This window comes from Acartia tonsa, chromosome 6 (genome assembly GCF_053477335.1).
Source record: "Acartia tonsa isolate MP-2025a chromosome 6, ASM5347733v1, whole genome shotgun sequence".
NCBI lineage: Eukaryota > Metazoa > Arthropoda > Copepoda > Calanoida > Acartiidae > Acartia > Acartia tonsa.
In genome coordinates this window covers 24,428,564-24,494,713 of record NC_137265.1, presented here as the reverse complement: position 1 = coordinate 24,494,713, position 66,150 = coordinate 24,428,564, and the positions used below count along the sequence as shown (strand labels likewise).

Genomic DNA, 66,150 nt, shown 5'->3' with positions numbered 1-66,150 from the left:
TAATTTTGAGATCTGTGATTGGTGGATTGAAAACTATCTGCGCTCTGATTGGAGAAGCTTAAGTGACGTACATCATTCAACCAATTAGAGCTTAGGTAGTTTCCAATCCAGCTATCCTATTGGTCAAAATTTATTAACTTAAATCGTATTTGCGCCTTTAAATAAAGAATTATATAAAAAACGAATTTTATAAAAAATCCTTAAAATTTTATGCAGATTTCAAATCTATTATATTGATTAAAAATCTTTAAAACCTTTATAGTCTAATGTACATATAATGTATGAATCGTTTATACATTATATCGCTTTTCCTTTTGACCGGGGTAGCTGAAAATAGCGTTTGCAATAATTGGGTTATCTGCTGTACACTTTAGGAAACTAGGGCTTGAATAGGAAATCCATTTTCAGCTGATCCAATTAGAGGATTGGCATTGGACGTTCAAACTGATACATCTCATTTTATGGATTTTAAATATTGAATTGAAAGGATTTATTGAATATATATGTAAGATTGGTTTTCTTTTTAAAATGGCAATCGCTTATACAAAGTAGAAGGACGTATGTCTGGATGAATATCTCGCTAAGCCTGGACTAATAAGTCTCTACTTTAAATGGAATTTACCTGCTGGTTCTATCAAAGTTTTAGGCCTTTTTTAGCCTCTCCGAAAACATTAGAAAAGTTTTTATTAAAAATAAAAAGTAGGGAATCAAGTTACAAAGAAATAGTGATTGATTTTAGGGAAGCTGCGTAGAGGTCCTGATATGGGTTTAGACTATTTATATTCTTATTTGAATAAAGAACCCTCAGGATGCTATGGGTGCAGTCGATAATATTATCCCAGTATATAAAGTTGTTTTGTCTGAAGCTAAAGATCTCGGAAAATGCTTGTTCGAATTGATTGTACTTTTCAGGGAAGCTCTGTAAATATCTTGAGGCTGTAGTTTTTGGCTATTTTCCTGCCCTTCCAGTCTTCCCCTATGGACTAGGGGCAAAGCAACTAGTATATTGTAAAGTAGGAAGCCTATAAAATGACTACAAAAGCATTCTAGGAAAACACACTACTGAACTTGTACTTATTGTCAGTCGCTCTAAAACTCAATTGTTTCTCTTAACATAAGAAGTTGATTCAACTGCATATTTGAATTTGTGACGATTGCATTGAATTAAGATTAATGCTAGGGTATCTTAAAACTTCCAAACATTCCTATACGCCTTGCTATTTCTTTCAGGTTTTCTTGTTCATAAAACTGTGCTTCGTTCCTATAAGACGCAATCTTTCTTGTTTTCATAATGTCGCTCCTAAGTTAGCCTCAAAGAGTGTCCCATTCAATTTTGCAATGTTAAACAAAAATTTGCGATAGTAAAAAATTTATGTTTGGGATTTAAAAAGAATTGTGCTATTCTTTCTGATTTTGGTATGACTGACATTTAGCATTACTGTTCTAATACAAACAAACAAGGATGAAATAAATCACAGTTCGCGCGTTCGTCAGTTGAATCGATATATTATTACCTGGATTTTGGACCAGATATTCTTTGTACTCTGATAAGGGATGCTCGTAGCTGGCTGAAATAACGATACCCCTTCCCTTCTACTGGATGGACGAATTGACAAATAAATGAGATCAATATTAACAAGCTATATTGACGACAAATTTACCACTGTCATAATATCCATGTATTGTATATCCCATATCCATTGTTAGTTGTTTCTGAGATGATAAGTTCCAGACTAAGGGGAGTGTCTTGGCCGAAAGAGGGTTATATCCATCATCTTAAATACATAAAACCGTGAAACAACACACACAGACCCTGTTAATTAATACAAGGATTAAAACGTTATTGGATAGGTTTTTTTGTGGAAATAATTGTCCTTGGTTTTGATAAATTGACGTATTGCATATTTTAGATATAATTGCAGAAATGTTGTGCATTAAAAAGCAAGTTATTGCTGCGTTATTTGTGGGCATAATTGTCCTTGTTTTCGATGAAATGATGTATTGCTTTTTAAAAATAAAATCAGTGACAGATAGAATTGCAGAAATGCTGTGCATTAAAAAGCTATATAATACAAATGTCATGAAAAAACTGTTGCACACACGTGAATTGTGTCCCATCAATTCCACAGAGAACTATTACTCCAGCACAAACTACCAGGGATCTAAAGGTATAAGACAATGGTCGATTGATTGATATACATCCCCAATGATGATACACAAAACTACCCCTTCTGTAGATTAAAATTAGTAGTTGAAACGTTTGAATACTCAACTTAATTAACCAACCAATCAAAATTCACTTAAGTCCCCAAAGTTGTTAAGCCAACGAATAAGAAAATGTTATTATAAAACTTTGGGGGCCATTTTAATAAACAGCCTATTGTACTCCCCCCCCCCTCTCTATCTGAAAAACTACACTTTCATCTTTCCTTATTTTACAACATATAACATTCATTCTTATCTTTATACTCTTAGCTGCTGTACAGCTAGCATCCAGGGGCGTTGTATTCAAAGAGGGGCTGTTTGAGCAGAAAAATAGCTTAAAAACGCCTCAAGACTTAAAAAATAGCCTAAAACCAACCCCGGACTTCTGTACAGTATACCAAACTATCTTATGTAATATTAGCGGTTTTGCCCCTAGCCTCTAGGGGCTTTGCCCCAAGAGATTATAAAAAAAAGTTAATGTGAAATTCATAAAAAGGAAATCTCCGGCAAAAAAAAATGGGGGGAGGTATTTTTTTAGTTAGGGGGGGGGGGGGTTGGAGTGTCCCAACCTCCCAGGAAAATAGCTTAAAACCATCACAGGACCAGTAGGTATAATCCCTGAAAAGTAGAGCCCAATCGGTTCAGCGGTTACTGAGATCTTAAGCTTCAGACGGACAGACAGACATCGTTCTACTTTGTATTATACTAGCGGTTTCGCCCCTAGCCTCTAGGGGCTTCGCCCTATGAAGTAATGGGAAGTCAACCCTCCTAAATAGAAATATTCAAAAAAAAATATTCTTTGTTTAATTACTCTGTGGTAAAATTAAACCCAGCTTGTGCGTTTTATGCACAAAAATTTTAATTTGTACAAATTAAACCCAGGTTGTTTGCTGTATACACAAAAATTTCAATTCGTAAAAATTAAACCTAGGTTGTTCGCATACACAAAAATTAAAATCTAAAAAAAAATATTTAGATTTTTTTTTGGGGGGGGGGGATTCATGGGAGCTTCGCCCCATGTTGCACAGTGCCTTCAAAGGTGCTTTGACTTTAGTGTCAGAACCTAAATTGGGACATAGTGCATTTTATTACCCTAAGTTAGGTAACTTCATTTCACTTTTCAATAAAATCTAAAATGCAGCGGTTTTTGAGAAAATTAAATTTGAAAATTTCAAGATCAATTTTCACCCACTAGGAGTTACCGCATAATCATGACAAGAAAAGCAAAGATTATTTATTTAAAATTTTGAACAACTTTGCTTTTATAAAGTTCTTCATAAAACCACTCCTGAAGTGAGCTAATTAATGGCCATTTTTATCAATTGCTTTGCTAAGGTCACGGAAATTCAGCCTTAAATAAATCATATATAGAGAGGTTTTATGACTGACTTTATAAAAGCAAAGTTGTTCAAAACTTTAAATAAATAATCTTTGCTTTTCTTGGCATGATTATGCGGTAATTCCTAGTGGGTGAAAATTGAACTTGAAATTTTTAAATCTAATTTTCTCAAAAACCGCTGCATTTTATATTTTATTGAAAAGTGAAATGAAGTTATCTAACCTAGGGTAATGAAATGCACTATGTCCCAATTTAGGTTCTGACACTAAAGTCAAATCACCTTCGAAGGCACTGTGTGTTGCAGTGGGGTTCCCCCACCCCAATTACTGGTTTTTGTTTACAAAAATTTTTAAAAATTAGAAATTTTGGAAGTGGGGATTTTTTTATTTTTTTGGGGGTTGGGGTGTCCCACCCCCCAATAAAATAGCTTAAAACCACCCGAGGACCAGTGGGTATATTCCCAGAAGGGTAGAGCCTAATTTGATCAGCAGTTACTCAGATTTTACAAAAAATGTAAAAAAAAATTTTTGGGGGGTGGTTTTTATTTTTATTTTTGGGGGGGTTGGGGGTGTTCCACCCCCCAAGAAAATAGCCTAAAACCACCACAGGACCAGTAGGTATATTCCCTGAAGAGTAGAATCCGATAGGTTCAGTGGTTACCGAGATCTTAAGGGACGGACGGACAGACAGACGGTCAGACGGACAGACGGACAGACATCAAGCTACTTTGTATTATAGATTAGTGGTTACGCTCCTAAAGGATCTGTATTCATAGGGGCATAGAATTGGCAAAAAAATAGCCTAAAATTGTCCCCAAAAAAAACTCCCAAAAATAAGACATACTAAAACCCTCCCTGGACATAAGTGAAGCTTCCCTAAGAAGGAGAAGTTCAGCAGTTATTGAAATGTAAAGCTTTAGACAAAAAAGAACTTACTACTTTATGTAATAGTTTAGGTCTTTTTGCTAATATGAAACATTTTGTGGATATGGAAATATGTGAGAGTGATGACGCACCACGTGAACCACACAAGTCGAACACACGTTACAATACCATATTTGTTCTTGCAGGGACAGGAGGTTAGGACAAGTGGTGTTATTTTTTTCCAGTAGGGCTTTGAAACCGATTAATATCCGCTGGATTAGAACCGGTTCTCAACCATACTGAAAAATCATGCATATCATCGTATTACGGACAATTATCTTCAGGTTATAAAATAAAAATCATAAAATAGAAACAATTTTTGGTTTCCCTCAAGTGCCTAGTCAACATAATGAGTATTTGGGTTATATAATTTACAGGGTAGTACTGCAGGGCTAGGGGCAGGTATATCCTAAAATATAAAGTAGTAAGCTTTTTTTGTCTGTACCGAAGGATCTCGCTTACCGCTGAACCGATAGGGTTCTCCTTAACAGGATATCTTCTTATAGGTCCCGGGAAGGTTTATAACTATTTTAAGGAAGGGTACAACCACCCTCCCAAGAGAAATAGCCCCCAGAAAAAAATTACCCTTCCCCCTCAAAAAAAAATTAAAAATAAAATAAATATTATAGGTTTTGGGATTTAACTCCCCCTTCTCAAGTGCCTCTAGGGGCGTAGCCGCTAGTTGTATAAAAAGAAAAAGAAAATAACAAAAATGAGAGGAAAAACAATAAAAGTTGTGAAGTTATATATTAGATTTATTGACTAATATCTACCAACTAAAGGTTAGATGGGTAGAATAAGAATGAGACACAATTTCCCTTCTTTAGATAGTGGACCATAAACAAACTTTTTGAAAAATTTATTTTTGATTTTATTAAAAAGTAGGATAAGATAAGGAAGGGTTAATAAATAGGCAAGAAATATGTTTCAAAATGTTTTAAATAAAAGGGAGTGGTGGTATGCTCTTATAATGAATTTATCTTAAAATCTTAATATAGTTAAAATATATAAAAATCACCTAACCTATCACCATCACTGGATAGTTAGAATAAAAAAATGTACATTTATCTATTACAGATTCAAGATTAAACTTTATTTAAATGAGACAGACAAAATTAATTTAATATCATTTTCTTTTTGAATTAAATTAAGTATTAAAATATTAAAACTTATTTGTACAGATTGTTACTTCCAAGACGTCTAGGGTGAAGGGGGGGGGGGGGGTTACCCCTTCAAACTTAGAAACCCCTCATTTAACCCCAAGTTTAACTGGGTATAATAAACAATATTTCCAATATATCTAAAATAAAAGGTCACCATGTCAGTACAATGCTCCAAGTTTAACTGGGTATGGTAAACTATATTTCCCGGGGAGGGAGAGGCCATTGAACTGTTTATTACACTTGTTCCCAAAGTTTTATAATAACGTTTTCTTATTCGCTGACTCAAAAACTTTTTAAGTTGAAAGTCATTACGTTTCTATCAATAATTGTAATCTACAGAAGGGGTAATTTTATGTATTATCATTAAGGAAGTATATCAGTTTATCGGCCATTGTCTTATCCTTTTAGATCCCTAATATTTCCAATATCTCTGCAGTAATAAGTCTTATTGTTTTTATACCAATATGATTTTCCTTAAATATTCTAAACTTTATTTCTGGATGTCTGGACATAATTTAGTTTTTCCTTGCCATCTTCTTTAGTTTTGCATTGCTCGGTAGCCTCAAACCATCAGCCGCGAGGAATACAGAAGACTCTCTGTTAGACGCACGGCTTCGACAGTAATCCAATAATCCTCACTAACAGCCACGAAGCCTGCTAAGCTACCTATTAAGCCTTAGCAATAGCCATTAAATTTGAAATCAGCCACAGCCTAAGACTCACTCATCCAAAGCCACCCTCAGACAAGCAACTGTAGCCGCTTTAATATTAATTTAACTGAATCAGCAGCCACGCAGATTATTAGAGTAATTGTGGTATTTGGTTAGATCTTTATGAGGTTACCCCGTTAAAAGAGTTATGGTTCTACATTTATTACATTTAGACCATTTAAACCTGGGAAGGAGAGCGAATACTGGAAAAGTTATTTATCGCTTCGAATTATAAACAGTTTTCCGTGAATATTAGAATATTGTTAGCCACAAGAAGCCAAAGTCCTTTGCTAACAAAACTGGTATTAGTTGTAGGATTTTTATTTTGATATTCGTGACAATTTGTCTATAATACGATGTTATACATTATTTTTTGGTATGGCTTAGAACCAGTTCTAATCTAGCGGATATTAATTGGTTTCGAAGCCATACTGGAATATAAATGAATGTACATCCTTATTCCCTCTAACAACTTTTTGAAGGTACTCTTTAAAGCATAAAAATTGAGGAAAAGATTTATTCATCATCCATTGTTCTATCCCTTTTAAACCTGATAAATCCTAGCTTTTATTAACATCAGGTAAACTGCTGAAAGAATACTAAAGATTTTTTGGGAAAACAGAAAATGAAAATTTGTCTAAACATAATATTATTTGGGTGGATTCTTGTAAAAATAGGGTATGACTATAAGAAATAAATCCCTTAAAATTAAAGAGGTTTAACTGTAGGACCTTCAACCATTTTTTTTTTTTTGGGGGGGGGGGAGGAGTTTTTGAGGTTTAGAGTGTTTGAGGTTTTTTGGCATACACCCCTCCCATCTTCCAATTTTTTTAAAAGTGTACTTCTTTGCTTCAACTATACTGAAAATGATTTCTGTTTTATTATCTAATAATAATATATTACATGCGAATAATATGAAAAAATATAGCTTATCCTGTAAAAATAACTTTAAATCCTCTTTACTAATAATATTACTATAATTGCTAGCATAAGCATTGTTAGTATTTAGAAGGGATCATCCATAAATATTATATATGTTTATAACACATTTTTAAAAGCGAAGCTTTTCTATAATTAGGGTAGGCCTGTACGTTTGTCCGGAGGGGAGTCAATAAAATTGTTTACACTGTTTGTCAAATTTTGGCCTTAATGGCTGTAAAAAATAAGTGATCGTGGTTGACATAATATCGACTACTTTTGAATTACTTTTAGACATTTTTTATGTTAGCTATAATACATAAGACTTGCTGACATATTATTGACATATCATTAATCTAAATCTTATGACGTTATGACTACAAAAAAAAGTTCAAGGGGGGGAAGTTAAGGGGTGTTTACTCCCCACAAACATTAGAAGCTCCTCATTTTACCACCTCCTCAGGCATTTTTGAAACCCCTCATTAAACCCCCCACCCCCCCAACACATAAAAAAAGTTTGGACGTCCTTGACTACAAAGTTATGTTGACATATCAATTATACAATTTTCTGAATAGACCCCCCCCCCCCCCTTTACAAAAAACCTTTAAAACCCCTAATACGTACTTGCACGCCCCTACGCATAGTGAAAAGTGTAAAATTGACAAATATTTGGGTATTTCAATAATTTGATAACAAATTTTCTACATACTTGTATGTCACTTTTCCTAATACAGAAATTAATAATTCATTTTAGTTGTACAAGTACAGTCTATCTTGTTCGTCTAAATGTATGTTAATCTATCTACCATTCTTCCCATCCATCTACATGTTTATTTTTTTTCTGTATGTCCCTCTGTTAAGTACTCGAATTAATAATCAAATGTCTATTTGATATTTTAAAATCATCTAAAAAGAATTCAGTCATCTACCTCAAATAGCAGCTTAGAAAATCATAGTTATAACATATAGCTAGACAGACAGATGGACTGACAAACAGAAGAGAAGAATCAAATCATTACTACCATTTTAGATATCTTAATTTACTTACTACTGGGAAGGCAAAATATTTACCTATTAAATTCAAATTAGTTTTTTAAGAAAAAAATAAATTTAAATAGAAATTGCCTTCACTTTTCAAGTAAAAGAAATAATTAATAAAAAAAAACATTTGTAATGAATTGATTATCTACTAGATGTGTCCTTGTATCCGGAAATTATTTGACACTTTGCGGTCAACCTAGTGACAAGTTGAAATTTATTAATTTGTAGGTATTCGCTGGAAATCACTTGGGACCGAGAAACTAAAGCTTTCTATGTAGAATCATATCTATTTGTAGGCTGGAAATCAGTGGGGACTGAGAAACTAAGATTTTCTTTGTGTCTGCAGATTAAAGTCATGTGATGAAAAGTTAAGAAAAGCCAAATAGGATTTAATAAAGTACCTAAAGTTTCAAGTAAACAAATAAGATTTTGTGATAAAACTTTGGATACCAGTGTGATTTGCATTCCAATTTCAATTAAACCTTTTCTAGTCAATTGGTAGAAAAAAAGTGAACTAGTATACTCACTATAGACAAATATCGCGCTCCCAACTGTCATCTGCATATGTAATGTATGCTTGTCAAACAAATCTACCCACTAGAGAATAATATCGCGCTCTCAACTGTCTTCTGCATATATTATATATGCTTGTCAAACAAATCATTTCATTTACTGTGAACAAAAATTTCCTGAAAAAGAGAATACAAGTTTTTATTTGATTAAACCTAATGTTTTGACCAACAGGATTTTTCATTAAAGTTTATTTTTGAAATAGTTTTATCAAAAAATATAATGATCGATCCCTACATATAGAAAATAAAACAAGTAATTTGGGTATAGCCGTGGCAACGCTCCTTAAGGAGCGATTCTTCCTTTTTTCACAGAAATTTTTTTCCTATTTCTAGCCCCGGCGGGTTAAATTGCCGAACCCCGTGGGGCAATTACCTGATCCAATATAACCTAACCTAACCTATCAAAAGCCATTTTAAAAATACGACGAATCGCCCCTAAAGGGGCGTTGCCACGAAAAGGACTATTCAAAAAAAAATTTCATTCGAAAACTGTAGTGTATTTTGTTTAAAAAAGCAATCTGATGCTGACTTAAAAAGTTTTTAATTTTCATTTGGAACCACAAAGTTGTAATTAAAGACAAACATCCAAGTTAGATTGATTGACTTTATAGAGGCTCTTTATAAAAAAAATAGTTGCTTTGCCCCTGGACTTTACCAGCAACTTCCGAGATCTTTAGCTTCAGACAACAACAAAAACCTAACTAATTTAAATATTAAGATAAATAAAAAGGAAAAAAATCACTAAACTACTTAATTTAATATTATCTTATCTCAAAAATTATTCCTACAATTTCTAAATATTTTTAAGGAAGGTTAGTCACACAAAAAAATGTGACAATTTTTTGGAAGGCATTATTTGTTGTAATTTACGAGCAAAAATATCTTAATAATGGATTACAGAACGAACGTACGGATATTCCCTAATTTTGAAGTATATATTTAAATGATTATGATTAAGTAGAACATAAAATGAAGTATTATTTTGTAGTGTATGTGTGTGTTATAAGTAGTATCTCTCAAATTACGAATAAACTTATTAACTTAAGCCAACAAAACAAGGGGTGTTTTTACATAATAATACATTTTTACTACATATTTTTAGTAACTCACAATTAAGAATATGTCCTCTAGCAGCGAAGCTTCTAAAAAGATTTATGGGAACGGACAATTTGAGAAAGAAAAGAGAAACAGACAATCGGTCAATTATAACTTGAGTTTGATTCTAAATACAGGAAAGATTACACATGTTAGAGGCCTTTAAATTAGTAGTTAGATTAATAGCATTTGGTGACAAGATCTTAACGGACAAACACAAAAACCCTTTTTTCAATAAATAAGAGGATACTTCTCTATAATGTATAAATTTGTTTTGTATGAACACTCAAACATTGATAAGGATTTTATTTTGATGTGGATTTACTAATTTACACTTTTACTCTATACTTCATTTTATAAGGTTAATTTTTTTCATTGTGATTTTTTCGTTATTATGTGTGATTTGAGACAATCTGAATATATATAGAATAGTTTGATTGATTTAAAACCTTGAATTGTTAATTTTTTATTGTTAAAATGGACAAACCATACAAGCAAAATAAAATACTGTAATGTGATTCCTAGGATAATATGTTAAACAGAAATGCTATGAATAAAGAAAAACCTAATGTTATTCGTAAATAGTTTTTATTTTGGATTATTTTTATGTTTTATATGTTTTATATGTTGCTATTTTGTTTTGATTCTTTTTAATAGCAAAGTTTATCTAAAAACTTCTGTTGGAATGCTTCAAAAGTCATAAAGAATTATTTTTCTAACGGTATCGTTATTTTCTATGATTTATCACAAAAGCTCTTTCTTTTTCTTTTATAAAATATAATATCTGCTCTAAAACTCAATCTATTCGTTTTTCTATCCATTATATCTTTCTGCTTTGCCACTTATGGATGATGTCATCCTTGTTCGTAACAATAAATGCAACTTTATATTTTGATAATATTTTAATCTAAAGCATTAGAACATTGATTTTTATCGCATAAACATGCTAAAAATGACTAAAATGTTTATAAAAGTAAAAGTTGACCTTTTTAGCTTTTATTGCATCTATAAAAGAAAGCTTGTTATATTTTAATGCAGATAGAGAGGAGGCACTGGACTGTTTATTACACTAGTCCCCAAAGTTTTATAATAACGTTTTCTTATTTGTTGGCTCAACAATTTTGTGGACATTTAATGAATTTTGATTGGTTTGTCCAAACTTTTCAATTACTAATCTATAAAATTGTAATTTTGTGTATTAACATTGAGGATGTACATCAATTTATATTCCATTATCTTATCCCTTTAGATCCCTGAATTAAATGTCTCTTTTTATGGATACAAATAAATATAGTGTAACTTTTCTACAATTCCTTTTTCATTTGTGTTATGTTATGCTTAATCCTGTGCAAAACTGCTCACATCGTTTTTGTACGCAGCTTTCAGGCCTACTTGACCATTTGCACCAACATACAGTTATGGCATATTTTAATGTTAGAAAAATGACCTAAATAAAATAATTTTAATTTGCTTATATGGGGTAGGGGCGGGAGGATATGTCAATTTTTGTTTGTTTGTTTATTACTTTAGGTCAGGTTAGGTTAGAATATATTGGGTAAAAGTTAGCCCCCCCCCCCCTTATTTACACACTACTAGTTTAGAACCAATAGATAAAATTCAATAAAAGTACCCAAAGTATTTGAGTCAACGAATAAGATAACGTGGCTATAAATCGTTGGGTGCCAGTGTAATTTTTAGTCCAATGACCCCCCCCCCTCCCTACCTGACTAAACATTTATACTAGGGTTGGGCCGGATACTTTTTTGGCCGGATACCGGATACCGGATATCCGGCCGATTTCAAATGCCGGATATCCGTTAACCGGCCGGATATCCGGCGTTGGCCGGATATCCGGCAAATATCCGGTTATCCGGCCAAATTACCGGATATCCGGCCGGATAACCGGCCAAATTACCAGATATTAAAGTAGTAAAAAAAAATTTCTTCAGAAATCTTATATAAATTTACATAAAGTTAAACTTATTCAGAAAAAATGTTCTTCTAGCTTCAATAATAAGAAAATTATAGCCATTTAAGATTTTAAAAAGCAGAGATTTTTGGTGTAAAGTATAAAAAATTATAGAGCCGGATATCCGGCCGGATAGTTTCAATATCCGGTATCCGGCCGGATATTGAAAATGGCCGGATATCCGGCCACACCGGATATCCGGCCCAACCCTAATTTATACAAATAAATTTCTTAACTTTAATTGTTTAAACTTAAAAGAAATAATTAGTTTTCAAATTATTCTTTTTTGTTTGGTCAACATATTTCAACTTTAAAGTGCATAAACAAACATAAAAAGTAAATTATGACTTCTATATTTTTATTTTGAAAGTGTATGATTTATATGAACAGGTGAAAGTCACAACTATCTTATTTTAAAGACTTTACTGCTTTAAAATATGTATTGCATAAAAAAACAAGGATGATAGCATCCATATTTAGCAAATTTTAGACATAAAAACAACTGACTACAATAACAAGAACAATATATTTATAAGCTAGACTAGATGCTAAAAGTTTTTAGAATCTTCTCGAAAATTGCAGTAATCTAACTTTAAGATATCCACAAAAATCGCTCGCCACATAAAAAAAGCTTCTGTCTGACAAACAAATGTTTTACTTGAAGGTGAAAATAAACTAAACTATAAACAAAAATATAACCTATTTCTTAGGGCTCGCCGCTGCGAGTCACCTGCTTCTAAGATTCATGAAAATCAACCTTTTACAATTAAAAAAAACAAGCTGGAAGTCTAAATCTGACCTAAAATATGACAATCCCTCTTTTCAAAGAATTTTCAATTCATCCGAACGGGTTCCTATTTGAGGCTTAGTCGCTGCTACCGATCCCTGTTTTTTTTCTTGTGTCAGTTGATATTACTTCTTAATTGTAGATAAAAGATGAGCCTACTAACCAAAGGTGGGCATCAAACTAGCAACCTGCTTAGCCATCAAGAAAATTCAGCAATCATAAAATGTGTCCAGTAAGTATATGTATTGGTTAGAAATAATATTTCTTATTAGTTTTTAACTTTATTTTAGCATTGCTACAGTTGTAATTTATTTTCTTTGTTAGTATCTGATCGATGACATAAACTTAGTGAACACAGTAATAGTGTCTGACTGATTATGACATAACAAAAAAAATTTAGCCAATGAGAGGCCGTTATTGACTAATGGTAAAATTCAAAGTGGCCTCTCATTGGCTATTTTTTTTGTTTCGCCACAATCAGTCAGACACTATTACTGTGTTCAAACTTAGTAAACCAAAACGTGTGCACGTGTTAAATAGAACAGGCACAAACCAAAACTAAAATACTGCTTCTAGTCTCTAGAAGTTAGATTATAATTAAGTTTCAAGAAACTCTTTGTTTGGTGTATTTTGATTAATGAGTTATTCAAAATATATATGTAGTTCACTTTTTTTCGTGTCTTGTAAGTTATTGTTCTTGATGTAAGTTCAGCTACTCAACGACTAATTTACCATACTTTAGGTCGTATCATCGCGAGAACAGATTACTAGCGTCAGGAGTTGTTAATTTCTTTGCTGCAGATTTAGTAAGCAGTTTTAATAAATTCATTGTGTTCTGTAAAGCTTTATTTATCCTCTCTGTACAAAATCTGCAACTCTTAGATTTATATAAAATTTCACTTTTACATTTTAATTTAAATTTGTTGTGCCAAAGTATTGTCTGATAACAAAACTACAAGCAGGGATTTAAGACAATGAAGATTTATTTGATTTAAATCCCCAAATACCTCTACAAATCATCGGTTGAAAAGTGTGGACACTAAACGACTAGTTTGAACCAACCAATAATTACTCATAGTTTTTTAAATCAATGAATGAAATAATTTGTTTATTAAACTTTGGATACCAGAGTGATACTTTCAGTCCAAATTATTAAAAGTCTTTCTTTTGCAAAGTGAATAGTACCACTGCACTGCACTTATAGAAAGTTGAAAGTTAGGTTCGGAATTGGAAAGTATAGACAAATGGAAATTCAATCGTATAAAAGCTTTAAAGACAAACAAAGAGCAGAATATTTTTCATTTTAGCAAGAATTTTTGGTTTTAATCCTCCTTGTTTTACTCAGGGTAACCAGTCCAAAACATGGAAACATAGAATCCTTGGGATAGTTTGTCTTGTAAAGGTTAAAACTTATTTATAATCTTAAGAACATTAAATATCTTAAATTAGGTTTAAAAAAAACAAGGATGACAACATCCATAAGTAGCGAAGCACAAAAATTATGTATAAGAATTTAAGGATTAGTTTTCAAAAACATGTATATTGGGGAAAAAATCACGAAATCTTTTCAACATTTGTTTTTAATTATTTAATACTTATATATCAGTACTAAGACTAACAGACTGACGGTCAAAGTAAATTACATACTGAATGCTCAAAACAGAGTGAAATAAAATTTTGATATTTTAAAAAAAAAAGTTTGAAATCGGACCATAAACACCAAAAAGGCAGTTGGACCGCCATTGATGTTTTCTTGAAAAGACAGGAAATTTAATTTTGATATCTATAACTGAAAAAATTTTGGAAATCAGACCATAAACACAAAAGGTAAGGATAAAAATGTAAAAATACAAAAATAGCCTAAAACCTGCTTAAAGGAAGTCTGACCGTCAAAGTTGTTTCTTGCAATGACAGGAAATTTTAATTTGATATCTAATACTGAAAAAAATTTGGAAATTGGACCATAAACACCAAAGATATGAAAATGTGAAAAATACAAAAATAGCCTAAAACCTGCTAAAAAGCGGTCCGACCACCGTTGATGTTTTATAGTTAACTGGGCTCCTTAATAATGGGAATGTTGTCAAAAAGTTTCAGCCTTTTATCTTTTTAGGAGCCGAGAAAATCACGTTTCCCCCAAACTAAGACAGACGGACAGACGGACATTTCAAATTTTAGAGTAGCTTCGCTACTAAAAACATTTTAAAGAAAATTAAAGACTACAACGGAAGATATAATGGAGAAAGACTAAATTAAACAATCTTTTTTAGATTTTTGGGTTATTGTTGCCTCGTTTTCAGAATCCAGAGATTTATTTTAAACAAGGATGACAACATCCATACGTAGCGAAGCACAAAATTTTGTGGATGGGACTGACCGTCATGGTTGTTTCTTCAAACGACGTGAAATTTAATTATGATATCTTTAACTGAAAAAATTTTGAAAATCGGACTAAAAACACCAAAGATAAAAGATATGTGGGAAAATGTAAAAAATATAAAAATAGCCAGAAACCTGCAAAAAGGCAGTCTGACCGTCATTATTGTTTTCTCCAAACGACGGAAAATTTAATTTTGATATTTTTAACTGAAAAAATTTTGAAAATCGGACTAAAAACACCAAAGATATGGGGGAAAATGTAAAAAATATAAAATAGCCAAAAACCTGCAAAAAGGCAGTCTGACTGTCATAGTTGTTTTCTTCAAACAATGTGAAATTTGATTTTGATATTTATAACTGAAAAAAATTTGAAAATCTGATCATAAACACCAAAGATATGGGAGAAAATGTAAAAAATATAAAAATAGCCAAAAACCTGCAAAAAGGCAGTCTGACCGTCATTATTGTTTTCTCCAAACGACGGAAAATTTAATTTTGATATCTTTAACTGAAAAAATTTTGAAAATCGGACCATAAACACCAAAGATATGGGGGAAAATGTGCAAAATTAAAAAAATAGCCTAAAACCTGCTAAAAAGCCGTCCGACCGCCATTGATGTTTTATAGTTAATTGTGCTCCTTAATGATGGGAATGTTGTCAAAAAATTTCAGAGTCCTATCTTTTATAGGAGCTGAGTAAATCCCATTTCCCCCATAGCGTTACGGACGGACTGACTGACGGACGGACGGACATAGTGAATTATAGAGTAGCTTCGCTACTAAAAATATCCCCACAACAAATTAGATTGTGTTTTTTCTTTACATAATTGTATCCAAGTAACTTGCCTTGTATAATGTATATTAGAAGTAAAGAAAATATTCTTCAATTTTTAATCATATTCAAACTTTTTTATTATCTAGGATGTTTTGAGAAATTCTTATTTCATACAGATTATAAATCCAAGTCAATTCAATAAGGAAATTCTACATTTCAATCCTAATGTATAAAGAAGTAATGTTTCTTGTCCGTTGAGATCTGGCTAACCACTGAACCAATTGAGTTCACCATTTTAGCAATGCCTAACATAGGTCCCGCAATGGGTTTTATCCATTTTTTTTCAAATTTAAATCTTGTATAAAACCAAAAACAAACTTTAACTATATATAAATAAAGATCAGCTTTACAAAAAATGACAAAACCTATTAGTTTAGAAATATAAAATAAAACTAGATTTAATTCACTAAAGGTGTTTTAGGAAAAAAAAGTTTTACGAAGATATTATTTACTTGTTGAAAACGTTGTAATGAAACTTTGGGGACTAGTGTGATAAACAGTCCAGTGTCCCCTCCCTCCCTGTATGAAAGTAGGCTTGTTTAAAAATAGTCCTGGGAACAATAAAACAGTTATAGGACTTATATCAATTCTGATAATGAATGTAGCTTATGCTTGGATATTTTGACAGAGAGGATATATTGTCGTAAATTTAGGGTGCTAACATGGACATCATCTCTTGGTCAGTTTATTAACCCAGTACGAGGGGAGGGGATGGGGTAAAAGAGTTGGATGGGGGATTCGTTATTTCAGCCAACTACAAGTTTCACTTTATTAGAGAATATAAAAATATGGTGTAAGATCCAAGTAATAATATATCCATGAATGTAGACATGTATTAATCATAGTCTTGGGAGCAAGAGCTCTACCTGGAAATGAAATACAAACAAACACAACTCCTATTTCATACATTTGAAGCTGAAAATTATCAGGTAAAGTTTTGTAGGTGCTTTCCAGCAATGTGCCAAGCGATTAATTTTTTGATTAGATTGTACTTTTCTTTCCATGCCTTACTCCAACGGAGGGGGGGGGGGGGAGTGGGGCTGCTCTGTACCCAATATAACCTAACCTAATCAAATGTAAAAAAACAACACTAGATAAACTACCCCCGCCCCCACATATTTTTTTTATTAAATTAGATTCTTCTGTTTGGTATACATATATCTATTTGGTGAATTGGAACTCGAAAATTAGTTCCTAAAATGTATATTTGGTAGAAATTTCCAATTAAGTAATCTTAATCTACCAAACAATATTTTATCGTTGTAGGTTGCTCTTCAATTTGCAGACTTAATAGAAGCCAACTCTTTTATGCAAGCAGTTCAAGGTAGAAAATTTGAGTATAGTCCCTTTCGTGATAACGCCTCTTAAGGGGCGTTTCGTCGTTTTTTCACAGTACGAAACAACGCCCCTTAAGGGACTATACCCAAATATTTTCTTTAGGAAGGATAGACCAGGATTAATAATAGAGAGAGAAGATAAGCTTTTTAGAAACCGATTTTTCAGTTCTTAAATTTTTAGATAAACAATTTATGAGAAAAAAAATCTTCTACCTTCAAAAATAAGAAAATTACAGCCGTTTAAAGAATTTAAGTAAAAAGGACCTTAACACAAAGGTTATTAAATAAAAGGGTAAAGGAAGCAAAATATGGTCAGACATATAGTCAGAAATTCTTTATTAAACAGGAGACATGCACAATTTTTTTAGCATTCTACTAGCTCTAATTAGAGCCCCCGACCTGCTGAAATGGGTCCAACTTTCAAGGGTTAATATTGGCTAATTCTTACTTAATTTAAATATCATCTTATCTTATTGCCTAATATCTGAATTATTATTAAATTATAGATGCAATTGATAGTATTCAAAGAGATTATCAAGTTAAGAAAATGCAGGTAAAATTATTTGATTAATATTTGTTCGTTTTATTATTTTTAAAACAAATGATTAGAATAACTAACTTACTTTAATAAGTAACAAAATTTGTAATTACAACCACACACCCTCTTCTAAAGTTAAAAGTTATTTTTTGAGGGTAAACATTTTTTGCCGTTTTTTCCTTGCCATTACTTCTACCCTTGTTGTTTAATGAATGCCTCTGTTTACTGTGCTTTTTAAGGATAGAATTGTTCTTGTTGTATTTTACTCATGTAATTTTCCTCTCAAATCGATGCTTAATTGATAGAAATTTACTAAACACAGCATTTTTAGATGAAGGTCACATACATGTAATATATCTGCGCTACTTATATACAGTATTGTCCTTGTTGAATTATCAGGTATTTTGAGGGATAAGACAATTGACGATAAACTGATGTACACACCCAATGATCCTAAAAAAACTAGATTAAAACTATTGGTAGAAACATTTGGACAATCAACTTTATGAACCAACAAATAAAATTTTAGTAAGGATACCTAAAGTTTTAAAGCCGACTAATAAGAAAATGAAATTATAAAACTTTGGTTGCTATTATTATTAAAAATCCAATGTCTCCTTCCTCCCTGTATATTCCTAATATAAATACTACTCCCTATCTAACCTGACCTATTTAATAGAAATATATATTTTCTTTCTGGCCAAAAGTTTTATCATGGATATCTGCCAGGCGTTAAGGAATAGTTATTAATCGCATTGTATTATAAACAGCTTTCTGCGGATATAAAAATGTACAATTATAATTTTAAATCAGTTTTGTTAGTCTGTGCCTTCGGGATCTCGGGTCTTAATACTATGACTTTTATTTCGATATTCGTAGCAAACTGGATATAATACGATACGATACATGATTTTTCAGTATATCCAAAAACTGGTTCTAATCCAGCGGATATTAATCGATTTCGAAGCTATATTGGAAAAGTATATAAGGGCGGTTTCCTTAAAAGAGCCTATACTCTAAGCTTCCCTTATTTTGAAATTGATTGAAAATAATTAAGGGGGGGGGGGAGGGCTTAGCTTTTAGTTTGTTTTTTACTTTAGGTCAGGGGAAATTGGGTAAAAGGCAGCCCTGGAGTGTTAGAGTACCGCAAGTATATGCCCTGCAGGGTTAGGTTAAGGTTAAGACATAGGATTGGTTGCTACCTGATTAGTTGCGTTCAATCTTTATAATATAAAAAAGGAGTAATTTTGTTTATTAGCATTGGAGCTGTATAATATCAAATTGTCGTCCCTGTCCCATCCTAAAAATTTAATAAAATAGAAATTGGGAAAAAAAGGAAAAAAAGTTTTATTTTCTAAACAAAAACATAAAAAGTACTTTATTGCTAAACAACTGAAATATATAATATACCTTTTCTATTAATTTATTTATTTATTCATTTATCCATTTATCTGTGTAGTTATGTTCAGAGGCAATAAATTGAGATGCTCACTTCAGACTTTTACTGTGTGCATTCACTTCCGCAATGGATGTTGAAAACACTTGGATATTTTGACAGGGGTTACAATGTCGTCAATTTAGGTTGCTATTTTCCCTGGCAGATATTGGTCAGTTTATTTATCCAGTAGGAGGGGAGAAGAGTGGGTAAATTGGTTAGAGGGATATTGTTATTTTAGCCCGCTTTAAGCTTCACTTTCTTAGATAATAAAATAATCAGGTGTAAGATCCTAGTAATGATATATCCATTACTTCCGCACTGGCATCACAAAATCAAATCATCAGAACCGCATATCACTTCAACAGCATTTTCTACCCTTCTACAAGGGACATTGGACTGTGAATAACACTGGTATCCAAAGTTTTATAATCACGTTGTCTATACTACCTACTGAAGAAATTAAAATGATAAATTATGTTTTCTTTTATACTTTTAAAAAAAATGTATGCTTTTCTTTGTAAAGACAGACTTCTAGGTTAATGTTTATTCAAAATAGCAGAATTAGTTATTTGTCGCATCGCATTATAAACAGCTCTCCGCGAATATAAAAATGCTGAATTATAAAATGCTGGACTCTAAATAGGCTATAATTCTCATATATGAAATTTTAACAGACATTAAGAGGACACTTTTTTGCTGGGATTTAAAAGAGATAAGACAATAAACGACAAATTGATGTACATCCCCAATGTTAATACACAAAATTACCCCTTCTGTAAATTAAAATTAGTTGCTGAAACATATAGACACTCAATTTCATAAACTAACCAAACAAAATTCATTAAAATTAGTTATAGATTTTAAGCCAACGAATAAGAAAACGTTATTATAAAACTTTTGGAACTTGTGTAATAAATAGTCCATTGTTCCTTCTTTCTCTGGTGATATTTTCAATGACATATACTATTTGAAAAGATGATCTGGTATTGTTCGAACACTTAGCAGGCAAGAATTCTTGTAATAAATCCAATACCTTCGCTATTAGAAAAGATAATTTAGTTTGTATGTACACTTAGCAGGCTAGAATTCTTATCAGTTTCCTATAACATTTCCGCTAAACATTCAACTAGATATAGAATTATGTTCTTACATTAATGCTAATTTTTAGAATTGAAGCTAATTTGCAACTAACATTGTCCAGCCGACCAACCAACTGTCCACCATCATCATGAACAAAATAAATAAATTTTCTCGAGTTTTTTTGTTTTAAAATACCAAAATACCTCTCATATATAGCAATATCCTAAAGGGTGAGCAAAAAAATGCGTACCTTTTTAAAATTCAAATTGCACGGCTTGTGTTAATGGTAGAAAAATGTTATGCATATCGTTAGAACCGCTATGAACTTTTTTTTTTTGGAAATATAAGAACGATTCCTCTGCTACTTATAGTTAGGGAGCTACGTGTTAAAATGTCCCAATTGATATAAAACTTGACTTGCGAGTAAATTTTAAAATATAGCTAAAAATTTGAGAAGATATTTTGCAAAAAGAGATGCCTACATTTTTTAATTTCAAATTGCGCAGCTTGTGTTAATAGTAGAAAAATGTTACACATACTGTTAGGACCGCTATGAACTGTATTTTGTTTGGAAATATAAGAACGGTTCCTGTGCTACGCATAGTTTAGGAGCCAGATGGTAAAATGTCCCAAAATTTACTCGCAAGTTAAGTTTTAAGTCAGTTGGGACATTTTAACACGTAGCTCCTAATCTATGCGTAGCACAGGAATCGTTTTTATATTTCCTAAAAATAGACTTCATAGCGTTTCTACTATTAACACAAGCCGCGCAATTATAATTTTTAAAAGGTACGCATTTTTTTTCTCACCCTTTAATTTTTGATTGAATTACAATAACTGTCTAAACGTTTTCATTTTTTCTTGATAATTTTTAAATAATAAAGCAATTTTCATTTTTATCACAGGCTTCAAAAGATTTTATTGAAGACTATAAGTAAAGAATTATGGAATTTAAAATTAAAAGCACCAAACACAATTTGTAATATCTGAATATATGCATAAAAATTCATATTTTGTTTGTGAGTTAACCTCTTATTTATGTGAACGTAGATTTTTACGCTACGTTTTTTGACATTTTTACAAAAACACAAAACACTTTAAAAGGAAAGGGTAGTAAAGAAGGAAAAATTTCTCAAATATGAAGACTAGACAAAAACTCTAGGTAAAACAGGGAAATAGTATGTTCCAATATGCCTTCAAAACCGATTAATATCCTATGGATTAGAACCGGTTCTCAGTCATACTGAAAAATCACGTATAGCATCAATTACAGAAATTTTCCACGAATATTAAAATAAAAATCATAAAGTTAACACCAGATTTATTAGCCTGGAACTTCGGCTTCTAACAAAACTGGTATTCTGCTATAATTTTTCATTGTGATATCCGCGGAAAGCTGCCTAAAATAACATATCAAAAGCTACTGCGAAAATATGATTAAACCCGCTACTTTGTTTCCTTTCCATGATACCTAAAGTCCTCACGACTGAATTTAAATTATTTATTACAGTAAGGATATAGAAATTGTGTAATGAACTTATGGTTTTTTTTTGTGTATGGACTAATTACCATTTTGTTCATATTTAAATTTTAAAGATATTTGTTGATATTTTAGATAAAATATTTTACTTTTAAGCCAATCATGGCGTAAACATTATATTATAAATAACATACGAAATTCTAAGATACAAAACTGACTCAATTTGAGAGAAGCTCTGCTGCTGAAAAGAAAAATGAAAAGATTGGAAAATAGATATTTTATGTGTAAAAGTTATGCAATAATGTCAAGTTTTCTCCTAATAATAACATTGGCTAAAACATAAATTTTGCCAAGTATTATAACAAAACAGATCAAATATTATATTGGAAATTTTTAAAGATTAATTTAGGACACTTGTTTATGATGTTATTTCATTAAAAAGCAACTGCTTTGCAGCTTCAATACTAAAGGCCTTTCAGCTGCGGCTGGCAGTAATTTATTAAAAATAAGGTGTCATATCAGGTGCTTCTGATTATACTTATAACTACAGATTAACAAACAAGGATGACAACATCCATAAAAGCGAAGCTCTGAAACGGTAAGACAAACGGACATTAACACTTGTATAATGTCAGAACTGAATAATCAGAATGTAAATTATAAGAGTCAAAGCAAAATTGTAAGTAAATTTGTTGAAAAACTGCTTGATACAGAATAATGTTTATGGACATACTTACATTTTTAGGACTTGATTATAGAGTTGCTTCACTTATAATATTGTACTTTGTTGTCATAGGAATCAGTATACCAAAAATCAGACCAATCGGATAATTAGGTCACATACAAATTCGTTGTTAAAAATGTAAAAAAAATCTACATGTATAAAATGGACGTACGAACATTCTGGTAATGATTATAGAGTTGCTACGCTTTCTAACTCGTACCTAACTTCTACAGGAATCACCATGCAAAGTTTGAAATCGAAAGGACAATTCTAACATTAACGAAAAAGCTATCCGTTACGGACGGACCAACCCTAATTATAGAAAAGCTTCGCTTTTAAAAACTAGGTTCTTGGCTACCATTTTTTGAGACTGTGGTTGCAGATTGCTTCCTTACTGGCAATTATGGCTGTTATTATAAGCAATGGTTGCTTGGCTACATATGCGAAAGCAGCTTAGTGTTGAAAAAGAAAGAACCATAGCAAACCAAATTAATAGAAACGGATAAAGATTTGAAATTCATAGGGGTAGTTTTGTATTATAGTCCTTAGAAAAGTAAATCTAAATCTTTTTTGAGGGGATTTTATGATACAATATTTGATATTTATAGGTTGTAAACCCAAATTTTCAATTCACTGGGCCCACTACCAAGACCCCAAAGTCGAGTATGAAATCATCCAAACCCGAGAAGAAAAAGAAAAAGAAGAAACTTAGTATACAAGACATTTCAGGTTATATTTTTGATCCAAGGACAAACGTAGGAGTGGAGAAACGTTGGAGAGGACACTTAACCTGACCTAACCCATTTTAAACCATCTTATGGGTTTTTTAAATGCCTAACCTCTGGGGGGGCTTATTTGTATATATCATATCTTACCCTTACCTAACCTGTATAGAAATACTTAATTAACTTATTATTTTAAACACTCCGATGTTTGGCCTGGAATCATATTTATGTTTCATACTTGTAGTTTAGTTTCCAGTACGTTGAATGAGTGAGCTAAAATAATATTTCTTAAAGAATTTTTCTCATTGGTAGAAATTAAAAGAAAGCTTATTATTTAGCTTTCTAACATGGAATCCATTTAATATTCATTTTGTTCATCCATAATGAGGGGAGGTGATGGGGTAAGACCACTGCATGTTTCACTTTATAAGAGAATATCAAAATCTAGCGTAAGATAATATATCCATTATAATTATTGCAGGACCACAAGAAGGAAGCTTTATCCATGTGAATGGTAGTGATGCCAATAATAATAATAATAATAATATTATTATAGGACCACAAGAAGGAAGCTTTATACATGTGAATGGTAGTGATGCCAATAATAATATCATTATAGGACCACAAGAAGGAAGCTTTATCCATGTGAATGGTAGTGATGCCAATAATAAGATTATTGATAATACAGATAAATTAGACCCAGCTCTCAGGTAACTTCAATTGTACTAGGTAGCAGAGATGCGCTTTAACTATGATTTGTCCGATCATCTTTCCTCCTGACTATTAATTTTTTTGTTCACCTAAATGATCAAAATTTTGGCACCATTAGAACTTTGATTTATTTCCATCCAAATCTTGCTAATGAAGTTCATTTTATAAAAGGAAGAATGTAGATTTAAATACACAATTAATTTTATCGTGCAGTTTTTGAGAATTAAAAATTTAAGTTAAGGATTGTTAGCATAAATTATAAGTCTCCCTTTAAATCAATTAACTCAAAAGAAAAATAGAACGTTTATAACTAACTGCCTCTTTACTCCAAAATGTTGGTTAACTAAATGATCTTCCTTTTGATAATTATTATATGGAGCTTTAAACGTACATTGATAAACTCAAATCTTAATTCAGAGATTTCCTGACAAGAAAAATGAAGTGGAACTTGAACACAATGACCCAGGATGAACTGGCGATGGCAAAGAAGGTGGCAGATGACCTTAATCTCTATGGAGAATTAGAAATTAGAAAAGAGAAGAGGAAATCAAAAGCATTCCAGATAGGAACACCACAACTCATGTCGCAGAATGGAGAACTAGTAGGACCAGGTACAGGTATGAATATTCCAGATTGGAACACCACAACTCATGTCGCAGAATGGAGAACTAGTAGGACCAGGTACAGGTACATATAAATATTACAGATGAGAACACCACAACTCATGATGCAGAATGAAGAACCAGTAGGACCAGGTACAGGTTTGAATATTCCAGATGGGAAAACAACAACTCATGATACAGAATGGAGAACCTGTAGACAAAGGTACAGGTATAAATATTCCAGATAAGAACACCTCAACTCATGTTGCAGAATGGAGAACCAGTAGGACCAGGTACAGGTATAAATATTCCAGACAGGAACACCTCAACTCTTGATGCAGAATGGAGAACCAGTAAAACCAGGTACAGGTATAGATATTCCAGATGGCAACACTTTAACTCATAATGCAAAAGAAGGAGTACCAGCAGGACCAGGAACATGACTCATGATGCAGAATGGAGAACCAATACAACAGTATAAATATTTCCTTCCAAAGTTTGGTGTAATACACATTTCAACATCATTTTTTAGACATTGTGTTATAAGATATTATTATGTTGAAAATATGTCAGCCAAAAACCTTTATAATTTTTGTTACATAAGTAAGGTCTATATTGAAATTTGAATAATAGTTAACAATGACAACTATTATTACATAATGAAAAATTTATTTAAAAAAAATTTCAAGCCGAATGCCTAGTTTTGTATAATCTTAATATATAAACTTGACCATGAACAATTTTTTATCAGGTGGAGCACCAAGCTCATCACCCCAGCAGCCACGGAAGCCACCTAGACCAAGTATCAAGCACATACGTGGAACATCACCCAGTCCTATCCGGCAACAACAACACAGGAATATAAAATATTTTTAACACAAATTCATCAGATATGTAAATCTCTATTAGAGCTTTTCTACTTCCCCCACGAACTGACTCACCCTTTTGTTTATTCAGATTATGTGAAGACCTTTTGACGAACTGTTCCATATTTGTTTCATTCAATGATTTCTTTAGTCAAGTAAAGATTATCAAAAAACGCTTTTTCGTAAAATTTTTTGTATTACATTCCGATTACTGTTCTTTTCAATAAAATATTAAGATTTTGATAAATAAAGATCCCCCAGGGCTCTACCCCCTGGCCCTCCACCTTCCCATGGACGTACTGCAAAGCCTCCCCCTCCACCAAGAAGTGTTACTTCAGCAGCCCCACCTCTACCACCTCAAATGAGAGGTGGGCCCCCTCCTCCTCCACCACCCCCACCACCAGTAGCCCCACTACCACCTCCCCCTCCATCACTAGCCCCAGCTACAACAGCAAACACAACCAAAGGAGCACCAGCATCATCATCAGGACCGCCATCAATATCAGCGTCTAATTTAGCGGCAGCAGCTTCCAAGTTGCGCAGTCATCAGCCATCCGCACAGGAACAGCAAGACAAACCACAAGATCTTATGTCCTCCATAAGGTAATCTTTAGAGATTATGCAATAAAGATATCCAGTATAATAATTTCCAGTATGGCTTTGAAACAGATATCCGATGGATTATAACTAGTTCTCAGCTAAACTGAAAGATCATTTATGTATAAATATATATCACAGATTTTACAAGTCAATATGGATTTATGCCTGTTGTTTTTTTTCTCTCAAAAATCATGATCATCATGATCATTTTCCGAAAAGAAGTTGTATCAACTTTTTTTTTATAGCTAGCCGGTCCTTTTAGTAAGTAGTAGATGTAAAATTTTTCATAGAATTCAGATATGCAATCGTTTTTTTTGTAGACCTCTTATTTTTAAAGTAATTTAAGTTTTTAAAAAAAAATTAAGTCGATTTTAAGGTACTAAAATGCAACAAAAAAAAGAAAGAAAATGGCCATTATGAACAAAAATAGTAAGATCTTTAATTTGACACCTTACTTTTTCAATTCTGTCAGGTAATTATTGAAAAAATCGATTTTTTTAAACCCATGAGAATAAAAACTTTGAACTCAATTTTATCATTTCACAAGTAAAAAAATATGGGTTCATATATACCTTTAGAATCAGAAAAATATTGCGAATCCATTGTAAGCAAAATTGAAAAAAAAAGTTTACAATATAGTATATAAACTACAATAAAAGGAATTATATGAAAATATCATATTATATTGTACAGGCAACGTCTTAACTCTTTAATTGAGTATAAAAATGGAAAGGGGGTATAGAGGGGGTAAAGAGGGGGTAAAAAAGGGAAGACGATAGTGTTGCCAGAACAAAAAATACAATTGGCCATTTTTTATTTTTTTAATTTTTTTACTTTTTTTCAATTTTGCTTACAATGGATTCGTAATATTTTTCTGATTCTAAAGGTATATATGAACCCATGTTTTTTTATGTCTGTTTGAGAAAATATTTAGGTCTAAAGTTTTTATTAAACCGAGGTTAAAAAAATAGATTTTTTCAATAATTACTCAACAGAATTTTAAAAGTAAGGTGTCAAATTAAAGATCTTACTATTTTTGTTCTTACTGGCCATTTTCTTCTTTTATTTTGTTGCGTTTTAGTACCTTAAAACCGACTTAATTATTTTTTAAAAAAACTTAAATTACCTAAAAAATAAGAGGTCTACAAAAAAACCGACTGCATATCTGAATTCTATGAAAAATTTTACATCTACTACTTACTAAAAGAACCGGCTAGCTATAAAAAAAAAAGTTGATACACCTTCTTTAGTTTGGTTTTATTAGGTTAAAACAAACCAAGACCAAAAAAACTTACAAATGTTAATTAAATTTTTTCTTGAACAGATAAATAGTTAATGTGTTACCCACATATTGACGGTCTGAACAACAGATGGGCGGACCTGTAGCCTAATCTAGATATAGATTAGCTGTGCTACTAAAAAATAAAAATATTTATTTAAATTTAGGGATTGGAAGACAACCATGAAGCTTAAGCCAGTAACTGAAAGAGCCGCATCAAACAAATCTGAAGTTTCAGCGGATAGATCGGTAATTCTTATAATTATATGTATTATTTATCCAGGATGTAAAAAGAAATTTAGGATATAAAACGGATTTTTAAGACTACTTGTAGGGAGCATACTACTAGAACTGTCATTGCCTAGCTAATTAAATTTTATGTAACTAGCGGATTAGCCCCTAGCCTCTAGGGGCTTTGCCCCAAGAAGTAATTAAAAAAAAACATTATGTTTCATTATTATTTTCACACCCATGAAATTGAATTAGGCTCTCAAACTCAAAGCTTACATGACAAAAATATTTAGGGAGGACCGCAGTCAATAGCTGATGCCATGAAAGAGGAGATAGAGAGGATGCGAAGAGATATGAATTACTCCTCAGACAGTGGTGATGATACAGATGATGATGATGATGACTGGGTCAATGATGATTCAGATTAACACACAGATGGGCTTCAAACTGCTTATTAATTTACTTTGCACCTTAAACTTGGCGACAAAATTTCCTATATTCATTTTGTCAACCAAAAACTGAGCTGTATCTTTATTCATTAAATTCGATAAAACATGGATCTTTAAATCAAAATGACAGTGCTGAGCCAGAACAACTTTGAAGACACCCGCCGGCTCACAACTGACTTTTTGATTTAAAGATCGCTATTAGGTGAGCCGCTTTCAAAATCGTCTCTCTAGGCATCGGCAGTGATTTAAAGATCCAGCTCTGGTTGATAATGAAACAAGGATGACAACATCCATAAGTAGCGGAGCTCAAAAATCATGAATGGATATCGGGGAAACATTTACTGTAGAGCAGTGTCATACAGTAAAAATTATATTTGATAAAATAGGGAAATCATGAAAACTTTAAAATCACAAAAACTTAAAAATCTAGAAATCGATCTAGCATCCCAATCAATAGACAAATCTTAATGAAACTTGGTGAGAACATGTAGAATGTATAATTAATTATTCCCTCAAAATTTCAGCCCTATATCTTGAAAAGGAGATGAGAAAAACACTGAAAATCTAGGAATCGATCTAAAAAACAGACAGATGGACAAAACAATGTATAGATTCGATAGGCATTTATCATAGGAATCTTCACTAAAAATTTCAGCTGTCTATCTTAAATAGGAGCCGAGAAAATCACGGTTCCACCTTTTGGTGTCTGACGGACAGACGGACAGACAGACAGACAGACGGACAACGGACGGATATTTAAAATTATAGAGTAGCTTCCCAGTTTATCGAATTAATTTTACTACTTTGCTTAATAACATACATTTATTTCTTTAATATATTAACAAAATAATTATTTATGCTTTATTTTTGTAGCTTTTAATATACATATATTATCTAATTTAACAATAAACTTTATAAAAAAAAGTTATTTAAAATCTTAAGGAACATTAACAGAATAAAAAAATAATTAATTAAAACTACTAAAGATGTATTTCTTTTCACAAACGCTAGCAGCTGGGCCCCTAGCATCTAGTGGCTCTGTATTTGAAGGAACTAGAAGGGGCTAGAAAAATAGATTAAAACCATCAAAATACCCAGATCTGAGCCATTGCATGACCTGTGTGATATGAAGCTTACCAATAATAGAGAACCCACTCGGTTCAGTAGTTATTGAGATCTTAAGCTTCAGACAAAATCCCTAATACTATAAGTAGATAAAAGAAAAAATCTGAAGAAATATATGAAGATATATAAAATATGTTTGTGTATGTGTTTTCTATTTAAAATGTTAATGCATTTTATACCGCGATACTTTTTATCTCCTTCACTTCTTTTTTCTTTTCAACCCGTTACAGCAGAAATTTATTTTCCTCCAAAATCAGGTATAGTTTTTTATCTCATCGTATTATAGACAGCTTTCCGCGGATATTGATATGATTTTTATTTTAATATTTATGAAAAATTTTCTCTTTTACGATGCGATACATAATTTTTCAGTATGACCACTGACCAGTTCTAATCCAATGGATATTGATCGGTTTCGAAGCCATACTGTAAAATTATTAAGCCCATTATATCAATGGCTACGGTAAATTTAAAAAATGTTTTAAGTATAATATCATTCAGAAGAAAATCTTCTAATATAATTTCCAAAAATCTTCTTTTGTCTTTATCTTTAGTTTTAGATTGACATGCTGGAAACAATTTGTAATGTCTGAATAATTATATAAAATTCATTTTTTTGTGGGTTTTGCATATTAATTTGAACAATAAAAAAAAGAAGATGTAGCAAAGGGTTAAGAACACAAAAGTTATTGTGAGAAGAAAAAGTTTTTCAGCTTTCCAGCATTAACATAAATATTTGGATAATCTCAAAAAATGTGCACACTAAAAAGCGACATTATCTGTTTTATTTTGATTTGCATTGCATTATTTAATACCAGTTTCTACGCACCTAGAGGTCTCTAGGGACACTTGTAGTCGGGATGGGGGGAGAGGGGAAGGATCGATCACTCCCCATTTACAAGTAAAATTGTGGTACCCTCCTCAAAAATAGTTGTAAACATTACCGGGACCGATGACAACCTACATTGGGAGATCAATATCGGTTCAGCGGTTAGCAAGATTCTTCGGTTCAAACAAACAGATAGACACCCACACATAGACACTTCTATAAAGCGCATTTTTTGAGTACACCAAATATTGTGCATTTACAGCCAATAAAATGTTACAATTTATAGAGCAAAACTTTACTAAATTTAATGTCTGTCCATCCGAAACAAATAGCTCAAATTGTTAAGTAAGGATTGTCATCTATTCGTGATTATAAGTTTAAACTTACAAGATAGTTATATAGCTACTATGTATAATCTGGAAAGCGTAGCAAATCTTTAAAAAGGTTAAACGTCCATTTTGATACCTTTTATAAAATTTTTAAAGTATGAAGCATCCTGAATTTTATGTAATTTTAATAGATTCAATTAAACTATAAATAGAACTATATGTTCAGCTTCACCTCTATGGATGTTGTCATCCTTGATACCCAATTTTTTCACATGTTTTCATGAATATCTCATTTGATATTTAAATTGGATAAGGTGAATTTGTAAAGAGTAGCAACACAAGAACTAATGGGTCTGATTTAGCGTAGTTTCCCATACATATCTGAAACACTGAGTACTCGAATACCTGTACCATTCCAGGTGAGAAAGGGGGACAAATATGAACAACAGAATATCCCTAAGCAAAGGCTAGGGTCACAGCCACAAGTATTTATCTATTCTAGTACAGTATAATACAAATTGAGGCTGACCCTCTAGCATCCAATATTTGATTTCTCTATATTTTCAGATTTATAAATACATAACTCGTTGTTTTCTCTAAATCTATCCGTTAATTGCTTGACAGACTTACAAGATGAATTGAAGAATAGTTGCATATCTAATAAATTGGGATGTCCTTTACTGACATACTGAGTGCATGTAACTAATTGATAACATTTAATTTCCATGCGAAAATAATCTGAGGTGGATTCTTAAAAAAAACAATTGTCGCTGAAACGGCTAAAGTAGCCAGATCACCAAATTTTATTTTGTACAAATCACAGAAGGGTTAATAACTTAATATTCTATCCATTTTTTGGGGAATTTTTAATGTGACTTTGGAAGATTTTTTTTTACAAAAATAATTTTAGCAACCATAGCCGATTCAGCGATGATTATTTTTTATGAATCCACCTCTGGTGCTTTCACTCATAGCATATCTGAACAGAGAGGGAGGGGACATTGGGCTATTTATTACACCAGTCCCCTAAGTTTTATAATAACGTTCTTTTATTCGTGGGCCCAACAACTTTGGGGACTCTTATTGAATTTGATTAGTTGGTTTCAGTAAGTGTCAAAACGTTCTAACCGCCAATTTAAATATACGGGGGAATATTGGGAATATAATATTTGGGATTGGAGGTGGCAATGAAAATTTTTCCAGAAGTAAAGGTAATTTTTTCTATTGTTCGTGCGATAATACCTTATCTACTCAATTTTAACCGTTTTTGAGATCTTGCTTATTATTTTGAATAGCTTTGATTGTATGAAACGTAGTCGTCCGTGTCTTTATAACGGTTTAGACCAGGGATCTAAAGTGATAAGACAATGTTCAATAAATTGCTGTACATCAGCAAATGATAATACACAAAATTATCTCTCTTTTATAGTACAATCATTGGGTGAAATTAATTAAAATACTTTAAAGTCTCAAACTTGAAACCAACGAATAAGAAAACGTAATTTCAAAACTTTGGGGACCAGCCCATTGTCCCCTTCCTTCATCGGCTTAAAAAATTACCGCAATCTTGAACGCGATTACAAAAAAAATCACTAAACCTCTTAAGAAAAAGATTCGATCATATAATTTAAATAAATATTGTACTTTGATATGCTGGATGGGTTAAGGTTTTTTCATGGATAGGTACAAATATTTAATTAGCATTACAGGCAAATTAATCTAGAAAAATGAAAGAAATGTCTGTATTAGTTTATAGTTATAAACAAAATGGTTAAAGTTAAACCCGCCCTCATTATATGGTTGAAGTATAAAATGTAACCATAGATACCAAAAATGTACTTTTACTAAATAAATTTTGGTTATATGTGTCTGTGAATTAAAAATATTACCAGCTTCACAAAAGATTAAAATTTTAAAACATAAAAAATGTCTCTTTTTAGTCTTTTAATGTTTAAATTTGGTTGGTCTATTTTTATTAAAAATAAGATGGTGCAAATGAAGTTTTTTTTGTATCTATTATATAAGTTTTTATTAAGGTTTTTATTGTTGTGATTCCAATAACTGCTACACCGATTAAGTTTTCCATTTTAGGAAAGCTTCACATAGGATTGGGATGGTTTTAGACTATTTCATTTTTCATTAGTTTTGAGAGGTGTTTAGGTGATTTTCTGCTCTACTCTACCCCAAACAATACAGAGCCACTTGGTCCTCCCCTATTGTGCCCTTAGAGACCTCTAGAGTCGTAGCCGACAGTGCGCAGCTGCTACTTGCACAAAAGTGCTATATTGTGTGTGACCTCACAAACAGAGAGCCAGCAGTGCGCAACTGCCGTGTGCACAGTGCTGTGTTGTGTGTGCGCGCACATACAGAACATGGTAATAAAATATTTTTCTTAATTTAAATGCAAAATTTTGAGGGTGGAGTCTAAACTAAAATCATATTTAATCATAAATTTGGATTATTCATTTTTCATATGCACAAACCGAACCTTTTTTCAACCCATTTTCCCATATGTTTAAAATGGACCCCTTTCAAGAAATTTTTTTTTTGGTTTTATAGATATTCTACAATATTTGTCAGTTTTTTTGGTGATGCAATTGGCATGACGTTCCATAGAATTGAAAATCGATCAAGAATTATTTTATTAGATGGGGTTTTTAGTTCCCACTTCCATCTTTTCAATTTATGGAAAATAGTAAAAAACCTGACCATGAATGTAAGCATCTTCCCTGAGAGAAAACATGTATCTAATTGTCATCTAAAGTGACCAACAAACAGATGGTCCAAATAGAATTGCAACTTTTTTTTGGACAAATTCGCCATTGTTAGTTAAACATTTTATGTGCTTGTACCCTAATTCAAGGAATATTTTACCAGTATTTCTTCGAATCCGATTAATATACACTGGATTAGAACCAGTTCTCAGCTATATTGAAAAATCATGTATAGCATCGTATTAGAGACAATTTTATAATTTTATGACCCACGGATAGATGTCTATAATAAGATGCGTCAAACATAAAGTTTTAAAGGTTTAAGATATTTTTCCCCCTTAATTGATTTAGAAAAAGCAAAGCATGTTGGAAAACGAACCACCTTGTTAATTTCAATGTTCATTTTTCCAAAACTTTTTTTGGGTAGATTCATAAACAACACAAAATGAATTGATTTATGGATAAGGGAGTAATATCCTGAAAATTTAATACGGTCCTATGACAAACGCAAGAGTCCCAAACGCAGGAGTAGACACTTAACCTAACCTATTTTAGACCTTCTTTTAGGTTTATTAATGCCTAACCCCTGCGGGGGGCTTATTTGTACATTCATATCTTAACCTAACCTAATCTGTATAGAAATACTTGATTGAATTAATATTTTAACACTCCTGCGTTTGTCCACTCCTGCGTTTGGGACTCCTGCGTTTGTCCTGGAACCTATAATACATCTTGTGTTGCATTAAATAGGGATATTTTAAGGATAGTGATTTAAAATTGGGCCCGTCAGCTGTAGTCACAATAAATGTAATCAGTATGTATTACCCATACAACTACCTGGCTTCAGTCTTGAGAACATTTTTCGTCTGCTAGCAAATTGCTTTTTGCTCCTTTGTAGCGACTTGGCTGTGTTAATATTTACGATTCTATCGGCTGATATTCAAAGACACAATATATATGTATACATTTAACTCTTTTCCCCTCTACTTTTTACTCTAATATAGCCGAAATTAGCCGTGTAACCTACAAAAGCCACAATGTTAGCAACAGCCATCCTAAGTGTTAGATGACCTAAGCCACATCTTTTAAAAGATTGTAATTCGTTATAAGGATTGTTGTTTGTTTTTAAGTTATTTAAGTTTATTAAATATTTCACAGGCAACTCAGGGATCTAAATTAGAATACAATTGGTGGTTGATACGTTTGAACACTTTACTAAATGAACCAAGCAATCAAAATTCAATGAAAGTACTTAAAGTTGTAAAGCTAACGAATAAGAAAACGTTACTTTGCAACTTTGGTGACTAGTGTATTAGACAGCCCAATATCCCATACATCCCTGCAAGCAGCTACTCTTCTAATGTTAAACTTTTAAGATTATTTTTTGTTTATTTGAAGCGAGAATATTTTTTTTCAGATTCTTTATCCGTTTGCATATATTACATTATACAAAACATATAGATTGCAATATGTCTACACAATTATACATACATATATAATATATGCATTGTATATATGTAAACATAAATTTGCTATTTTTATTCAAAACAAAATTAAGAAAAAAACATTTTTTTTTGTTTGTTTGTTGAATTAATGCAAGAAAAATAACACTGTACCATATTGTATCTTTTTGTTATTTAAGGAGGGGTTTTTTATGCAACCATCTCGTAATCAATGATTAAATGGCACTTAGAATTCGAATTTCGATCTGAAATTTTGCATGAATAATCCTTGGTAGGTCTATTTTCCCTAAATCGAACAAAAAGTTGGAAAAGTAACGGCTAACGGCTGGCGGCTCAGCCGATTTGAATTCTTTGTGCCATTTAATCATTAATTACCAAATGGTTGCATTAACCCTCCCCCCCCGCCCCCCCCTTTATTGGTATGTAACGGACAAACTAATGGGCAGACAGACGGAAAGACAGATGCACATACAGACGGACAGACAGATGGACAGACAGACTAAATAACAGATAAACGAAAAGTCTTAAGACAGACGAACAAATGGAAGTAGGGCCTGACTGACGGAGAGACAGACGGATGGACTAATTTATAGATTTACTTCGCTACTAAAAAGCTGTAAACTTGTAATTCTCTGTTTGTGAGATGATGAATTGATGTGGCCATTTTTACTTGAAAATGATTTTGGAAATATTAAGAATGTTGACAGAGGGATTACAAGGGAGGCAACATTCTAAACAAGGATGACAATATCTATTAGTTGCGAAGAGATAAAAACTATTACGTGCTTTAGCTCAAAGAGCCTATTAAGCAAAGAACCCTTCGCTCTTATTAAAAATAATAATTTGTAAATACTAATTTAAGTACCAGGAGGGAGGAGTCAACAATTCCTGCCAAAAATGAAGGATTGGGGGGGGGGGGAGTGTAATATACCATCTAGGTCGGCAATCCTCTACGCCACCCTACACCCCTTGTAAGATTTTTATCATAACTTTAGAAGTGTCTATGCTTTTCATCATCATTCAACGTTTGATTTTGAATCAATAGGATGATCATTTTATGTCAAACTTTAGTTAATTACTTCTTTAAAAGCCAAGCTTTTCTATAATTTGGGTAGGTCAGTCCGTCACGGACAATTAGCTATTTTCGTTAATTATACAGGTTAAAATTTTCTTCTCCATTTTAAACTTTGAATGCTGATTCCTGTAACATTTAGGTATGATTTAGGAAGTGTAGCAACATATTAATAATTACCAGTAAGTCGGTACGTCCAATCAAAATATGCTGGTTTTTGTACTTTTTGAAAACAAATGTTTGTATGTTATAATTATGATTTTTGGAATACCATAAAGTAGACTGTTTTAATGTTAGTTTGTCCTACCGTTTTGCTCTTATGGATGTTGTCATCCTTGTTTATACAGGATTAGAGAGCTACGATAAACCAAACAATACTGAGATTTTAGAGTTATTCTTTCGACATTGAAACAAACGGAATATAAATGTAGAAAAGCTTTGAAAAAATCAAACATAAATGCTATGGAATGATTTTTTAACAAAGGAAACTTTTAATCTTTTTAAATCAACAAAAAGAAATCTTTTAAATGGTATATTAAAAATTTTAAAAATTGGTAAAAAAGGCTAAATATTTTTTGAATTTATAATAGTTGATTATTATCATCGTATTATATACAGCTTTCCGCGGATATTGAAATAAAAATTAAGATTAAATCAGTTTTGTTCACCCCGAGGGGCCGCAGGCCTGGGCTAACAAAATTGGTATTAATTTTATGTTTTTTATTTTAATATTCGTGGAAAATTGTAATTAGATGCTACACATGATTTTTCAGTATGGCTAAGAACCATTTCTAATCCAGCGGAAATTAATCGCTTTCTAAGCCATACTGGAAAAATTCTAAGAAATGCAAAAGTTACAAAATTAAAGCCATTCTAAAGATCTTTTGCTGCAAATAAGAAAATTACTAACCTAAATTTTGTATCAATTGTTTATTGTATTGCGAATATTTTATTCTATTTAAGCCAGGGAGGAAAGGAATATTAGACTCTTAATTAATCTGGTACCCAAACACTTCCTCTCACTCGTTGAATTTAAACTTTGGGTACTTCTAATTAATCCTAATTTGTTCGTTGTGTCAATTACTTTTCAACCAATAATTTTAAGGAATAATTTTGTCTTTCACATGTTTATAATTTTATCGAATAAGATCTCTGGTTTCAGCCAAAGTTTTTGCTGGAATAAATATTGTAAAAATACAATTGTACAAAAATATTCAGTGTAAGAAGTTTGTTTGTTGTAAGATGACCAATTACGGACGTTATCTGAAATAGCATAGCTATGCTAAAAGTTATTTTATGGCCCTCCTTCTATATAATATACTTGATAATATGACAGGGTAAAAATTGTCGTCAATTTAGCTTCCTAACATAAGACTCATTTATTGGTAAGTTCGTTCATCCAGTAAGGGGATGGGGATGGCATCTAATATAGTCCATGATATTGTTCATGTTTAGTTTAGGTATTGCTTTTTAATGCCTCCTTTTGTGATGTAGAATTAATAAAGCTGTCTATATAAATATAATGATCAACTTATTAATTCTTACTTTTGTTCTACCAGAAGTTTAGTATCAATAGTTATACATTTCTTGGGCTATTTTTTTAAAAAGAGGTTTTCTTTTCTTCCTTACAAAAGGATCTCTTATAATAATTACTTTACCCTACGTTAAAAAAACTAACGAAAAATACAAAAAAAGTTTTGAGTCAAGTATAGTTCATGGTGAAATATTGCTTGTTCTTGAGATTATTAACGCCGGGATTGTTTATAAGTTAAAGGTAACCAGGAAAGTTAAACATTTGTGGCTCTGGTATAATTTCTTATAATGCTCGGTCCAGGAACCTTGTAATATTCCCAGGAAGGAATCGTCACCAGCAATATTTCACCTTGAATTGCACTTGACCCAAAGTTTTTTTGAATACATTTCTCTGTCCCTGGAAAAATAAGGAAATATAAGAAGGACAAAACTGATTAAAGAAGGTGTCATGAAGTTAAATAAAAAGGTTGCAAAGTTGTTTAGGGATACAGGGAAAGGACATTGGTTAGAATTCTTACCAAATAATTATCGTGGAAGATTAGAGTAAAACAATAGAGGGTAAAGGGGTTAAATAACTGTAAGTCCCCACCCCGTGAACCCTGTGCAGACTTTCAATTGGTTCTTATATCAGCCAATAGTATCGTAAATATTAACACAGCCAAGTCGCTACAAAAGAGCAAAAAACAGTTTGCTAACAGACGAAAAAGGTTTCAAGACATGGGTCAGGTAGTTGTCTGGGGTATACATCTATACTTATTACATTGAATCAAGATAGATGCCTTTTCCCAGAATGAAGTTGAATAAAAAGGTTGATAAGTTGTCCTATGTTTGTATTTATGTCTACGAGGCACAAAAAGTCTGTTTGGCTTAAAATGAGTAAGCACCAGGGAGTAAGGGACGTTCAAGAAAAATATTTTAATATACAAATGTCCTATCCTTCCAATTTACTATCCTTTCTCGTTGAATGTGTTTGCAGAAAGATCTCGTAGACAGCAGTCTTTAAAGAGGTAATTTTAATATATTTTATTAATACTTGTCCTTTCTCCCTGGTATGTGTATATAAGAAGGGTGTACATAATAAGATGTATAGTGGTAATTATAGGTAATTAATACTTGTCCTTTCTCCCTGGTATGTGTATATAAGAAGGGTGTACATGCTAAGATGATGTATAGTGGTAATTATAATCAATATATTTTATTAATACTTGTCCTCTCTCCCTGGTATGTGTATATAAGAAGGGTGTACATGCTAAGATGATGTATAGTGGTAATTATAATTAATATATTTTATTAATACTTGTCCTTTCTCCCTGGTATGTGTATATAAGAAGAGTGTACATGCTAAGATGATGTATAGTGGTAATTATAATTAATATATTTTATTAATACTTGTCCTTTCTCCCTGGTATGTGTATATAAGAAGGGTGTACATGCTAAGATGATGTATAGTGGTAATTATAATTAATATATTTTATTAATACTTCTCCTTTCTCCCTGGTATGTGTATAAAAGAAGGGTGTACATGCTAAGATGATGTATAGTGGTAATTATAATTAATATATTTTATTAATACTTGTCCTTTCTCCCTGGTATGTGTATATAAAAAGGGTGTACATGCTAAGATGATGTATAGTGGTAATTATAATCAATATATTTGACATGTTTTGTTCATCTATGAACATACAAAATCCTAACTTAAAGGACAAACAAAACCATAGATTGTATTATAACACTAATTTGATAAAGAATAGCTTAAAACTATTCTTTTACCAATGTAAAGCTTCCCTGAAATCCAATAAGTTTTTTTTTCGGACAAACATAAACTATAATCAAGAATATAATTGTCCTTGTTTTTCCATTACTTTTTCTTTGCAACTGTAATATTCATCTATCTTGTTTAAGTTGGTTTTAGACTTAATTAAATTTAGGCTCATTTCATTTAAAGTTTCATTAATGTATGTCAGGGAGGGAAGGGACAATGGGCTAATAATTACACCAAACATCAAAGTTTCATAATAACATTTTTTTATTCGACGGCTTTACAACTTTGGGGACTTCTATTGAATTTTTATTTGTTGGTCTAATAAATTGAGTGTTCAAACGTTTCAACCACTAATTATAATCTGCAGTAAGGTTAATTTTGTGTATCATCATTGTGAATTATATCGTCCTTTGTCTTATTCCTTAAGATCCCTGAGCGTATGTACATATTTACAAACTAATTAATATCAGCATAAAACAAGCATGAAAATTAGATTTAAATACAATTTTTATAAGTAGCGTAACTACTTTATAACAATAATAAATTTTACGAGTCTCTGCCAGCGTAAATTATATTTTTTTAAGCGGAGCTTTTCTATAATTAGGGTTTGAAACGGTTAACTCATTTTTTAGATTTAAACAGGTTAGAATTGTCATATCGATTTCAAACTTTGTATGTTGATTGCTGTAACAATAGGTACGATTTAAGAAGCGTAGCAACTTAATAATCGTTACCAGAAAGTCCGTACACCCTTTTAAAACATGATGTCCTACCGTTTCAGATCTTCGCTATTATTGGGGTTGTCATTCTTGATTGTGTAAAATTACTGATTAAACGTCACAAATCCCTTTATAATAATTAGAATATGTTATTCTAACACTATTGTTGCGCCACTTATGCTACATTTTATATTTTATTTTATCTATTTATGCCATTTGTTCTTTGCTTCTTATGGATGTTGTCATCCGTGTTTGCAAATTTTATTTAGGCATAGACTCATATATTTAAATGTAACACAAATGTCATATCTATTTGGTAGCAAAGCTACTATAATATTACGAAATGATCGTCCGTCCGTCTGTAAGAACCAGAATAGGGAAACAGTAAATTTCTTAGCTGCTATTTAAGATAGACCGTTGAAATTTTTTTTGTGAACCCATATTTTTCATCCTATGGATGTTGTCAGTTTTAGTCTTACATCCATTATTCATTTCTTGTTAAAACTGCTCTACAATTCTCTGTTTAGTTGGTCTGTTATTTGATTTGTTGTGCATCTCTACTGCATTTTAAAAGTGTTGTTTTTTTTTGGTCCATAAGGGGCATAGTTAAACTTATCTGATCATATTAAGACTCATAAGACACAAATTACTCATTTCACGCATTCTGTATTTTTTTTAAAAGGGTAAAAATCATCGATATGGACATGGCAAAAAAATGAATATCTAAAATAGTAAAAGAATCAAAACTATATTTTACTTTATGATACTTATTGAAAAATGACAAAAAAAGATTTATAATATAGAGTTAAAGAGTAGCTATAAGCTTGTTTAAAAAAGGCTAATAATGAGGGTAGAACATACACTCCCAATAACAAATAAATTATATATATATATATTTATTATCAAATGATTATACACTAAAATAAGGTCGAGGTATCATATAATATTTTTTCTTTTTAAAACTTTTTTTTAGTAGCGCAACAACAATATAAACTACAAGGATATGTCATTAAGTCCTATCATATGTTTAAAAACCATTGCTTATGTTTTACAGTTCACCTTTGGATCAATGTGTTATTATAACTACATTACTGTTTACTGTTAACACTAGCGGCTACGCCCCCTAGAAGCCTCTAGGGGCACTGATAGGAGGGGGAAAAGTCGACCTCATCCCATTTTAATTTAAATTCCAAAAGATAAGGATATTTTTTTGAGGGGGGGGGGGTGGGTGAAGACACCCTCTCCAAAAATAGTTATAAACCTTCCAATAAGAAGATTTACTTTAAAGGAGAACAATATCGGTTCAGTGGTTAATAAGATCCTTCGGGACAGACAAAAACAAAAATAAGATAGTATGGTTAGCAGGTTATTGCTGCGCTTTTTATTTTAAATGTATTTTTCGTAATATTTTTCTGTTCCTCTGGAAAAGGCGTGTCAGTCAATTACTGGTCCTGTTTTAATCCTCCGCCTATTACAGTAATGGTTCTCTTAATTGAGTTAATTATTTAGGTATTATTAACAAAATTGATAAACATTTAATCAATGTCAGTCCACATGCCAAAACTAGAGCTCTCTGTATTGGCATCGGATGATAATATTGATGGATAGATGTTTGGTACTTTATTTGATTTGTCGCCATAGAGTCCATTAACTGTTTCATATCTGAAAAGGAATATTTAAAGTCTAGATGAACAATCTCTTAATTGGACCAATAGGAACTTATTGTATGGACAATCAGCCAAATCCTTGGTTAAAAAGCATGCGTTTTTTTGTAAGAAATGGTAGTTATATTTTTATTTCATTCATTAAGTCAGCTTTAAATAATTGAATTTCGTAGGATAAATTAGCATAATTGAATCATATGGAATCAAATATAAAGTAAAATGTTTGTCTGCTAAAAATCTATTTGTAGATTTGATGGATTTTTGTTTCTGATTGACCCTCTAGGATAATAAATCTAATTATTTTATTGAAGTAATGTTGCTAATATATCAAGTTACAAGTTGTTAAATTGTTTCTCCATGTATATATAATCCAATGATTGTTGCCTCTTCAGCTGCTTTTTAATTTGTTACAAGCCACATGATGGCAGTTTTGAATTATTTCTCCATGTAAATTAAATCCATTGATTGTTGCCTCTTTGTTACTTGGTCTTGATTAAATGCTTTTTATTGCATAAAAAGTTTATTGAGTGGGTTGCCTCGAGCTATACACCAAAATTTGTGGTTGTACATGCGATTTACTAAAATGTACAAAATAAGTATAGAAATCTTAATGATCAAATCGATAATTGAATAATAGGATCAAATTTAGGAACAATCCGACCACATTAGTAAGAGTACATATTTAGACAGAAAGAACAGTGTTTTTTTTTTATTTTATTTATATATAATTCAGCTTATAAATATAGTTTAATTTCTTACGATAAAGCCCAAGAAAAGTGTTCTATACTATAATGGCTCATTAGCTTTGTAATTCATTGTAGAGTAGTTGAGATCTTTGAACCCTGTGCTGACTTTAAATTGGGTCTTTGAATATCAGCCAAAAACGGTGGATATATTAGCACAGCCAAGTCGATACAAAAGAGCGGAAAGCAATTTGCCAGTAGACGAAAAGGTTCCCACCTCTGGAACCATGTAGTTGTCTGGGTTATACGTATAAGTATAAGGTTCCATCCTAAAATACGCAATGTATGTATTTTAGTAAAGTTTTCATATAGTCACTGATAATGTAAGCCTAACATATACATCTATATATTGAAACCATATTATACATAGAGTTGCTATAGCATAAATGTAAAGATAATATCAAATCAAAATAAAATGATTATTAGATATGTAATTATAATATTCTTTTATATAAAGCAGTATGCTTTATTGCAATATATTGTCTGTCGCGAAGAATGTCGCTGAACCGATATGGTTCTCTTTTATATGAGAGCTTCTTATAGTTCCAGGGTTGGTTTCTAAATATTTAGGGGGAGGTTATCTGCACTCTCCCCATAAAATGTCCCCGACCTCCCCCCCCCCCCCAAAAAAAAAACATGATGGATGGGGTCTGCTCTGTTATTACTTATTTTGTTCATATTGTGATGTCAATTGTTTTTCTTTTATGGCGTTTTTGTGTAGTTACTCTTAATAATCTAAAAAAGACTATAAATAATCAACCTATACTATGTATTTTTTAAGGGTGGGAATATAGCCTAACACTTCAAAGAAAAATCTCACCAACCCCCAGACCCCCCCCCCCCCCAAAAAAAAAAGGCCTCTAGGAGAACAGCTATTAAAAGGACTCTCCACAGAAAAATCAACTTTGGATTTTTGAAAATCTAACCTGAAACTATTATTCTCTGTTCAATTTTAGGCATTTTTTGTTTTTGTGGCATCGCGATCGAAGCCCTTTGAAAATTTTGTCCGCCGCCTATTTGTACTGCCGCTATAACAATATATACTACACTTTCCTCCACTCAATATGTGTTCGCCGCTAAAGAACATTTGCTCCATTGCAACCGGCCGCTCTACGATTTATCCTCTTCCTTGACTGGACAATCCTGCCGCCTCCATTTTGTGTTCGCCTCCGCCAAATATAACTATCTTTTGCCGCCGTTGCCGCATTCATCGCCCTTCTCCGCCGCTACTCCGCTATACATTGCGTACGTAGCTATACACAACACCCCCAGCCTCCATTTAATTTCTGAACAAGGGAGAGGGGAGCATGTATTAAAAAGCGACGTACAGCGGAGTAGCGGCGGAGAAGGGCGATGAATGCGGCAACGGCGGCAAAAATAGAAGCTAAAAATCACTAAAGCAGCACAAATTAAATGGCGGGAGGATTCACTTAAAGGAGGTAAAAAATTTCAAAGGGCTTCGATCGCGATGCCACAAAAACAAAAAATGCCTAAAATTGAACAGAGAATAATAATTTCAGGTTAGATTTTCAAAAATCTAAAGTTGATTTTTCTGTGGAGAGTCCTTTTAATATACTCCTGAAGTAATTATAAGAATAAAATATTAACATTTGATTATTTTTCTTTAACACCTGCCCTTACACCCCTGAGGTGTAATATATTAATAAATATTATGTTATGTTTCCTAAAAAGGAGTTAGTTATGTTTGAATATATAAAACTGCAAGGATGATGGGATAGGACAATGTGCATTATATCATATCTATGTATGAAATCTAATCTTAGTGAATGTAGAATATGCGTTGGATATTAACTCTCGGAAAAAAATTTAGGTTGCTAATACGGAACTTATTTATTGGCCAGTTGAAAAATCCAGTAGAAGGGTTTAGATTAGTTTATCCACCTTTAAAAAGAGAAATGAAAGCTTCCCAAAATTTTAATCTTTATTTAATAAACTATGATTATCCCCATCTTCCCTGATATAACTGAGACTTTTTGTGAATATGATAAATAAATGTAACAAACAAGGATGAATTAACTAATATCAGCGCAGTGCAGAGACCTGAGATATGATATGAAATCAATTTAGAGAAGCTAAATATAAGAAAAATTTGTATTGCATTTTTGTCAATATAATGATTACCTAGCAAAAAATGTATTGTCTACCTTTTTCGTCACTGAAAGAAAGAGAGAAATTGTCAAGTTTTGCTATGTGATCAATTATTGGCAGGATATTTGGAATAGAACACAGTAATAGTGCCTGACTGATTATGACGTAACAAAAAAATTAGCCAATGAGAGGCCGTTATTGACCAATGGTAAAATTTTTAGTGGCCTCTCATTGGCTATTTTTTTTGTTACGTCATAACCAGTCAGACACTATTACTGTGTTCTATGGAATACCCATCACAGCATGATCAATATTACAAAAAAGCGTAACATTAATAAATAACAATTCATAACAAATTACCAAATGATTTTAATGCGTAAGTTACTAACAAAATTACACTTATGGCTGTTTTTGTACCAGTCTTAGCATTTGTGTGTGTAAATAAAAAGTGAACGAATTAATATAGTTGCTTAACTACTCAGGTGGGACAATTTCTTTCAATAAAAACTCTTTTGCCGAAAAATTCTCCATAAAATGATAAATATAAATGTTTTTATTTTGAGTGTTTCTTGTGAAAACATGTGAGATTTGATCAAATCTTTACAAGATAGCTAAAAACATGCCCAGAAACCAAAACGAACCTTTTTTTTTAAAACTGTACTCAAATGCCTGCGTCAATTTATCCAACTTTGAATAGAATAATGCCACCTAACATGAAATTTTCATAATACAAATATTAATCCTTTTGTTACTTCACGTGGTAAAATTCTTAAACATTTATACTTATTTAGGTAAATTTACTATACATAAATAGGTAAGCAATCGCCTCTATTGTCTTAGGCACCAAAATAGGGTATTATCCAACAGTGTTTCCACCGTTAAATGTAATGTCCTTTGGGTTATACTCCTAATATTAAATGTGAAAATATAATGGGCCATTACATTCCTCTAAATCGTCTTACTTGTATTTTTAACGTCTCCAGTATGAAGAGTTCTAGGAATGAAAATAATCACAATAACTTTCCCATGAAAAACTTTCAATAAAGACTTCGAATTCAAATGCTCTGCTATTTGTAACAAAATTATTTCTTGTTTTATATGTTTTTTTTCTTCAGTTTTTATGGTGTGATTCACTGGGGAATAAAATAGCATAAATGAAAAGTATTTGAAAACATGAAAATCTTTTCAACCTGTCGATTCATAAAAGTATGGTGTTCTTTAATTTCTACACATTTTTGTTATGTTATACTAGCGGCTACGTACTAAAAGGCCCCAAGGTGCACTTAAGGTGGGGGGAGGGGGAGGGAGGGAAAGTCGAACCCCCTCCCTCCCCCACTTTTAATTTAAGTTTTAAAAATGAAATGTAAAAAATGATTTTGGGTTGGTTCATATTTTCATAAGGTAAATTCATTGGTGGTGGTACCCTCCCCAAAAATAATTTCAATCTTTCTCAAGAACTATAAGAAGCTGCACTATAAAGGAGAATAGTAATAACAACGGTTAGCGAGATCCTTTGGTGTAAACAGACAGACAGATATCCTGTTACTTTTATGCAAAATTTGTTCTGTTAACACTAAATTTCTTATAATCCTAAATGTAGGAATTATTTTTAGAAATAAAAATAAATAAGGAAAGTATTACAAAATCATTGTATATATTTAAAGGCTTAAATCACTTGGATATTTTTGCGAAGATACTCCAAAACTTACTTTTCCTTTCCTATTGTAAAGATTTTCTCAGCTGCCATCAAATATAGATGATAAATTTTGTCAATATATATTGAAATGACAAAGTCACATCTACTTTAAAACTCACCCTGCCCATTTGTTTGTATGTCTGTTATCAAGTCATTATCAGAAGCTTTAATTTTGCTACTTATGAATGTAATCATCCTGGTTTATTGAATATCTTAATAGATATTTATAATAACCAAATTATAGACAGTTTACCGCGAATATTAAAATAAAAATTTTATGATTAAAACTAGTTTTGTTGAAGGCACGGGTTTACAAAACTGGTACTAATATCATGATTTTCATTTAGATATTCCAGGAAATTTGTCTCTAATACGATGCTATACATGATTTTCCAGTATGGCTGTGAAATAGTTCTAATCCAGCAGATATTAATCGGTTTCGAAGCCATACTGGAAAAATGTTGTTTAAATATCAAATATAACTTTGTACATTTTATTTCTATTTTATTGAGAAAGCTGATTTCTTTTAAAATTTGCATATTTTAGTTGGGGATTTAAGTAAAACAAGAGGTGATGGAATGTAGGGATTTTAAGGAATGGCCAATAAATTGATGTACAACCCCAATGATGATACAGAAAATTATCCATTCTGCAGTTTATAATTGCACCTTTCTTCTTTTAACATCTATAATACAATGTGATTAAGATCTCGGTAACTGCTGGACCGATCAGGCTTTACTTTTCAGGGAATATACCTACCGGTCCTGTGGTTACTTTAAACTATTTTCTTGGAGTATGAAAGTATGAAATAAAGTAGTAATTTTTTTGTCTGATATCGGAAAATATTGGTCCGAATTTGTTGTTGTTTTCATGGAAGATTTATAAATATATTGAGGTGAATTTAGGCTATTTTTAGAACTCTCTCCTTGAGGCAAGGAACGAAGCAACTAGTATATGAAAATAAATAATAAAATTTTTATCACACTCTCCAACTTAAAATGACTTCACTAGTGGGGATATGACTCACTTCATACTTTTCCCCTTTATACAATATTTTTTACTTTTGTAGCAAATCTACTCTACAGGCTTTATTTTCTTGGAATTTAGTAAAGTTCATAGTGCCCTAAAATTTTAAAATGAAAGAAAACTGTGGACTTTAAATTGATTTTTTTTAATGTTTTCGATGTAAATATTAAGATAATTACATTTTGGTCAGAAAGACAATTATATCTTAAGTTAATATGTTTAACCACATATATTATTATATTGGTCTTGTTACTGCTTTCTTTTCTCTAAAGCTATCTCACCCTAAAAAGTAATCGTTCTTGTTTCTATTCATAACATCATAAACTTTTTACAATTTCTTTTCATATAAATTATATATACATGAATTTGATATTAGCAAGTTTAAATAAATAATTATATTTTAGTTTATTTCAAGTATAAGCGTGCAGTAGGGGAGTGTAGAGGGTGCCAACACCCATTTTCATATTTATATTGTGAAGGCCTTCCCCTTTTTCACTCCCTAAAGGTTTTACACCCCCCCCCTGAATCTCTCTGCACGCTACTCTAAGTCAAAGGAGTGAGATATATATATCTGTTAAAATAATTTTATTGTTATTTATAGTTTAATATCAAGTAAATAAACAAATGCACAAAAAATACAAACTAATGTAAAGAAAATTTGCACTGCATAAAAAGCATTAAGCATATTCCTTAACCCATTAGTGCCGAACCGGGCATCAAAACCCGGTTCCGAAAAATGGAAAAAAAACCGGTTTCCGGCTTCATAATTGCATCATTCTCAGAATGAATCCCCCCTCTACTACCCTGACTTTCATTTCCCCCTGGAGCAGGCAGTTTAGCTTACTTCCGTTTGCTGGTATAGCTCAACAAAATTTGAAAATCATGAAAATTCAAAATACCCCTTTAACTTTTTTGTTTTTATAGTAAAGTCGCTGATTTTTTTTGTGAAATCTAATGTTTATTGACAAGTACATCTATTTGTGAATTCGTTTTATTCAAATTATAATTTTTTATATGATTTTTTAATCGATTTTTTACGCCCTATTATGACCCGGTTCGGCTTGGCCATAAATACCCGAAAATTTTAAAACCCGGCTCGGTTTCGGTTTTTATTACCCGGTTTTAACTTTTCAACCAATAAAAATAACAGTTTACGTCATTAGTAAGGGTTTGAGCCACCCTAATAACCCTAGTAATCTCTATAGGTGTCACCCAATAGTTTTATGCTCGTTTTCTGATATGTAACACCCAAATTTTATATGTTCTTTTTTTGTAGTGTGTGTCTTTTAAAACTTCGAGCAACGGGTTTTTTTTACCCGAAAACGGCGGCACCTATAGCCGAAACACTAAATTTGAAATAAATCGCTTCGTATTATACTTGTAGCTCTTTAGATTACATGAGGTTGTGTAGTTTTCAATTACGGATCGTATCAAAGTTCTAAAAAGTGTTTATCTCACTTTTGGCGTTCAAAAATTACATTTTTTGATTTTTGGTCAAAATAACCGGGTTTATACAGGTCAACCGGGTTTTAAAACTGGGGGAAAGCACCAAAAACGGGTGTTAATGCCTGGTTGGTATTTATGGCCAAGCCGAACCGGGTTTTTTTGCAACTTTCCTGTGCACGCCACTAGAGCAAAACAAAAAAATACGAATTCCGTTTTGACCATTATAAAGCTTCCCTGAAACTTACAGCTCGATCGACCCATAAAAGTGGCGCTCGGCACTAATGGGTTAAATAAAACAGCACAGCTATTTTGCAAAATTATAAATCACGAAATTTTATTGGCGGGCGGGCGACCTAGCACTGTAAGAAAAACTTTTAAAATTGTTCAAACTTTTATTTCAAAGGAAGTCGAATATATTTTGACTAAGTTAAATTGTCGTCGAGCTAACATGGAACTCTTATATTGGTCAGTTTGTTCATCTTTTGTTACTTCATGTTGTAAAATAATTTCATTGTAGTTTTTCTTTGAATTTATCACAGGGGCGTCCAAGCTTTTTTTTTGGGGGGGGGGGGTAAAATTTTTTAAGGGGGGGGATAATTCGTTTTTTGGGGGGGTAAAATGGCGCACGAAGCGCGCCGCAAATTTTGTTTACCCCCCCCCAAAATTTTTACCCCGGGGGTAAAATTTGCTTGGGGGGGGTAATTAGCCCCCCTGAAATCTGTTGGCAGGGGTAAATTTAGTTTACCCCCCCCAAAATTTACCCCCGGGGTAAAATTTTTGGGGGGGGTAATCTTAATCTTATTAAATATATAGTATTAAAAATGCGCGCGAAGCGCGCAAAAATTTTTTTTATTAGAGATTTTTTATTTTGGGGGGGGGGGTAAATACCCCTCCTAAATGGTTGGGGGTGCCTACGGCAACCCCAGGGTAGGGGTAAATTTTAAATGGGGTGGGGGGGGGGGTAAAATGGAAAAAAATTGGGGGTGCCTACGGCACCCCCAAAATCGTTTGGGGGGGGGGATAATCGTCCCATTACCCCCCCCCCCCCTTGGACGTCTATGATTTATCACAATGGACTTAAGTCAAGAAAAAATGTAAAAGGATTTAGTTAAATAATGTCACAGACTACAATGAAGCTTCCATTAAAGCACAACATGTCGGCAGAGTGGTTTCAGATATCACTACTAAAATAAAATTGTTTAAAATAAAAAACTGTTTCAATGTCAGACAGCTTCTCCTAACGGCTCTACATCCTAATTGAATTCAAATAACTTAATCTTTCTAAAGATCTAAAATTTTGTGACTTCGTCTCTAGGTTTTGTTTTAAGTAATTTAATCTTAATCAGGGGCTTAATCTTACTTGGGGTCTTAAACTATATGCCAATGACAGTAGTTTCAGAAATACCATGAACACATAGTTAACAAAACACCAATCGAAAAAAGTTTATTAGGCAAATCAATAAAAAAAATAACATATTAAAAATTATATAAATTTTTTTCAGTGTTTCGTGCCAGGTCGCAATCTTTTTATTTCTCTTTCATTTTTACCCTACCCCCCCCCCCCTCCTCATTATTATTTTCATTCTCTCTATGCGCAATAGATATAAAGATTAGATGTACAATACATTGTATGGTGAGACCTTAGATATTTTAGCCCTTGAATTTGGCCATAAAAGCTATCTTTTATATGATCTAAAAGGATAAGACAATGGCCGATAAATTGATGTACATCCCCATTGATGTTACACAAAATATCCCCTTCTGTAGATTACAATTAGGGGTTGAAACGATTGGACACTCAACTTAACGAAATAACGCAACCAATCAGAATTCAATAAAGTACCCAAAGTTCCTAAGCTAAAGAATAAGAAAACGTTATCAAAAAACTTTGGGGACTAGTGTAATAAACAGCCCAATGTCCCTTCCCCCCTGATAGGTTTAACTATTTGAAATACGCTACATACTGCAATATTATGACTAAATCACTTTGTTTTGTCTAAATGATATATATTACTAAATCTATTCTGATTCAAAATTCGATTAGGGGATAGAACAAAGAAAGGATATATTATTAATTAGATGTTGCACCAGATCTTATGTACTCTAACTAAGTAATACTCGCATCGATAGCCCCCATCCCCTTCCCTCCTAGTGTATGAACGAAATGACCAATGAATAGGGTCCAAATTATCAATCTAAATTGACGGCAAATTGTCGCCTGTCAATATATCCACGTATTCTATATATCCATTAAACAAAGCCATTGCAGTAAATCTGTGTCAAAACCCAATTTAATTCCCCCCGTTGAAAAAAAGTGCATTTCACTGTCCCTCTATATTCTTTACCTTCATTCGCTGGACAATTATTCAAGTTCACAAAACAACAATTAAAGTTTCAATTTAGATTGAGGAAATAGCCGCCTGGCACGATATAAATAGATCAAAATCAAAAACATTTAACCAACTTTTTACCCTTAATTGAAAAAGTTTATTTTATGATAAAGGACAGTTATGCTCTAAGCAGCAGAGCGTTAATTAACTAACAACATTTTCTCTCTCCAAAAGGGTAGAAAATCTTGATTTAACTTCCAGAGTCAAAATATAACAGCAATGAGTTTAATCTACAGAGGGTAACTTTGTTTGTCAAAATTTGGGTTATACATCAATATGTTCATTTTCTTATACCATTGTATCATCGAAAAGATCTCGAAAAATACAGGTACGAATATGTCCTACTTTTTAGGGAAGCCTTATTAATTTATTGCGGTGGTTTTAGGATATTTTACAGACATCCACCGCCCACCCCAGAGGCTAGGGGCATAACAACTAGTTGTAAAAATTACTTATTTATACAATTTAAAAAATCTGAATAGTCTATACATAGAAAATCTGTAGTCTTTCAAGATTACTTTGACAGAGTTTAATAGAGACGGAAAGACAAACATACCCTGGTTATATAGTAGCTGCGCTATTGAATAAGTTTTCATAATTATTGTTGTGAGGTAATTTATATTTATTTCTATTAATGCAGCTAGTTTCAGCATTGTATTCTAATGTATGTATATGGATGTATGTATGTCTACATGTAAATTGCGATCTCAGAAATTACTTCTTAATTCATAAATTAATTTTTCTGCTCTTTTAAATAAATTTAGTAAATTAATAACGTCTTTGCCATGAATGAAGAAACACATTAAGTGGTCATATTTTTTGCAGGTTTAATGCTATTTTGCATTGGTGCAGCCAATAATTTAAAAAATAACGGAGAAAGATTTCTTTAAATTGATACTAGATTTTTCAGTATGGCTTAGAACCGGTTCTAATACAGCGGATATTAATCGCTTTCGAAGTCATACTGGAAAACAAATTTAGAATTTGAAATAGAGCCGGAAAGAAAGTAGATAATTCATTCCTTGCAAGGTTGTAGAAGTGAAGCTTTAGCAAGTTGTATCAGGTAAATAAATGGAATTACATTTCCAATATGGCTTTAAATTCTATTAATTTCCACCAGATTTAGGAGCTTAATATAGTGCCTTATATTGAATTATAGAGAATTTTCCATGAATAATTTAATAAAGACTAAAGACCGTATAAATAAGATTTTCTTTGGAGTATATCCCCACTAGGGTGGGTCGATTTTGGACATTTTTTTCTGATGCCAAAGTGGGGATCTGCAAATGATTTGTATGAGTATAATACACCTCTGGATGATTTAAAATTTATCCTAAGTCTTAAAACCGCTGACGACCAGACATTCATTTGTATAGCTATTTGTAAATTGGAGTAAATTTTTTTTTGAATCAGAACTATGGCTTCATGGTGCTCCCAGGAAAGGCATTGAGGAGTAGAATCAGGAACTTTTGACCGTTTCAAAAAATCTCGTTCCTAGCCTGAGAAAATCTAAAAAACCTCTACAAATTAGACAATTCTCAATAAACTTTAAAAATTGTGTTTTTTTAGTGATTTCTAAGGCTAGGAACGAGATATTTTGAAACGGACAAAAGTTCCTGATTTAGCTCCTCAAGGCCTTTCCAGGGAGCACCATGAAGCCATAGTTCTGATTCAAATTTTTTTTTAATGTTGTCTTTGCATAGTAATAAGTAATGAAATATATTTTTTAGTGGTCGCGTTCTAAAACTCAATTTTTTGAAATTCTTTTTTGATCAGAAATGTTTTTAAGGTTAATTTTATCTGTTGCATATCCCCTCTTTGTCTAATTCTGATATGAACCCGCCCTAATCCCCCTTTATATAGCTATCGCATGACTTGTAGAAAGCTCCCCTAAGAATAAAAGTATAATTGATCATCTATATGAAGAAGAATCAAAGCTTGATACGGCTTTGGGTTTGGGTTGCTTTTTTCGGCTCTCATCTGCAATTAGCTACAAAGTTTTGCCATGCATTAAAACAACCTTGATAGAATCCAATGCATTTCAGATCAAATATTGGCAATTTTTTACTAAATTTTCATGTTAAGGGAGACTTGTGGTTAATTTTTTTAGGTCTTTTCTTTCACAAGACATTTACTAACAAACAAAGGTCTTTTTAGAGACTAGAATTTTTTTTTGTCCATTGTCTTGTCCTTGTATCCTTGGAATTTTCCAGACTTTGTTGATTTCAAGATGCATTGCACAGAGAGAGAACATTACAATATCCCATATTTACCTTGCAAGTGGGGTTAATCCAACATCCCCCCTCCATCCTACACACATTTTTATCAACCGTATGGGTTCATGTAAGATTGTAAGCATTGTCGTAAGCAAAAGTTGCCCTTTTGTAAATAACCAAAAATAAATGCGGGGGAAAAGCACCCTCTAATTTCCCCACCGCTAAAGAAAACAAAAATCTTGGAGGGTGAAAGTACCTTCTGTCTAAGGGCAAAAGGACTCCAGAGACTGGAACCAAAGCCACAAGTTACAAATGTATAATTTACCTCAGTTCAAACATTCTTTGTGAAAACGCTTTTCTGACTAATTTTATTGTAGTAAATTATAAAAAAACCTTAAAACTATCTTAAAACTAAAGAACATAACTCTATTAAGAAGAAGAAAAAGTACTAAACAGGGGGGGGGGGGGCGGTCACAAGAATCATTTTAAGTTTTACCTGTATAAAATTTGTGGTAGTGAAAAGGGAAAGCAATACAATTAACTTTTCATCTATTACAAATGGTTTACACACAAAATATTTACAGAAATGTAGCATAAAAGGTATATTATGTAAGAAGTATTATGGGAAATTAATCTATCCCTAATATTTACTAGCTAATAAAGGCAGAATTTACATATAACAATTATGGTGTAGATAATATTATTATTCTTTTTCTGTATTACAACTTTAATACCTATTATGTCTATAACTCTACAATAGTCTACAAAGCATTTCATTGCATGATCTTTATCTGAAAGTTCTTAATATGCAATTTTTCAGAGTCATTGAATATCCCTTATATATTATTTGCTTTACATCTTTTAAGTGAAATCTAAAGACATTCGCCTACATTTTTTGTTAAATAAGCCATATTTCTTTTTTACAGGATACAGACCAAAATCCCAGGGATCTAAAGGGATAAGACAATGGCCGATAAAATGATGTCCATCCATATTGATAATACACAAATATACACCTTATGTATATGACAATTAGTGGTTGAAACGTTTGGACACTCAACATTATGAACCAACCATTTACAATTCAATTAAAGTCCCCCAAAGTTGTTCAACAAATTAGTAAACGTGATTATAAAACTTTGGGGACTAGTGTAATAAACAGCCAAATGTCCCCTCCCTCCCTGCCAACATCCAGCTACTTTTAAATTGCATATAAAATTTTTAAATTCTTAGCATATCCATCTATATAGAAAATATTCATTTCTTTGATGCATCTTATTTATAATTTAGCAAAGATCAAACTCCGGAATTGGGGCATTCATATTTAAACAAGGATGGCAACATCAATAATAACGGTAGGACAAACGAACATAAACACAGAACCTAAAAAGCAGAATAATATATGTCTAAACAAAATTCTATGTAGGATTCATCATTTCAAAAAAGTTTAAAACTCAGGGAGTAAGGGAGGGGACAATGGGCAATTAATTCAATATAAGAGTTATCAAAGAAAGGGCATGAAATCCAGTTTAATCCAATAAATTTGTAGGAAATTATAAAGGGATTGTTAATTGAATAATAGATTTCCATAGCGTCATGTAAAGTGAAATCACAACTTGTTTTGATGAAATATATTGAGGTTTTTTGGTGTGATTTTTATATTACAAGATTATTGGACTCGGCCAGCTGCTAGCAAGAATATGACTGCCCCTTTTTATTCTGTTTATTTCCCTTGCCCCTTGCTCCCACCTCCCTTCTCCCCATCTGCTACATTCCAAACTAACACAACGAGTGTTTATTTCCCTTGCCCCCACTTCCCTTATCCCTTCTCCCCGTCTGCAATATTCAAAACATACATAACGAGTAGCGGCATTTCATGCGCAAGTACCCAAACTCAGTCAGAAACTGCTAAAACTGCAGGAACTCCTAAAAATTGAATATTCGATCCATTGTCCCCTCTCTTACTCCCTGTATGGACATTCTTGAAACGATTAAAACGTTGCTTAAATCATACCTAACTGTTGCAGGAATCATCATGCCAAATCAGGACAATTCTAACTTGCCTAAGTTATTGACTAGAGCTATTCTATTGGAACGGACATACTGACCGACCCTAATTATATAAACTTATCTTTAAACAAGGACAATTACATCCACATTTTCAGCCCAATATTGAATCCTGACAGGTATTATGCTATTCATTGAGGGGTTAATTAAACCTTGGAATAAATATCATGGAATTATGACACTGCGTCATATAATAAAATTATTAATTTTTAGAATTATAAACACATGCAAAATAGTACCAAACTTGCCCTTAATCCATAAAATCCTAGAAAATTGTGATACCATAATTCAGCAGCCGTTTGTGATATCTTCCTGGACAGATATACAGATAAAAAATAATTTGCTATAAATTATCTGAAACTAATAAGGAGCGGTTTTTTATAAATTGAATAAGAAAACTAAAACATTAGATGATGTTCATTAACGGTGCAGCAATAGCAATATGGAAAGGTAAAACATACGAGGAGAAATTGAAAGAACTCAATCTACCTACACTTGAGAAAAGGAGGTACAGAGCAGATTTGATTCAATTATTTAAAATTTTTAATGACATTGACTCTGTAGAAGCAAGGACATGGTTTCAGATAGTGAACGAAAATAGGCCAAATACAAGAGCCATAAATTCTGACCATGGTGTGATAAGCTTTCAAATTCCAGTGAAAAGAACAGAACTATCCAGAAATGTATTCAGTGTTAGAGCAGCTAAATTCTGGAATGATCTTCCTGTTTATGTGACTTTATCTACATTCAAGAAAAGACTTGATAGTCATATTCAGACCTCTTACTATGACCCTACTTAGGTTCTTAAGAGTAAAATAACAATAATAAAAATAACATGTCTAGTTGGCAAAAAACGGGTATCTTAACTTTAAACTATAGGAATCCTAAATATATTAAGAAGAACTAATATCCCAACCTATTGAAGCTAATTTATGTCTACATTAAAATAAACATAATATTGGATTAATGAAACAGAAATGTGGACACATCTTTCTATAGAGTGGCTTGGCATCTATATAGCAAAACATTAACATAATATAGAATTTATTCTAAACAACCTTATTAATTCAGAATGTCAATTTACACTGTTTTGTTAACATATTGTCAACAAAAAATACAATAATTAATTGTTTTTAATTAAATCTGTGATAATTTGATATATTGGTTGCTGCTTAATTGGAATTTTCTCACATTGCATTCAGGGATCTATAGGGATAAGACAATGGCCGATAAATTGATATACATCCACAACGACGATACACAAAATTACCACTTCTGTAGATTACAATTAGTGGTTGAAACGTTTGGACAAACTACGTAATGAACCAACCACACAAAATTCAGTAAAAGTCCCCAAAGTTGTAAAGCAAACGTGTAAGAAAAAATGATTTTAAAACTTTGGGGACTTTTGTAATAAATAACCCAATGTTCTCTCCCTCCCATTAGACAAAACATGTTGAATTTAAGAACATGAGTTGTCTTTTGATTTTAATAGCTTATGTCGAAGAGTCATTTTAAGTAGACTGAAATATTGTCGAAATACTGTTTTGAAAGCTAACTTGGACATTGGACTGTAAATTATGCTGGTCTGGTCCCCAAAGTTTTTAAAATTGGATCTCTGATTCTTTGCTTACAAAACACTGGGGACTTTAATTAAATCTTGATTGGTTGGTACAAACTTGAAGTTTCCAAAGTTTTCAACTAATCTATTAGAAATAAAGATGGGTTATTGCATTAATCATAACTAGCGGCTACGCCCCTAGAGGCATCTAGTGGCACTTTAAAAGTTTGGTTTAAAAAAAATCGTACGATACCTTGCAATGTTTCGAAGGAGTCTCTATCAATATTCTACGATACTTTGTAATGTTACGTTGGTACCCTCCCCCAAAATAGTTATAAACCTTCCCGGGAACTATGAGAAGGTAACCTTTTAAGGAGAACCCGATCAGTTCAGCGGTTAGCGAGATCCTTCGGTACAAACACACAGACACACAAACACACAAACATTCTGTTACTTTAGTATAAGGATTAGAGCTTAATTCTTCCTTAAGCATTAAGTAGCTAGTAATTTACACTAAAGATATCATAATTTTCAAGTAACAGGAAGATTTCACGCTTGCGTGTGTGTGTGTATGTGTATTGTGTAGCGAAGGAAAACCGCTGAACACATGGTTCTTCTTTACAGTGAAGATTCGCATATTTCTAGGGAAGGTGTATTACCTTTTTTTTTTGGGGGGGGGGGGAGGGTACCTCAATTCTTCAAAGAAGAAAATGAACAACCCACAAAATGTTTATTTAAAAAACTACACGTGTAAGTGCTCCTAGAGGCCTATAAAACTTAACCGCCAGTAAGAAGTATATCAATTTAAGCTAATTATTTATCATAAACAAGTTTTATAACCAGGATAATTATAATGTAAACTATTTAGGTTAATGTTTGATTAATACTAAATAACTTTTTTTTCAGTCTGATTAGTTAGACAAACTATTTATTAGGAAAACATTTTTCTACATCATGAGTTTGTCTGTTCGTCAGAATAAAATAGCTCTTATCCTTTATTTAGATATGTAAGAATCGTCTTATCGATTTAAACCCCTGTAAGGGGATTACTGTAACAATGAGAAACACTTTAAAGCATAGCAGAAACTTTTATTTTGTTATTTTGGCCTGAAATTGTACTCAATAAAGATAATAAATAAGTGTCTTAAAAAAGAACGTTATCTAGCTAGATATTAACTTACTAAGAGACAGGCAAACGACAAGACAGACAAACCAGACAAACAGACGGACAGAAAGATAGACAGACAAATCAGACAAACAGACGGACAGAAAGATAGACAGACAAACCAGACAGCCAGACAGACAGAAAGATAGACTGACAAATCAGACAAACAGACGGACAGAAAGATAGACAGACAAACCAGACAGCCAGACAGACAGAAAGATAGACTGACAAATCATACAAACAGACGGACAGAAAGATAGACAGACACACTGGATGATAGATGACTAACAGACATACTGACTGTTAAACATCCTACCTTTTTTGATTATTTATTTTTAATTAATTAATAATATAAGCTTGGTTTTGATTAGATATTATGCTATATAAGGGAATGCATTTGAACAAAGATGACAATATTTATAAGAAGTAAGGCAAAAAAATAATAATCTATATTAATAGATAAAGTAAGTTATAGTTAATTTGCTCATTAGTTGGGAAAATCTTCACAAAAAATACAAAGAATTCTATCTCATATACCAACAAAGTAAATAATGTACAGTTAGGGCCTTCAGACAAAAGACGTGCAATCAAATAGTTGGTTGCCCGTGCGAGGTTAAGTTAATTTTTCATAAAAAGTAATTCCATTTCTCCTATGTGTGGTCTGACAGACAAAGTAATTTATAGAGTAGATATTCGCTTTTAAAGTAAATCACCCATAAATCCAGGGAGGTGACATTGAATATATATTTATTACACTAGTCCTAAAAGTTTTAGATAAGGTCTTCGTATTCGTTTGTTTAACAGGAATTTTATTGAATTTTGATAAATTGTTCATGAAGTTGATTGTCTAAACCTTTCAACCACTATTTGTAATCTACAGAAGGGGTAATTTCGTGTATCATGATTGGACATTACATCAATTTATCGACCATTGTCTTATCCCTTTTTCACTGCATAACTCCCCTGACATATACCATAACTACTAAGAATGCTGAATTAAAACATAGTTTTGCTTATAAATAGTTGATTCTAGACATTTCAAACAATGAAAATAACAAAACTACCTAGCCTGGAACGGTAATGTAATACTAATTTACGTATAGGACCATAGAACCAGCTTCAAGTGGCGTCTAATTTTATCTCAATGACAATTTAATCGTCAACGCTGAAGCAAGATATATCTTAGTTTCTATTAAAATTGAATTTTACCTAATTATACAACCTATTCTATTCCTATTTCATAAAGTGGTAAGTTTTTTTCATTAAAATCTCGCTAACCACTCAACCGATTTATTTGTTTATTTTAGTGACGCTTCACATAGGTCCAAGGATGCATAGGCGTCCAAGGGGGGGGGTAATGGGCCATTTGGCACCCCCAAAATTTTTTGAACAATACCCCCCCCAAAAAAAAATTACCCCTACCTTGGGGGTGCCGTAGGCACCCCTAACGATTTTGGGGGGGGTATTTACCCCCCCCCAAACCATTTTGGGGGGGGTAATTACCCCCCCCAAAATAAATGTTCTTTAAAAAAAAATTTTTGGGGGGGGTATTTACCCCCCCCAAATTGAATGTTCTTAAAAAAAAAATTTTACTGAAAATTTTTTTTTTTTGGGGGGGGGATCTATGATGTAATTGTAAAGCACTGAAGATTCCATAAAATAGATACCTAACTAAATTAAATATTTCATGAAATAATGAAAAAGAATTTCTATAGGCAATTTCTTTTGGGAGGATGTCAGGGTGTCTCAAAACTAGTTATAAAACTTACCAGGACCTATAAGACGCTTCACTTTAAAGTATAATCATATTGGTTCATTGGTTAGTGAGTTAATTATTGTATTTTTATGTTCTAAAGAATGAGATACTACTATATATTTGAATAGTAGTGACGCCCTTAGCATCTAAGAACTCGTGTTTTCTAAAGGGTAAAAAGGGAGGAGAAAAATAGCCTAAAACCACTCAAAGGATTGAACTATAATAGTGTGGAACCATCATGGGATCTATGTGAAGCTTTCCTAAAAAGGAGAACTCAGTATTAAAAGTAATGAAATCTGAAGCTATAGTCAAATAAACCTTACTTACTACTTTATGTTATAGGATAGTACTTATTAACTTAATAGATTAGGTAGGTGCTTTTTTTACATAATCAAATTACCCCCCCCAAAAATTTTACCCCCGGGGTAAATTAGTTTGGGGGGGGTAATTACCCCCCCCAACAGATTTGGGGGGAGTATTTACCCCCCCCAACAGACTTTAGGGGGGGTAATTACCCCCCCCAATCAAATTTTACCCCCGGGGTAAAAATTTTGGGGGGGGTAAAAAAAAATTTCGGCGCGCTTCGCGCGCCATTTTACCCCCCCCAAACACGAATTACCCCCCCCCCTAAAATTTTTTACCCCCCCCAAAAAAAAAAGCTTGGACGCCCCTGCAAGGATGGTATAAAAGTTGAAATATTGGGATGGTTTTGGGCTATGTATCTGCCCTCCCTCCACTTAGATAAAGCGAAAGAGATTTTGTGCCTACAGTAAAAACTCCTTTACATGCTTTACTCTACTCAAAATTATCATTGTACATTGGTATACTTTCATTACAATCAACAAATATTCAAGATTAGATGCAAGCTAGTTTTTTTAAAATTTTCTGCACCTTTCTATTCCATTCTATTCGCCTCTTCCTTTCCTCCTGATATGAAACAGTTGCGCTAATCAGAAAAGCTTTCATATTTATTGGCCATGTTTAGATAAAAACAGGGATAAAGTGATAGAACTTTGGAATTTAGATTATTTTCCATTATGACTTCGAAACCGATTAATATACGCTGTATTAGAACCGATTCTTAGCAATACTGAAAAATCGTGTATAGATTCGTATTCCAGAAATTTTCTATATAAATATCCGCTGAAAGCTGCTTACAATACGCTGTTATGAATGACTATTACATCCCTTTCTTAAACAAAATAAGTATAAGATATTAAAGAAATAAATCACACATAAGATTGGGGAGAACAATTCATTCTCCGTTGTCCTATCTCCTTATCCCTGAATATAAAGTGTATAAAGCTTTGATATTGGCATTTATAAATACCTTATGATTACATGCGCATTTTATTGATTGTAATTAAGATTTTGGTCCGTGTAATAATGGATGTAGAATATACCTGGATATTATGACAGGGGAAAAATTGTCGTCAATTTAGCTTGTTAACATTGAGCTTGTTTATTGGTAAATTCGTTAATCCAGTAGAAAGGAAGGGGATTAAGTAACGGGGGTGGACGGGTGTCATCTTTATTTTATCTCGCTGGACGTTTTACTTCATTATAAATCTGAGGTGGATTCTTAAAAAAAGTTTGCCCAATAATCGCTTAGTGGGGAAAATTTTTTTCGTGATAAATCCACCAAAATCACATTAAAAATCTACAAAAATTAAACATAATCATAGAAAGGTTATGAACATAAGATTTTATTTCATTTTTGTATATTTTTTATGTGATTTTGGAGGATTTTTCACGATTAGTGGGGCAAATTATTTTTAAGAATCCACCACTGGTGTAAGATCCAAGTAATAAAAAATCCATTTGTGTAATCAAGTATTGCGTATGAACGCGTCCGCTACATGTCGAGAAGGTAACGTGTTCAAGTCTTAGTCAAAGCTGCGCTACAAGCAGGGAGAAAATATTGAACTGTGAATTATACCCTAAATTTTTTTTTTACGCAAATTCTCTTTTATTGAATTTTGATTGTATTGCAAAATGTAAAAATTATTCTTTTTATATATAAATAAATAAATCCTATAATGCATAAAAGAGCAAAAACTGTTCTGTTTAAGTTATCTCACCTTTAATGCATATTTTTTATTTATATTTATATTTGTTATGATACCTTCCTTTATTTTACCAATATCCTTTTTTAAACCTATGCAAATTTAGTTTCCTTTTTAATTGGTTTGAACAGAAATAGCCCCTCCTCCTCCTCTTTTTTCTGTAAATTTAATTTTAGACAGTGTATAGAAGCAACATTTTTTTTTGGGCGGCTCCGATCTGGCTCCAGTACTATATGAATTTCGGGAATCTTAAGCGACAAGACAATGGACGATAAATTAATATACAATCACATTGATGATGTCCCCTCCCTTTTTGATAAATTTTGAGAAATAAAGGGTGGATAAAAACAAATCAAAAGTAAAGTTATTGTTGGTATTACATCGTTTTATCGATAAATTATTCAAAACCGTTTGAAAAAAACATATTGGAGAAAATATTTTTAAAATTATGACTAAAGCATTAGACAAAAAATTAGTTTGTAAAGTACAAATTCAAATTTTTAATCGGAATATTTTTTGGAAGCGTAGCTATTCAATGCTTAAGGTACATATGTTTGTCTGTTTGTCACTAAGTGAATTTTTAGGGGGCCTACATTCTTTTTTCGTTGGGGTCTTTTTCTTAAAAGGGTGGTTGTGCCCTCCCTCAAAATATTCATAAACCTTACAAGGATATTGCTAAATTACCTCTAAAACAAGTTTTAACACTCTACAAGTAATCATGTTCGTTTGTTTAATACAGAGCTTCGCTTATGGTCATTAACATGGTCATCCTTGTTTTTACTGTGAACTGGAAAAAATTTCATTAAATGTATAAATATTTTATAGTGTCACCCAAAAATGTGAAATTCGACAGAAATATGTACAGACATTTGAGTAGCAAAGCTTTTCTCTATCTATTTATGTCGGTTAGTCTGTCATGCAATGCCACCTCAAGTCTCCACTGTAGCCATGAAACCATCTGTTTGTCTGTCTTTCTATCAGTACTTCTTATTGCTTAATATTGCTAACAGTTTTTTTATAATGTAGAAATCTCTCTTTCTTTGTTTATGCCTACGATTTTTTTAGTTTAAAAGTTTTGAATACAAATAACATATGAATTATGATATACACAGATATGTTGTTGTTTTCATAACTTTCCTTGCAACTATTGAACTTTGAGCTCTTTACAATAATCTATTAGATTTTAAAATATTTATATGCAAGCAAATCTAATCTATTTTTTTTTTTAAATATCGATTGCCTAGATATGTGTTTTGTTTGTATTTGTTTGATTGGAAAACTACTCCAAAAAAAAGCAAATATTAGTTCTTAGGGCAATAAGACATAATTTGATAAGTAAAGCATTCCTTTAATTAAGTCTTAAAACTTAAGTATGTCTATCTTATGTAAATTTTAGATAATAATATACTAATTTTTTCTCTCGTTATTTTGTTACTCTATATTTGTTAATTTAGTCTGTCTGAGCTTCGCTTTCATGTATTCGATTTTGCTTGTAATTAAATATAAAAAATTGAATTACACAGACTTCCTTGCTACATTTGTAACTTTAAATATTAATTCAAAGTTTGGGCATATTACACGAATAAATATGTTATACTACTATGTCTAGGGATTAATGGCCGTCCAGCTTTTTAAATATTCGGCTGCAGATTATTTAATGAAAATGCGGCTAAGCAGCCGGCACTAAATATGCAAATAAATTTAGCTCAAACGGGAGTGGATTCTGGAAGCTTGACTTTATCTTGCAGCTGTTATCTTTTAAAACAGCGGCTTAAATAATCCTAAAGATTTTTGGCTTTGCTGTGATGCTTATATCTGTGAAGGTTACAACTGTCAGCTTGTTGATAAAAATGCGGCTGCCAAACTCTATATGAAATTTAAAGCTAATGTTTACTATGGTTTAGTTTTAAACAAGGACAACTGTTTCTGATAATACTATTTGTTCATTTTCTTTATTTAAAAACTAGCATCATTTAAAAAAAAAAAGAGTGTCCAAACCTCAAAGTCATTCATTTGAATCCAGTCACTATCACCTGCTAGTTGATCAATGTTGACATGTTAATCAAATTGTTCCAACAGCTAAATAAAAGCTTTAAAAGCTGCAAATTTATTATTACACAAGAAAAATTGCCTATCCCTTACACATTTCCCTTTACAGAAAACCTTTTTTTTCATATCTTTTTATTCTTGTGTTTTTTGGTAACAGGGTTAAACAAAACCTTAAAGTCTAAGAGTGTCCTTCCTACTTCAGGTCTAGAACAAATAGATAATAATCAACTTTTCCCAGCAAACAACTTTTTATCAGTAGCAAAGCAATTCTATACTTTGAAATGTCTGCCAGTTGTCCTGTGGGAATTAATATATATTCTGGCTGTCTACTACTATATGAGGGATATAAATTCTGTTGTTTAGTTCAAGAAATGACGATTACAAATTATGCAACATTAAATTAAAATTATAGAGGGGACATTAGCCATTTGTAACTCCACCCACTTGAAATCAGCTAATAGCGTTGGGAATTTGAATACTGCCAATTCCCTTCAAAAGAAAAAAAAACAATTTTCTTGCAGACGAAATATTCTCAACAACTAGGGCCAGGTAGTTTTTATATGGATTATACATTTATAGTTATAAAGTATTTATGCAACTACTCCAAAACTTAATTCATTCATCTGCCTGGCTCTTTTTTTGTTTTTGAAATAAATTTGTTTGTGGTTTGTGTTTCGCAAATTTTGTATGTTGTCATGCTTGTTTATTTCTACCTACTCTCATTTTCTTTATTGGTTTCTCAAAATAATTTCGAGAAGATGTTTTTTTTCTTGATATCAATTCCAGAAAAAAAATATTTTGAATAATATTTCAGTATTGATATGTTTTATCGTGATAAGTATGTATTTATACTGTCAGTTTTTGACTCCCGAAAACATAGAAAAAAAACAATGGATCCGCTCCCCTAATGAAAATTTTACCCAAAAAGTACTTTGTTTGTGGGGGATATCCACTCCATAGATTATAAAAACCTTGGACAAACATTTTAATTGACCCACATATGATTAAAAAATCAAAACAGGCAATATAATAAGTAATACCCAAACAGACATACAACCCTTTTATATATAAGAAGTGTTTAATATTGAATTTATTATATGGGTCAATTAACTTTATTGTTGATATTGATTACATGCGCATGGCCGAGCAGCAGAAACTTCAATGTTAACATCTCTATAATAACCATGTGAGTATAGGGGGTTAGGCTTCTGTCAAAGGTTCCAGAGTGAGGTGCAGTTAGTGGATGTATTTCCAATGGAAGCATATCAAACTAAAGTTTCTACTTTTGAAAGATTATCAGAATGCAAAGTTTATTGATTTGTTGTGCATTCACTTCCGTGCATGTATTGAATTATAAAGTCAATTAATGGATATGTTATTACCTGGATCTTAAACCAGATTTTTCATGTTATCTATTAGAGTAAAACACACAGCGGGCTCAAATAACGATTCCCCCTTCCACCCACTTTACCCCATCCCCTCCTCTCCTACTGGATGAACAAACTGACCAACAAACGAATTCCAAGTTAGCAAACAAAATTGACGACAATTTTTCCCTGTCATAATATCCACGAATGTTCTACATCCATAGTACTTTTACTACATCTCAAACAGAATTTTTCCTTTGATTTTAAAATTACTCACATATTTATTTGCTACTCTGTCTTTTTGCTAATCTGAAGCATGTGTAGCTCATGATAAGCTCTCATTTTACATCAATGGTTCCTGATCATTCCATATTATCTATTGGCCTGCTAATACCGCTTATAATAATGTGTTGGCATAACTTGTTCGTTCAGCCGTTTTGTCGCTAGCAGCCTTTAAAGTTCATAGCTTTTTAAAGAAAATCGTTACCAGGAATCGTGAACTGCTCTAGATCTCTGAAACACTATGGTGATGGAATAATAAGCGGAGGTGAAAGTACACCTATTGTTTTAAAGAATAGAATTAAGTTTGAAACCTATTCTATTCTCAAAGCCAAATGCTTCAGTTTTATTATAAGGGATGCTAGGAAAGTCAATTTTATTTTTATTTTTGCATTCAAAATCAAGAGACCAATCAATCTTTAAAGTTAATATTTATGTTAAAGTGGCCTTAATCCTCTAAACAGCCTCTTAGTATTTTATCTGAAAATGTATATTACCTTTTAAAGGCCAAGGTATTCCCCATTACATTATTATTAGTCCCAGATAATATAAACAGTTTATATTTCTAACATCTCTAGTATGTTTCAGACTCAAACCCGAATCTCCTGGCAATAATTTACTTATTTCTTTATTTCACATTCCAGGTATAATACTTGGAACTTGGAATTTCTCCATTCAATAACTTCCATACACAGATGTTATAGTTCTAAGGACATATTCATTAAATATCTGAACATTCAATACTTCCATACATATATGTTATAGATCTAGGGATATATTCATTAAATCTTAACATTCAATACTTCCATACACAGATGTTATAGTTCTAAGGATATATTCATTAAATATCTTAACATTTAATACTTCCATATACAGATGTTATAGTTCTAAGGATATATTTATTAAATATTTTAACATTTGATACTTTAATTTACAGATGTTATAGTTTTAAGGTTATATTCATTAAATATCATAACATTTGATACTTCAATTTTCAGATGTTATAG

At 32.1% G+C, this 66,150-nt stretch overlaps 2 protein-coding genes across 2 annotated transcripts; both read left to right on the top strand.

Annotated features, from left to right (window-relative positions):
* The first annotated feature begins 12,852 nt into the window (after positions 1-12,852).
* On the top strand, positions 12,853-25,448 carry LOC145323025 (uncharacterized). The gene is made up of 11 exons (XM_080165412.1): positions 12,853-12,955; positions 13,466-13,529; positions 14,069-14,125; positions 16,024-16,080; positions 16,783-16,866; positions 17,204-17,261; positions 17,781-17,827; positions 23,143-23,263; positions 23,879-23,969; positions 24,388-24,587; positions 25,324-25,448. The coding sequence occupies exons 1-11, from the start codon at positions 12,873-12,875 to the stop codon at positions 25,446-25,448; spliced, it is 987 nt and encodes a 328-aa protein (XP_080021538.1). The 5' UTR covers positions 12,853-12,872.
* Positions 25,449-25,689: 241 nt separating this feature from the next.
* Positions 25,690-28,551, top strand: LOC145322192 (uncharacterized). The gene is made up of 3 exons (XM_080164033.1): positions 25,690-26,041; positions 27,485-27,566; positions 27,842-28,551. The coding sequence occupies exons 1-3, from the start codon at positions 25,800-25,802 to the stop codon at positions 27,974-27,976; spliced, it is 459 nt and encodes a 152-aa protein (XP_080020159.1). The 5' UTR covers positions 25,690-25,799; the 3' UTR covers positions 27,977-28,551.
* The last annotated feature ends 37,599 nt before the right edge of the window (positions 28,552-66,150 follow it).

Excerpts from the sequence above, each read along its gene's own strand:
- LOC145323025 (XM_080165412.1), top strand. The coding sequence starts at position 12,873 with ATGAGCCTACTAACCAAAGGTGGGCATCAAACTAGCAACCTGCTTAGC. Across the intron at positions 13,530-14,068 it reads ATTTCTTTGCTGCAGATTTA|GGTAACCAGTCCAAAACATG; the intron begins GTAAGCAGTTTT and ends TGTTTTACTCAG. Across the intron at positions 23,970-24,387 it reads AAATTAGACCCAGCTCTCAG|AGATTTCCTGACAAGAAAAA; the intron begins GTAACTTCAATT and ends ATCTTAATTCAG.
- LOC145322192 (XM_080164033.1), top strand. The coding sequence starts at position 25,800 with ATGAGAGGTGGGCCCCCTCCTCCTCCACCACCCCCACCACCAGTAGCC. Across the intron at positions 26,042-27,484 it reads GATCTTATGTCCTCCATAAG|GGATTGGAAGACAACCATGA; the intron begins GTAATCTTTAGA and ends ATTTAAATTTAG. Across the intron at positions 27,567-27,841 it reads AAGTTTCAGCGGATAGATCG|GGAGGACCGCAGTCAATAGC; the intron begins GTAATTCTTATA and ends AAAAATATTTAG.